Source organism: Quercus lobata, chromosome 7 (assembly GCF_001633185.2).
Source record: "Quercus lobata isolate SW786 chromosome 7, ValleyOak3.0 Primary Assembly, whole genome shotgun sequence".
In the NCBI taxonomy this organism is placed as follows: domain Eukaryota; kingdom Viridiplantae; phylum Streptophyta; class Magnoliopsida; order Fagales; family Fagaceae; genus Quercus; species Quercus lobata.
The window spans coordinates 22585572-22657660 of record NC_044910.1 but is presented as its reverse complement, the minus strand read 5'-3'; the positions used below and the strand labels follow the sequence as shown (position 1 = coordinate 22657660).

Below are 72089 nucleotides of genomic sequence, written 5' to 3'. Positions count from 1 at the left end.
ACAGCGTTAAAAATCGCATTCATAGCCTTGCTATTAAACGAAGCTGCTTCTTTCTGAGAAGTTTCCCACTCACTAACAGAAGTAGTGGGCTTCTCCCATCCGTATTCAACGGAGTTCCACACCCTCTCATCAATGGATTTCAGGAAAGCTTTCACCCTTACTTTCCAGTAAGCATAATTATTCCCATCAAAGTGAGGAGGAATAACTAGAGAGTGTCCATGTTCCATGACAACAGGGGTCAAGGATCAGCTCAGTGATCAAAGGATCAACAACAAAAGAGCTATCCGCTCTGATACCACTTGACAGTTTTTAGACCCCTGAAACAATAGATTAAACCTAGGTAATTAGCCAAGTTGTTACTCAGTCCAAATTCCAAGTCTAGGTTATCACAATAAAAAGATCAAATCATACAAAGTAGCGGAAAATAAATAACACAAGATATGATCACCCAGGAAACCAAACCGGTAAAAACCTGGGGAGGATTTAACCTAGCTATCCTCAAGGTAAACTTGAATCCACTATCTTGAAAGAATCGAAGTTCATACAATAAGACTTACAAGCCCCCACACTCGACTTCTTATTGCTATCAACCAGTAGAACTTACTGACACGACCACGTGCAAGCTCCGAATCCACGGACTCCTTCTTTCTTGGATTTCCACCAGCTACAAGCACACCCGCTTGTGTATTCTTTAAGCTTTAATGGTAGCAATTGAATTGATCATCAAGATGTAGAAAATATCTCCTCCTTGATAATCCTAAGTTTGTGTAAAGGAAAGTTCCTTTAGATCTCACAAGAGATTTATACAAACCGCAATATGAGCAACACTAAAACGTGGCTAGGGTTTGTCTTTTATACTTAGGACAAATAAGAAACCCTAAAAACGTTTTAAAACAAATAAGGCTGAGTTGGACGAATCTGCAGAAAAGCATTCTGCCCGAGCTTCGATCAGTCGAGCCTAAGCTTCGATCGATCGAGCCAGGCCGAAAGCCACAATGCTTCCTGCTTTAAACTCGATTCCAACTTTACATTAACATACAACTTTGAGCTAGCTTTAAACACTTCTAAACACATTGTTTTGATCATGGTTTGCCAACAATACACATTAGAGTTCTAAATACATAAAATCCTAAACTTTAGAACCTAACAAAGCGCTTTATAACTAAACCATTATCTCTCTTGTTAGTCCAAGTGAATCTTGGGCCACAGTAGGTGAGGTCCATAAGGATGCAGTTAGTTAGAAAATCATTGAACATGGACATATGTCTGCGGTTAGGGGGGGGGGAGTTGCTGAGTGTTTCATGGTGGTGTAGTGTTTCATTAAAATTGCCTGCAAGAAGCCAAGGGAGGGTATGAGAAGAGGCGAAGGAGGCGAGGTCCTCCCAAAGTTCGATGCGAGAAGCTAAATTTGGGCTAGCATATATGGCAGATAGGATCTAGTTAGATGAAGGGTTAGTGGGACATACCTACACGAAGGCAAGGATAACTTGGTTTGTCACAGATAGAATCTCCAGGTTGGTGTTGTGGTCATTCCAAAAGATCCAAATACCACCTTTGAAGCCATCAGCTTCGAACATTGTCAAAACCTAGAGAAGAACTGATATCTGTCACCCTTTGGCCTGAAATGTGAATCTCCATGATGATGGAAATCTCAGGACGATGAGTTCAGATGAGGTTGGCAAAGTTCCTACGAAAATAAGGGTTATCGCACCTCTATAATTCCATATAAGGATCTTCATTGGGAGAGGATTGAATGGGATGGTTGCATGTGCAATCCCAATCCTCCAAACCAGTGGAGGTGGGGTCAGAAGCGCTTAGGTTTGAGGGTTCAGGATGAGTCGATAAGAGTTCTGTGGACAACGGAGTTGTTCCATTGATAACCTGAAGCATGCAACCTGCCTTTGGACCATGTAAAGGATCCTTTGGTCTTGTTCCCTCATGCATGTCAATTGAAGCACATTGGTTGCTAGGGAAATGGATGTCACAATATCCGAAGCACATTGTGACATCTCTTCGCTCGGAACAATTCATTAGTCTCCCTTGGTGGTGGGCTCTGGGGGATGGTATCCAAAGAGTTGGATTCGTGTGAGGAAATGAGATTGCTGGGGAAACAAACGCTAAGTCTTCAGATATTGGGATGATCACTCTTCCCAATGGAATGTTCGGTGGGAGCATATGTGCTGGGTTGTGCAGGGTGCGTTCCATTTCCTCTTCTATGAAAAAGGGGTCAGGCAGCTCTGGATCCAATAGAGGAGGTGGTTCCCTATGGGTCTCAGTTTGTTGCGGTAAAGGAGCGCCCAGTTGTGCTGGGAAAGTGGGTTGAAGAGGATGGGTTCTTAGGAGGCAGGGAGAAGTGTTTGCATGGGAGACAGCAGTGGTGGTGGTGATGACTGTGGTGTCTTGGTTGCTACATGGCGGGCATCTATGGCTTAAGTTTGGATTAGCACAAGCTTGGGGAGAGCGAAGGGAAGTAGGATCGTTTACAGGGTTTATGCTTGTATAGGGATGTAAATGTGATATGAACATTGAAGCTCTAAGGTCAAACGTGCGAACATCCTCATGGATCTCATCGGTAGCCATCGAATTGAGGTTACCTTTCATGGAGAAGGTATGGTCAGGAGCAGAGCTCTGGATCCAACGGAGGAGGTGGTTCCCTATGGGTCTTAATCTGTTGCGGTAGAGGAGCGCCCAGTTGTGTTGGGTAAATGGGTTGAAGAGGATGGGTTCTTAGGAGGCAGGGGGAAGTGTTTGCAAGGGAGACGGCGGTGGTGGTGGTGGTAACTGTGGTGTCCTGGTTGCTACATGGTGGGCATCTATGGCTTGAGTTGGGATTAGCACAAGCTTGGGGAGAGCGAAGGGAAGTAGGATCATTTACAGGGTTTGTGCTTGTATGGGGATGTGATATGAACATTGAAGCTCAAGATCAAACGTGCGAACATCCTCATGGATCTCATTGGTGGCCATCGGATTGAGGTTACCATTCATGGAAAGGGTATGATCAGGAGCAGAGAGAGGTGTGTTAGCTCTCGATGTTTTCGAACTTACGTGGGAAGGGTAAGATTCTCTGAGGTCCGAGGATTCCATGGGGATGTCAAATTTTCCCACGTTGACATATTTGAACTTATTTTCTTTCGAAGGTTGGCTCGAGGTTGGAGATGGGACAGCTCCTGTAGACTATGATGGTCCTGTAGACTATGATGGTGATAGGTGTTGACCCAAGGGTGTTGTCCTTTTCAGCAAGCTTAGGATGCGTATGGCATGGTGCATGTTTGGTGGTGGGGCATGCTACTGTGTCACATAACGAATGGAGGTGGGAAGATGTTTCATGCGCCTTGGGACCACGTGATGAAGGGTGGGCACATGGGTGTTTGGAATAGTTAGAGGAGCAGGCGGTCAGAGAGGCAGTGCTCGGTTTTTCACGATGTTCGGGGTCGGAGTTCATGAGTTGAGGGTGGTGAGTTTTTACTAACATCCATTCCCCGAAAGGCTTGGGTGGTTCGTTCACGAGGTTTGCGTTATTTGTCGACAAGGGTGTGGGAAGGGGTCGGATGACAGTAGGGCGAGAAGAAGTTTTGTGCACGATGCATCCACACTCAAAGCAAATGGAAGATATCCCCTTATATTGAATGGGTTGCACCAAGGAGCCGATGCGGACCTTGGAGACTAGAGGAGAGTCCAAGTCTACTTGGATGCAAAGTTTGGCAAAGCGCCCTTGGACATTGTCAACGGTGCGAACATCTATCTTAAGGAGATCACCTAACTAGTTTCCAATCCGTTGAAGGATGGAGTTATTGTAGAATTCTACGGGCAGCTCTGGAAGTCTCGCCCAAATAGCCGTCGTGGTCAGTTTAGCCTCAGATGGTTTAAATCCTGGTGACCATTGCCGGACGAAAAGGAATTGCTAACCGATAAACCAAGGACCTTAATTCAAGACTTTCCAATAATCTTCCCTGAGCTTGAATTTGATGAGAAAGTAGTCTTGCATTGGAGGTCCCCTTGTGGTTTCCAAATGGCTCTGATTTTGTAGTCGAAGTATTTGAACCCTAAGGTTTTACCAAAGGCCTTGATAATTAATGCCGATCTCCAGGGGGCTCTAATACGTTGTTTGTCTTCTTTTGATAGCAGGATTAGGGGACTTGAGTCATCGGAATCATCATCTTGGTTGGAGTCAATATCCATGTCTGTTAGTTGAAGGTTTTGTAGGAAGTGGTCCTCCCAGTCACGATTTGGTTGGATTAAAGAATCTTTGTAGGAGCGTAGGGGGCGCTCGGGGCAAAGAGCTTGCAAGGAGGCTTTCTGCTTTTTAGTGCTGCGAATAAGAAGGTCTAATTCTTTCGATGAGAGCACGTCAAGTTGCTCGACTTCCATAGTTTTTTCTAGGCATCGAAATTTCATTACATTGGATGAAGTATTCTGAGGAGCCAAATTCAGGCCTGTAAGAGAAACTAATGTCATGGGTTTTGAAGTATAGGGTTGGTGGGCTCGAAGGGTTTTGGATTGTTGGCAAAGATTTTAAGCATGATTTAATGAAGGAGTGTGCAAAGATCGTAGTGATAAACCAAATGAGAAATAGGTAACAGTACATCATTTCACTAAGACTGGTGATCATGGTTTGTGGTATGTGTCAATAGGCTAGAGGATAATTTTCATATAAACTAGTTGCTAACCCGTGCGATGCACGGGATTGTTTTAAATCAAATGTTAACTTGTTCAGGTTTAAACATTTCTCAAATTTCAATTATTGAAAGCTAAATTGGCTCTAATCGAAGATGAAGAAACTATCAAAATATTACACATTAAATCATTAAAAATGAGATAAATACAAATATTATGAAGTAATATATTACAATAATCATAATGTGCTCTTACATTTGGTTTAATAAATATTACAAAAGAACCAGTAAATAGAATAAATATACAATTGTGCTCACATCTTCAAGCTTTATCCAATACTTTTCAAGAATGTATTTCCTCCCTTTCTTAGGCTCTTCTCTTTTCTCAACTTCTTCAAGCTACTTAATTTTTCGTCAAATTAGTATCAAGTATAACACCAAATTATACCAATTCATCAAAGATTTACATTGTAAAACCAAACACTCTTAAGATTTACAAAAGATTATTCACACACAAAAAAACTTCAATATATCCAAGTTATAAATAAAATACCAGTACGAATTGTGCTATGGTGGAAAATGGTACTATCTTTTGCCATATATAAATACAACATGACCTAAGACCTCAAAAGCTTATGTGAAACATGTTGAAATTGTACTATATGGTTTTATTCAAACATTAAGAATACAAAAGCCAAAAATCTAGATATTTATGGCATTTGTTTCAAGTTTATGCCAAACCAAAACTAAAGGCATGCCTGAGTGTAGTTCACAAAGGCTTTATGGCTTGGTAGTGTTGTCAAAATTTATGCAGTCTTCTAAACAAAAAAACAATCCAAAAGGAAGAAAAAAAAAGTCCAAAATTTGTGTGGTCTTCCAAATTAAAAAACAACCCTAAATAAATAAAGATGAAGATGATATGTAAAAAGATGGGTATTTAATAATGAAAATTAAAAGGGTGTGAGTTAAAAGGGATAAAATCTTGGGGGAGAATATAGTGACAAAGCAACCCTGCAAAACTATAGAGGAAATGTATTTATAATTAAAACTATATAGAAATAAACAATTAAAAAAAAAGTCACAGTCACATGTTCATATTGGGATCTTATAGAGGTGCCTAATGGCATTAAACCTGTTGGTTGCAAATGGGTCTACAAGAGGAAGAGAGGGGTAGATGGAAAGGTTAAAACCTTTAAGGCAAGACTAGTGGTGAAAGGGTATACACAAAAAAAAAAATGCATTGATTATGAAGAAACTTTTTTGCCAGTAGCCATGCTTAAATCTATCAGAATTCTCTTATCCATTACTGCTCATTTTAATTATGAAATTTGGCAAATGGATGTCAAGACTACTTTTCTAAATGACAATCTTGAAGAAGAAATTTATATGAAGCAACCAAAAGGATTCATAGCAAAGAAACAAAAGCATATGGTATGCAAATTGAAAAGGTCCATTTATGGACTTAAGCAAGCATTTAGGTCATGGAACATCAGGTTTGATCAAGCAATCAAATCATTTGGTTTTGAACAAAATCTTGATGAACCATGTGTATACAAGAGACATCAAGATAAAGTAGTAATTTTCCTAGTGCTTTATGTTGATGACATCCCACTCATTGGGAATGATGTAGGGGTAATGTCATTAGTCAAAATTTGGTTGTCAAGCCAATTTGATATGAAGGACTTGGGTGAAGCAAGTTATATCCTAGGGATCAAGTTTTGGCGAGATCAAAAGAATAGGATGATAGGCTTATCTCAAGCTAGATATATAGATAAAATTCTAGCAAGGTTTAGCATGCAAAACTACAAGAAAGGACTACTTCCTTTTAGGCATGGAGTTCCTCTATCTGATGACCAAAGGCTTAAGACTTCTGAAGAGGAAAAGATGATGAGACAAATTCCCTATGCTTTAGCAGTGGGAAGTCTTATGTATGCCATGCTATGTACTAGGCCAGATATCTGTTATTCAGTTGATATGTTCAGTCGATATCAATCAAATCTAGGACCAAAACATTGGGAGGTTGTAAAGCATATTCTCAATTATCTAAGGAGATCGAAGGACTATATGCTTGTTTACCATTGTGAGGATTTGATACCTATTGGTTACACAAATTTTGATTTTTAGTCAGATCTTGATTTCAGAAAGTCCACTTCAGGTTATGTGTTCACCTTGGGAGGTAGAGCCATTAGTTGGAGGAGTGTTAAACAATCTTGTATTGCTGACTCCACCATGTAAATTGAATATGTTGTTGTTTGTGAAGCAGCAAAGGAAGTTGTTTGGCTTAAGAAATTCCTTTCTAATCTTGGTGTTATAAGAATGGAACAAGTTCCAATCACATTGTTTTATGACAATAGTGGAGCAGTTGCACAATCCAAGGATCCAAGGAATCACAAGAAAGGAAAGCACACAGAAAGAAAGTATCATATTATTCAAGACATTGTGACTCCAGGAGATGTGGTAGTAGCAGGTGTTAGGACATATGTGTTTCACTTGTTAGGAACATATGTCATTCTTTTATATAATTGGCTTATCCTTTGACAAAACGCACTTTACTTATATTTGGGTAGATTTAGGATGTGTTTAAATACTTCAAGAAACCATGTTTCAAGATCAAGTGTTGAAGCCTTCAAGTCTATCCAAGAAAACAAGTTCATAGTGTAAAATCATTAAAGCTCGACAGCTGGCTTGACAACTGCATCTATCGAGCTTAAGGAAACTGTTCTACATTTGGTGTTCCCAACACCTGCTCGACAGCTGCTCGACACCTTCTATCTGTCGAGGTTTAAGATTCTCAGAATTCCAATATGATTTTCTTGGGATCCGTGAATTTGTCTTTGGGCTTTCTTTTCTCCTAACCCTAGACATATAAAAGGATCAGTTTAAGGGCCGTCAAACAGTTCACAAGTTGCACAAGCTTTGAGCAAACTCTGTTCAAGAAAATTGTGATCGGAGACGAAGTTCTTGCCCTAGTTCATCTCTTTCTCTTGAAGAAGTTGCTGTGTATGTGCACCGTAGGGTTTTGTGACCAAGCATCTTCTTGATCTTCATCGTGTGGATGAACTGAATAACTTTGCAACCAACAACCTTTTTAGTTGGTGACTGAAGTCACGTACTAGGATCCGCGCAATTGGTTAGTCACGTACTTGGGAGTCGTGTAAAGGGGAACTGTCACTACAGAACAAGTCCAATTGGGTATTGGGGTAAGGGTTCAACTGTAGGTTGGTAAGGTACTTGGATTCCTTTCCTTGTAACCACTTGTTGTGATAATAGTGGAGTTTCGGGAATGGTGACCTGAAAATCACCCGGTGGGGTTTTTTCCGTTAGGTTTTCCCTATTCGTAAACCAAATCACCTTGTTATTTATTTTCCGCTACATATTTAGTTTGTTGGTGATTTTTTTGTGCTACCACGCATTTGCATGATAAATTGATTAATTAATAATTTGGTTAATTAATTAATTAATTAATATTGGTTAATTAATTAATTAATTTATATCACTAGGGGTCATTCAATTTGTGGCCTATCTAGTGGTATCAGAACAGGCACACTCTGATTAGGGTTTAATCTTTGCTGTGTTGATCCATTGACCCCTATTTGTCATGGATAGAGGACAATCATTAATCATACCTCCTTTATTTGATGGCACTAACTATGCATACTGGAAAGTATGCATTAGCGCTTTCTTGCAGTCTTATGATGAGAAAGTGTGACAAGCTGTGGAGATAGGCTGGACTAAGCCTACAGAAGCGCCAACCGACTGGGATGATGCCAAGATTAAGGCAGCAAACTTCAACAGTAGAGCATTGAATGCATTGTTCAGTGTGGTCACCAATGAGGAGTTCAAGAAGATATCCTCAACTGAAACTGCCAAGGAGGCTTGGACCATTCTCTAGACAACCTATGAGGGTACTAAGGCTGTCAAGGACTCAAAGCTTCGGAGGCTCACTACAAGCTTTGAAGAGATAAAGATGGAGGAGGATGAGTCATTCGATGAGTTCTATGCCAAGCTAAAGGACATAGTAAACTCAGCCTTCAATCTTGGGGAAACCATTCCTGAACCCAAGATTGTGAGGAAAGTGCTCAGATCTCTACTCGAGAGATTCCATGCCAAGATTACGGCAATAGAGGAATCAAAGGATATTGACAAGATTCCTCTGACTGAGCTGGTTGGGAACTTGCAGACCTACGAGCTAGGGTTGACAAGAATAGGCAAGTCGGGTAAAAGCAAGAGTATGGCACTGAAGGCCAAGTGCAGTGAAACAGATGAATCTTTTGATGATGAAGATTCCAAGATGAAGTCCTACATCACCAGGCAGTTCAAAAAGTTTATGAAGAATGTCAATGGAAAGGGTTTCGACAAGGACCGCAGATAATCCAGTTCTTCTTAGTTTAAAGGTCAAGACAAAGGAAAGAAGGATGCTAAGGAAGGTGGTCAGTACACTGTTCCCTCAGGACCTAAGTGTTTTGGTTGTCAAGGTTTCGATCACATGAAGCATGAGTGTCCTACATACCTCAAGAGCATTGGGAAGTGCAAGGCACTTGCTGTTACCTTGAGCGACACTGAACCTGAGGATGATTCCGACAATGAGGATGACGAAATCTTAAATGCCTTCACGGCCACTATCAATCCTATTGATGAGATTGTTGAAGATGTGGTTAAAGAAGAGGAATTGGTGGAATCCAAATTTGAGAAGATGGATGATCAAGATGACATCCATACAGCTTATAAGAAACTTTACAAGCTTTCTGAGAAGCATGAGAAATTGTATAGGCTAATGACCAAGAAGCTCAATGATGTGGAACTTGACCGTGAGGAGTTTTCCACAAAGTTTGATGAGGCTAATCAGACTATTGGGGCGCTGAGGTTTGAGAACAATTTCTTGGCTGAGAAGACCAAGAAGCTTGAAGTAGAGCTATGTCAAGTCAGAGCTCAACTGGAAAGGACTTCAAGCGCAAAGCTAGATGAGATACTAAGCATTCAGAAATCTGCTTCAGATCGAACAGGCTTAGGGTATGGTCTCTCTTCTTCTAATGCTGCTTATTCTAGTACTACTATTTTTATTCCTTCTACTAATAATGTTAAAACTGAGAACAATGAGATTAAAATTGAATTAGCTAGTGAGAACATAGACAAGGGTAAATCTATCTTAGGAGCACCCTTTAAGTTTGAGAAGAAAGATGTTAAAAACCCTAGGGCTAAAAAGGCTAACTCTCAAAAGCCTAAACAAAAGAAGCAGCATCTCTGTCATCATTGTGGAGCTGCCGGTCATACTCGACCAAATTGCTACAAGTGGCTTGCCACTCAACAGAGCAACGGCATGATAGCATCTGGGAACCAGAATCAGCTTCAATCCTCTCTTGCTCCCCTTAGAGATCTTCTCAAAACCCTCATGTTCCTTTCGAACTTGAACGGTTTTAATTCTTCACCTTCACCACTAGTTCAAGTGTTTGCTAGACAGAAAGGTTCTTCCAAGGTGTGGAAGGAAAATGGCTCCAAGTGATTTTGTTACTTTTCTCTCTCTCTCTTCTTGTCTTTGTGTGTGTATTACTTATGTATTTTGCTTTCATGTTTTGAGTCAGTCTAGTTTTTATGCTTTGGTTGTTTAACATGTTTTTGTTTGATTATTTTTTCAGTTTTTGCTTTGTTTTGTTTTTCATATAAAAATTAAAAAAAAAAATTGAAAAATCAGAAAAATACAAAAACAGTGTGTGTTTTGTGTACTTTGGTACTTGTGTACCTTGGATGGCCATTGAAATAAAGTCTTCTAAACTTTGTATCATTTGTAACTTAGATGAGTATCTCTATGCACAACTAAGCAAGTGAGCTTTGTGGCTCGTGTTTGTGATGAGTACGATTAAGTTGTCTCTTAAACTTAACACTCATATCACTCTTTTTGACGAGAAGGACTAAAAAATCCTGAAAGAAATGCATAAATAACCATCTCACCACTGTTGCCCGCCAATCATAATAAGACACCTGTATGCTTTGGCATAGCAAAAGTGCAGTGTCAATGACATTTGTATGCTTAGGCATAGCAAAATTAAAATGTCAAATATCATTGGGTATTTCTTTTCTCTCTCTAATATGCTCGTGTATGATATGCATAAAAGAAAAATATGCAAAGAAAAATCAAAAGCAAAAAGATCAAAAATACTTTAAATATGATTGCAAGCGTGTGTTCTAGGAGATGTGAGAGTTATAGGATGTACCTCAAAGGTGATAGTCCCCGTCAAGCAGTTATGATTGTGTGTGAATTAAAGTGATTTTCTCATATCTCAAATCGTCATAACATGTATACACTTATACAATCTTGCGATGTTTTTCACACACAACACGCAATATTCTTTGTAATTCTTGATACATGTGCAGGTACAATGTGATTTGGCCATCACGAGGTTTTACATGTATTAATCTATGCTCACTAAACTGTCTTGACTTATTTTTGAAATATAAAATTGGTTAGACTTGTTTAGTGTATGTGTGTGTGTTTTTGAAGATCCATGTGCTTAAATTTTTATTTGAGAGATGTTTTTGAGAGCTTAATATGTTGATTGGATTGTTGGTTTAGTTGCATGTTGGATTGCATTCATATCTGTGTTTTTCACATATCGAAAAGCTGCTTTTAAAAGCTGGCTCGACACCTCCTCGATAGCTAGCTATCTATTGAGCTTCCTAAGCTTTTTCTTATTGTAATCTCGCCTGCACCTCGATACCTGGTGGATCGATCGATATTGGGTCTGCATCCTCGACAGCTTCTCGATACCTGGTGGATCAATCGAGCTTCTGTTCTTAATTCTGATGAGTTGTTCCTCGATACCTTCTCGACACCTCAGCTGTCGATGAGCATTTCCTCGACACCTCCTCGACAGATACCTCGATACCTGCATCTGTCGAGATTTACTGCTTGTCCTATATAAGCCTCCTGTGCAATCCGGTTCTCATTTCCTTCGATCTCTCTCTCAATACTTCTCTGTTTTCTCTCCCAAAACACTCAAATCTCACTCCAATCTTGGTTTCTCAAGGATTCTTCAAGCTTTTTCAAGTTTTCTTTACTTTGTAAGCTTCTAATCCTTTCACATTCATGCATTTCATGTTTTGAAACCTAGGTTTTGGTGTTTTTGAAAAATTTTGGGGTTTTTCAAAATTGATGAGTTATTATTGAAATTTTGGGACGGATTTTCACTTAAATGAGTTTAAAATCTCATACATTGCATCACATTAGCATTATAATGATATTGTCATGCATTTAGATGTGTGCTGATAGGTTTGTGTGCTGATAGGTTTGGATTGGGCTGAGCCTATGATGCAATTTCTTTTGCATGTCACATGTTCATGCATTTCCCATGCATACGTACTTCTTCTCAATATACTTGATATATTTTGAAACTGTTTGGGACTTTTCTGATTGTCATTCTTTCTCTCCCTCTCTATTTGTTTGCGATAGTCGTGTCTATGGCACCTAAGCGTAAATCCACTCTTGCACGGAACCCTCTTTGTTTCGGTGCTTCTTCATCATCTGATCCGACTCTAACTCATATCCGGTTCTGTGATGATGATGCCTTTAAGGCATTTTCGGAGAACATTTCTAGACGAGGCATTCATTCGGAACGCCAAGTCATTTTGACGGACTTTGCCGATACCGACCTTCCTTCTGTCATTCACAGTAGGGGGTGGGAGTCACTATGTGATGTCCCGGTCACTTGTCCTCTCGTGCTTATCTAGGAGTTCTACTCCAACATGCACGGGATTGATCATTCAGTACCTTTTTTCTTCACTCGCGTTCAAGGTACGCGCATTCCTATCACACCGCAGCTTGTTGCGGATGTGCTTCGGGTTCCTAGGATAGAGTTTCCTGACTATCCTAGTTGTGAGCATCTGAGGACTGTGTCCAAGAATGAGCTCATGTCTGCTTTTTGTGAGCGCCCTTCTACTTGGGGTGAGCGTCTATTTACACCATGTCGACCTTTTGCTAAAGGTCCTAGATTCATGAACATGGTGATGACTTTTATTTTGCATCCACTCTCTCACTATAACTCCATTACAGAGCCTCGTGCTCGATTTTTGTTATCTCTTCTTAAGCATCTTACTATAGATTTCCCTTCTCATTTCATTCTGTCTATTATAGATGTTCATCTAGATTCAGCGTCTCGTGATAAGTTCATCTTTCCTTCCGCTATCACGAGGATCTTACGCCATTTTTCCGTTCCTTTTCCCTCTTCCGACCATTTTACTGTCATATGTGCCATAGATTACGCTACCGTTAAATGTAGCGAGGCCCAGCTTCGGTCACGACAGTCAGATTCAGCAGCTCCTTCCTCTCGTTCAGCTCCATCCCGTTCTGCTCCATCCACATCCGCTCCTCCCTCTTCTTCAGGCGATGTGACTTTAGGAGACATCATGGCGCAGCTGCAGCACATGGATGCTCGCCTAGATACGCTCTCTATGGAGTTATATCAGGTGAACGTTCGTGTCGGTCGTATTGTTCGACGACAGGCGTCCATGGGTGGTTTTGCTCTTGAGGCTACTCCTTCATCACCTTCTCCTGTGGCTTCTGATTCTGATGAGGATGATGATGATGGTGATGACGATGATGCTTCGAATAATACTGACAGAGATGCTAGCTCTACCGATGAGATGTCTACTTAACACTCTTACCCTTTGTCATTCGTGACAAAAAGGGGAAGTAGTTTTGGTATGAGAGTAGTCTATCTTAGGGGGAGAGTTAGTATATGACCATTTTGTTAGGGGGAGTGTTGATACATTTTGAGGGATGTAGTAAGGATAGTATGTATCTTTTCTTTTCTTTCCTTTTAGATACATTACTCCTGTACATGAGGTCTTGTGACTATTTATAGACATACTTTATACTTATTTCTTTTTTTATATTGATGTATGTTTTTTTTCTTTCACCTACCCCTTCGTGTGTTGTTTCTTTTCTCCCTTTATACATATGTTTCTTATACTTGTATGCAATCTATTATTTTTGTTTCACACAAAGATGCCTTGATGAGTTTTGTTTAAAGTGTTTCAGAAATATAGGTTGTCAAAATCTACTTGCCATAAACTCTCTTCTTGCAAAGTTTTTCAAGAGTTTGTGTTAGGATAGATTTTATTGTATTCAACAAGTGAATATGAGTTGAGTGATTTATGACTTCTCTCATATGTTCATTTGTTTGTTGTGGTTTTGTCACGGATTGCCAAAGGGGGAGATTGTTAGGACATATGTGTTTCACTTGTTAGGAACATATGTCATTCTTTTATGTAATTAGTTTATCCTTTGACAAAACGCACTTTACTTGTATTTTGGTAGATTTATGATGTGTTTAAATACTTCAAGAAACCATGTTTCAAGATCAAGTGTTGAAGCCTTCAAGTCTGTCCAAGAAAACAAGTTCATAATGCAAAAAATCATTAAAACTCGACAGTTGCATCTATCGAGCTTAAGGAAGCTGTTCTACATTCGGTGTTCTCGACACTTGCTCGACAGCTGCTCGACACCTTCTAGCTGTCGAGGTTTAAGATTCTCAGAATTCCAATCTGATTTTCTTGGGATCCGTGAATTTTTCTTTGGGTTTTCTTTTCTCTTAACCCTAGACATATAAAAGGATCAGTTTAAGGGTTGTCAAACAGTTCACAAGTTGCACAAACTTTAAGCGAACTTTGTTCAAGCAAATTGTGACCGGAGACGAAGTTCTTACCCTAATTCATCTCTTTCTCTTGAAAAAGTTACTGTGTATGTGCACCGTAGGGTTTTGTGACCAAGCATCTTCATCGTGTGGATGAACTGAAGAACTTTGCAACCAACAACCTTCTTAGTTGGTGATTGAAGTCGCGTACTAGGATCCGCGCAATTGGTTAGTCAAGTACTTGGGAGTCATGCATCGAAAGGGGAACTGTCACTATAGAACAAGTCCAATTGGATATTGGGGTAAGGGTTCAACTGTAGGTTGGTAAGGTACTTGGATTCCTTTACTTGTAACCGCTTGTTGTGATAATAGTGGAGTTTCAGGAGTGGTGACCTGAAAATCACCCGGTGGGGTTTTTGCCGTTAGGTTTTCCCCATTCGTAAACAAATCACCTTATTATTTATTTTCCACTGCATATTTAGTTTGTTGGTGATTTGCTTGTGCTACCACGCATTTGCATGATAAATTGATTAATTAATAACTTGGCTAATTAATTAATTAATTTCTATCACTAAAGGTCATTCAGTTTGTGGCCTATCAGCAGAGATTGATGGTGCAAATATTCTGGCAGATCCATTTACCAAAGCCTTGCCCCAGACGACCTTTAAGTCACACCTAGAGGGAATAGGAGTTAGATTGGTACGCAATAGTCTTTAAGGGCAAGTGGGAGATTGTTAGGATTAGTGCCCTAAAATCCTATTGTACGATGTTGTGTGTGATATTATGTATGACATTATGTTATAAATAATGAAGTTGCTTTATTATCTAAAATAATGATAACACGAATATTTGGACAATATCATATAGTCCTTCAGATGCATAGTATGTGATTTAGTCACAGAAGATATAAATCACATGTACTTTGTAAACTCAAAACCTTAGTTCGTAGTCAGTGATGAAATTTGGCATTTCATCTGTGAAGACTATAATGTGTCAACTAAGATGGATTGTATTAATCATGGAAGTGGAGACTTCTAGTTGATATGTTGATGTGTCTTAAGTGTATAAGACATATTGAACTAGACCGCTGTGAAATTAATTATTCTATTAACGACTGTCAACTGAATAATAAATCTCACGACTTTCATTTTCATAAACTCTCAATCCTGAGAGGATAGTGAACTCGATCATGAAGTGTAGGTTGCTTTGATATATCAGGAGTGAGATCTAATTCAACTGTCAAAACCTTAGTATGTTGGGTAGCCACATGTAGTGCTAAAAGAACACATATTCTTAAGATGGAATTCATAGTCTTTTTGTAGAGATATAAAATATTCCCTTGAGATAAGTTTAATGAGTTTGGTTATTCAAAATGTTAGGCCTAACCACTTTAGTAAAGAGTTACTAAAGTTTATATTTTATGAAATTTGATTTCATAAATATATATGAATAACTTAAAGGATTAAATAGGGTACTCAAGGATCAAGAGGTAGTAATTTTCAAAGTGGCAGTAATATATTATAACTTTGTATTACTACGAATATTTTCATGAAGGGGTTAATTGTTTAGATAATAAAATCTTGGGATTTAATTTTATTAATAAAGCCTAGAGTACAATTATATTTATATAGTGGTAATAAATATATAAATATAATTAATGGTAACTTTGGGTTTGTCAAGAGTTGACAGATAAGTCCAAAGTTGGAGTTAGAGCTTTATTTGTTCCTTTGGTCTCATCCCAAGCCACACACTAAAGCCCAATTGGGCTGGCCCAAAAGGCTAGACCAATTAGATAATTAGTTGTTTATTTAATAAGCGTAATTAAATAAAGTAATTGCTTTTGACAATTATAAACGTACGTATGATTAAAAGAGAAATATATAGTTTTCTCTAAACACATTCTCTCTTGAACAAGTGCGTAAATAACTGATTGAGAGATCACACATCTTGGGCATATGTGGAATTGAGGTAAAGATTGAAAGTCTTCCCAAGTTCAATCTTCTTTTATTTTGAATTTCACTGCATCAAGGTACGCCTTTCTATTTTTTGTTTATAAAATTCTAGATATTCCATGTTATCTCACATGAATGAAGTAGATCCTTGTGTTGCTTCCGTTGTGGGTTTTGTATAAAATGCAAAACCAATTTTTTCCAATAGTTTCTTCGTGTGAGAGTAAAATGTTATGTCGTTGACTGTCAAATACTCCTATGTGCCATCAGTATTTAAGTTATAGAAAGCCAGATTGTGAGGCCTGCACATAACAATAAATCATAGTCTTGTGTGTGTGTGTGTAAAGCTAGTTAGAGAGAATGATCTACCTAGCAATGGTACCATTCAAAATGGATTTGTTCTGCATTTTGATTTCCAAATCTTATGATGAGCAATGTAAGTTTCATAATTTCATGGAAGGACAGTCCAATTATCCTCGTATCTTTTTCTAAAATATTGTTTCTAAAAATTCACACAAGTTTAATTTCCTTCTTGAAATTTTTTTCGTCACTCCAGTTCATGTGTTTCCAACCATTATTTGAAAACCATGGGCCACAAGGGCCTAATGGATGTAAGTCATGGGCCAACCATCATTTGAAAACATTCACTTTTGAAAAGGGTTATTTAATGATAAACATAATGAAAAAAATCTCTAGAAGGGTTTTAATAAAAATCTCATGAGTTTTTAGTGAAAAAAATTCCTAGACGGGGTTTTATGGAAATCCCATGATTTTGATGAAAGAGTTCCCATAAGGGTTTTTGTTAAAATCTCATGAGTTTTTGATGAAAATGCCCTTAGAAGGATTTGCGAAAATCCCTTGATTTTTGAGTGAGAAATCCCTAGGAGAGTTTTGATAAACATCACATGAGTTTTATGATTTGGTCCCTAGAAGGGGTTTAATAAAAATCTCATGCATTTGTTGTGTATTAGAGGTAGAAGACAAAATTTCATCTATATATAATATATTAAAATGGTTGTAACATTTAATATTAGAGGTAAGTATTTTGGTTGTTTTAGTGTTTCGAAAGTATTTTGGTCATTTTATAGGTTTCGAGAAATTTGGTTTTTGTCATTTTTCAAGTTTTAGGGTACTTTTCGTCATTTTAGAGGTATCAAGGTATTTTTGCTCATTTTAGATGTTTTGGGGAATTTTGGTAGGTTTCATAGTATTTTGGTTGTTTGTGAGGTTTCTGGGTTATTTTATTAATTTATTAGGTTTTTGGGGTATTTTCGTCATTTTAGAGGTTTTAGTCATTTTTAGGGTTTCAAGGGTGTTTTGTTCGTTTGAGAGATTTCAACTGTATTTTAACTAAGGTTTAGTGGTATTTTTGTCATTTTTAGAGGTTTTGAGGGTATTTGGCTTATTTTTTAGGTTTCAATGGTATTTTGGTCAATTTTAAAGTTTTGGGGGGCATTTTGGTTATTTTTTAGGTTTTTGGGATATTTTGGACATTCGTGGTGCATTTTAATCATTTTGGAAGTTCTAAGGGTATTTTGGTCATTTTAGTGTGGGAAATTTTGACAAAAATACCCTTAAAATCACTAGAATCGCCAAAATGAGCAGTCGAATCTCGATACCTTGTAAATGACCAAAATGCGCCAAACATCTAAAATGATTAAAAAATACACCTTGACATCACTAAAATGAGCAAAATGCCCCAAAATCCTCTACAATGAGCAAAAAAAACTTGAAACCGACCAAAATACCCCCAAAATCTAAAAAAATGAACAAAATGCCCCTGAAACCTAAAATGACCAAAATTACCTAGGAAACCACTAAACTAGCCAAAACACCCAAAAACCTATAAAATGACCCAAAAAAAATACCCAAACCTCTAAAACGACTAGCATTCCCTTGAAATCTATAAAATGACCAAAATATATTAAAATATTTAAAATGACCAAAATACTCTTTTAACCTCTAAAATGGTCAAAAAAATTCCTAAAACCTCAAAAATGACCACAATACGCTTGAAACCACTTAATGACACAATATAACCCGTAAATTTTGGTTATTTGGAAGGTTTCAAGTATTATAGGCCCGTTTAAAAGTTTCAAGGTATTTAGTCATGTAGATAGTTTTGGGATATTTTGGTAATTTTAGAGGTTTCAGGTTTTCGTGCTCATTCTAGAGGATTTGATGTCATTTTGGTCATTTTTACAATTTTGGGGGTATTTTAATCATTTTACAGGTTTTGGGGTATTTATGATCATTTTAGCGATTTCGCGGTATTTTGGTCATTTTAGAGGTTCAAGGTATTTTTGCTCATTCTAGAGGAATTAAGGGCATTATTTGTCATTTTGTGATTTTGGGGGTATCATTTTAATTCTTTTACAGGTTTTGGGGTATTTTTGAGTTCTAGAGTTTTCGGGGTATTTTTGGTCATTTTTACTATTTTTGAGGTATTTTTGATCATTTGAGAGGTTTAGGGATAATTTGGTCATTCAAGTGGTTTTGATGTATTTTTGGTTGTTCTGAAGTTTTGAGGCATTTTGTTCATTTTAATGGGTTCAGGTTGGGCGGGGGGGTAATTTTGGTCATTCTAATGATTTCTGGGTTATTTTTGTTAATATAGTGGTTTCAGGATTATATTTGTCATTTTAGAGGTTTAACAGATACTTGGTCATTTGTGAGGTTTCAAATGTATTTTGGTCATTCAAGTGGTTTCAAAGTACTTTTTGTCATTTTAGAGGTAAGTATTTTGGTCATTTTAGTGGTTTCGAAAGTATCTTGGTCATTTGAGGTTTTAGGGTTATTTTAGTAATTTACTAGGTTTTGGGGGTATTATCATCATTTTAGAAGTTTTGGGGGGTATTTTGGTCATTTTTAAGGTTTCAAGGGTATTTGTTCGTTTGAGAGATTTCGAGTGTATTTTGGCTAAGGTTTAGGTGTATTTTTCTCATTTTCAAAGGTTTCGAGGGTATTTTGCTTATTTTTGAGGTTTCAATGGTATTTTGGTCATTTTAAAAGTTTTGGGGGGGGGGGGGTTGTTGTGGTCATTTTGCAGGTTTTGGGGGCCTTTTAGTATTTTGGACATTCGTGGCGCATTTTAGTCATTTTGGCAGTATGTATTTTGGCCATTTTAGAGGTTTTGGGGTATTTTAAAAGATTTTTGATATTTTGGTAATTCTCACAAGTAAAATATTTTTTTTTTCTAGTGTGGGAAATTTTGACAATGAAATTACTAGAATTGCCAATATACCCCTAAAATAACCAAAATTACCAAAATATCCCCAAAACCACAAAACGTCAAAAAAAAAAAAAAAAAAAAAAAAAAAAAAAAAAAAACTCTGAAACCTCTTAATTGACCAAAATAACCCCAAAATCTCTAAAATGACTAAAATAACTTCAAAACCTCTAAATTGACCAAAACACCCCATAAACAGCTAGAATGAGTAGTCAAATCTCGATACCTAGTGAATGACCAAAATGCCCCAAACATCTAAAATGATTAAAAAATACACCTCAACATCGCTAAGATGTCCAAAATGTCCTAAAATCCTCTAAAATGAGCAAAAAAACTTGAAACCAACCAAAATACCGCCAAAATCTAAAAAATTAACAAAATACACCTGAAACCTCAAATGACCAAAAATGCCCACAAAACCTCTAAACTTGCAAAAACACCCAAAAACCTATAAAATGACCAAAAACATACACAAATCTCTAAAATGACCAATATTCCCTTGAAATCTTTAAAATGACCAAAATATATTAAAATATTTAAAATGACCAAATTACTCTTTAACCTCTAAAATAGTCAAAGAAAATTCTACAACCTCAAAAATGACCACAATACCTTTGAAATCACTTAATGACACAGTATAACCCGTAATTAGTTATTATGATAGTTTCGAGTATTTTAGGCCCATTTAAAAGTTTCAAGGCATTTAGTCATTTACATGGTTTGGGATATTTTGGTCATTTTTACAGGTTTTAGGCTTTCGTGCTCATTCTAGGGGATTTGATGTCGTTTTGGTCATTTTTTCGATTTTGGAGGTATTTTAATCATTTTACAGGTTTTGGGGTAATTCTGATAATTTTAGCGATTTCACAGAATTTTGGTCATTTTAGAGGTTCAAGGTCTTTTTGCTCATTCTAGAGGAAATGAGGGCATTTTGGTCATTTTGTGATTTTGGGGGTATCATTTTAATCCTTTTACAGATTTTGGGGTATTTTTGTCTTCTAGAGTTTTCGGGGTATTTTTGGTCATTTTTATTGTTTTCGAGGTATAGGGATAATTTGGTCATTCAAGTGGTTTCAATGTATTTTTTTGTTGTTCTGAAGTTTTGAGGCATTTTGTTCATTTTAATGGTTTTGGGTGGGGGTGGGGGGTTAATTTTGGTCATTCTAATGATTTTCGGTGTATTTTTGTTAATATAGTGGTTTTTGGATTATTTTAGTCATTTTAGAGGTTTTACAGGTATTTGGTCATTTTTGAGGCTTCAAATGTATTTTGGTCATTCTAGTGATTTCAAAGTATTTTTCGTCATTTTAGAGGTAAGTATTTTGGTCATTTTAGTGGTTTCAAAAGTATTTTGTTCATTTTGGAGGTTTCGAGATATTTTGGTTGTTTGAGGTTTCAGGGTTATTTTAGTAATTTATTAGGTTTTTGAGGATATTTTCATCATTTTAGAGTTTTTGGGGGTATTTTGGTCATTTTTAAGGTTTCAAGGGTATTTGTTCATTTGAGAGATTTCAAGTGTATTTTGGCTAAGGTTTAGGGGTATTTTCTCATTTTTCAGAGGTTTTTATGGTATTTTGTAGACATGGCAATATGGGTTAGAATTTTCTGACCCGACCCGACCCGAAAAATACCTAACCCGAACCCGATTTTTTTTTATCCGAAGCAAAAACGGGTTGACCCATGACTCGACCCATTAAAAAAAATTCGCTAAAAAAATATTTAAATTACGTCCTGATACTAAGTGCATAAAGCACAAAGTACCAAAACTTATAATCAATATATTATATATTATAAAAAATGATTGTTTGATTCATCAAAAGTCAAAAGCTAGCTAGCCTAGCTTCAGTGCACTGCTTTCCATTAAAAAAAAAAAAAAAAGCCTAGCTTTAGCCTTCACACGATACACCATTAGACCACACACGTTATACAAGGCAAGGGCCAAGGCTGTCAAGAGTCAGACAACCATTAAAAAAAAAAAAAAAAATCTCATTCAGCTGAGCTATAATTTGCAAGTATGAATATTTGCAGTGCTGAATCTGCTACCAACATTGAGTAGATTGAGATTGAGGTGTAATTCTTATAAAATATTTACTTATTCTTCTTTACTTAATATGTTATGTTTATTTTTAAATCTTTTTTTGTTTAGTTTATCTTTTTAAGTAATCTAACTTTACTATTATTTTAAATGCAACAAAAACATGTGCATTTAAGAAGACCGATAACTTGCTACTTTGCTGGCTTACTTGTTTTGTTTGTTTTAAGATCTATCTCTTTTTGAAGATGTAAACTTGTAATTATATGCATTTTGACAGTGAACTATTAACATTGAATATTTTTTCCATCATGAATTTATGACTATAAATAATTTTTGTCATGCTCAAAACTATCAGAATTGGAAGGATATTAATAAGTGGCATTAAGTGCAACTCATTTGCTTAATTGATTTTATTCATTCTCTCTAAACCAGTTGTCATTGGTTTGTTTTTGTAATTGAAAAAAAAAAAAAAAAAAAAACTTGTTTGAAAAATACGAGTAAACCTGACCCAACCCGCAACCCAATTAACTCGTTTTGACCCGTGACCCGTTTGACCCACAAACCCGATTGACCCGACCTGAACTCATTTTGCCACGTCTAGTATTTTGCTTATTTTTGAGATTTTAATGGTATTTTGGTCATTTTAAAAGTTTTGGAGGGAGGGGGGGTATTGTGGTCGTTTTGCTGGTTTTGGGGGCGTTTTGGTATTTTGGACATTTGTGGTGCATTTTAGTTATTTTGGTAGTATGTATTTTGGCCATTTTAGAGGTTTTGGGGTATTTTTAAGGTTTTTTGATAATTTGGTAATTCTCACAAGTAAAATAATTTTTTTTTTTGGTGGGAAATTTTGACAAAAATACCCTTGAAATCACTAGAATTGCCAATATACCCCTAAAATAACCAAAATTCCCCCAAAACCACAAAACGCCAAAAAAAAAAAAAAAAAACTTTGAAACCTCTTAATTGACCAAAATAGCCCCAAAATCTCTAAAATGACTAAAATAAGTTCAAAACCTCTAAATTGACCAAAACACACCAGAAACGGCTAGAATGAGCAGTCAAATCTCGATACCTCATGAATGACCAAAACACCCCAGAAACGGCTAGAATGAGCAGTCAAATCTCGTTACCTCGTAATTGACCAAAATGCTCCAAACATCTAAAATGATTAAAAAATACACCTCAACATCGCTAAGATTTCCAAAATGTCCTAAAATCCTCTAAAATGAGCAAAAAAATTTGAAACCGACCAAAATTCCCCCAAAATCTAAAAAATGAACAAAATACCCCTAAATCCTTAAATAACCAAAAATGCCCACAAAACCTTTAAACTTGCAAAAACACCCCAAAACCTATAAAATGACCAAAAACATACATAAATCTCTCAAATGACCAGTATTCCCTTCAAATCTTTAAAATGACCAAAATATATTAAAATATTTAAAATGACCAAATTACTCTTTAACCTCTAAAACCTCAAAAATGACCACAATACCCCTAAAACCACTTAATGACGCAGTATAACCCAAAAATTTTAGTTATTTTGACGGTTTCGAGTATTTTGGTCATTTTAGAGGTTTCAAGTTTTCGTGCTGATTTTAGAGGATTTGATGTCATTTTGGTCATTTTTGCGATTTTGGGGATTTTATAGGTTTTGGGGTTTTTTTTTTTATCATTTTAACGATTTCGTGGTATTTTGGTCTTTTTAGAGGTTTCAGGGTCTTTTTGCTCATTCCAGAGGAATTGAGGGCACTTTGGTCATTTTGTGCTTTTGGGTATCATTTTAATCCTTTTATAGGTTTTGGGTGGGTTTTTTTTTTTTTTTTTTTTTTCCTGGCTTTTATATTTTTCGAGGTATTTTTGGTCATTTTTACTGTTTTCAATGTATTTTTGGTCATTTAAGAGATTTCGGGATAATTTGCTCATTCAAGTGGTTTCGATGTATTTTTGGTTGTTCTGAAAATTTGAGGCATTGTAGTTCATTTTAATGGTTTTGGGTGTGCCCCGGGGGGGGGGGGTGGTAATTTTGGTCATTGTAGTGATTTTAGGGGTATTTTTGTTATTATAGTGGTTTTTGGGGTTATTTTCGTAATATTGGATGTTTTGGAGGTATTTGGGTCATTTCTGAGGTTTCGAATATATTTTGGTCATTCTAGTGGTTTCAGAATATTTTTGTCATTTTAGAGGTTTTTGGGTATTTTGGTTATTTTAGTGGTTACGAAAGTATTTTGGTCATTTTAGGGGTTTCGAGATATTTTTTTTTTTGTCAATTTTTCAGGATTTAGTGTATATTTTATCATTTTAGAGTTATCAATGTATTTTTGCTCATTTCAGATGTTTTCGGGAATTTTGGTCATTTTATAGGTTTCATGGTATTTTGGTTGTTTATGAGGTCTCAGGGTTATTTTAGTAATTTATTAGATTTTGGGGTATTTTCGTCATTTTAGAGGTTTTGGGGGTATTTTGGTAATTTTCAGAGGTTTTTATTGTATTTTTCTTATTTTTGAGGTTTCAGTGGTATTTTGGTCATTTTAAAAGTTTTAGGGGGGTAATTTGGTCGTTTTGCAGTTTTTGGGGGCGTTTTGGTCATTTTCTTTAAACTTTTGGGATATTTTGGACATTCGTGGTGCATTTTAGTCATTTTGGCAGTTCCAAAGGTATTTTAAAGGTATTTTTGATATTTTGGTAATTCTCGCAAGTAAAATAATATTTTTTTTTTTAGTGTGGGAAATTTTGAAAAAAATACCCTTGAAATCACTAGAATTGCCAATATACCTCTAAAATCACCAAAATACCTCCAAAACCACAAAGCGTTAAAAAACAAAACCCCCCGAAACCTCTTAATTGACCAATATGGCCTCAAAATCTCTAAAATGACTAAAATAACTCAAAACCTCTAAAATGACCAAAACAACCCTGAAACAGCTAGAATGAGCAGTCAAATCTCGATACCTCGTAAATAAGCAAAATGCACCAAACATCTAAAATGATTAAAAAATACACCTCGACACCGCTAAGATGTCCAAAATGTTCTAAAATCCTCTAAAATGAGCACACAAAAAAAAACTTGAAACCAACCAAAATGCCCCCAAAATCTAAAAAAAGATCAAAATACCCTTGAAACCTTAAATGACCAAAAATGCCCATTGATAATAGCTTAATTTTGCACATTTATATCATTATTAGAAAGCATTATCATACTTATTTTGAGTTAATTCATGCATTTTATAGTTGATTTTGGAATAATACTGAATAATAAATTTTGTGTTTAATTGAATTTTAATGCGTGAATTTGTCTTTTGTAAGATAATGAAATAAATAAGTGGATTTGTGCAAAGAAGAAAGCTAATAGACTTTAATTTTACAGGGGCCATGATGAAGTCAAAGAAGGTCAATCCAATTAAATTCAAGTCCAATTGGAGTAAGGAATCAAAGGAAATTTGCACCAAATCCAAGTCCAATTCGGATTAGGATTCCAGCCTGTGCACCAGTTAGTATTTGGAGCATAACTTTCTGCTCCAATGTCCAACCGAGATGATTCAAGTTGGGTTGGAAAGATAATCTAAAGGGATGCAACTTTTTAGTTTACGAGAAGTCCGAATTCTGAAGTTAAATGGGCCAAAAACGTCGATTAAGTGAAGCCTAAAAACCTGGGATTTCCTCCAAACGGGAATTCAACTTGTAATAGGATTCCTTGACCTATTTAAAGGCTCTTTAGGGCAAAATTCAGAGAAGAGATACTGTAGAACATAATTTAGGTTTTCTTAAAATTTCTTTACAGTTTTAGAGTTTTATTTGTGTTATGGCTTGTTAGAAGCCTTGCTAAGGCAAGGAGTGAAACCCAACCATTTATTGGTATGTTCTTAACAATTATTTATTAGTTTTAATGATTATTTTTTAATGTTTTTGATTGTTTTAATCATCTAGAAAAGTGTTTTGTTCTGTATAATCCTTTGATTTATCGTAGACTCCAGGCACGTTAAATGCTTAGTATTCCCTGTGAACTAATTCACTAGTTTTGTTTTGCCTAAAATCAATCAATTGCATGAAACTATCTTAGACAATTAATTCTTGAGTTTTTATTGTTAAATCATCCGACTAAGATCATCCTTCATATGAATTTTAGTTGAGTTATAAAATAAATATTGTTAAGACTACCAATAGATGTGTTCTGTGTGGGTCCTAAACCTTAGCACCTTAATATATTATTATTTTCACTTAATTTAAATTACTTTCACTAAACTGTTAAAAATCTCTTAAATTAAACTTTATTATTTTAGTTTTATTCTCTTGTGGTTTGCTAATCAATTCCCTTTTCCCTATGGATTCGATCTCGGACTTACCGAGTTATTACTTCGCGACAATCCTGCACTTTGGAGCATTATTTAAGTCGCAGCACCCACGAAACCTCTAAACTTGCAAAAACACCCAAAAACCTATAAAATGACCAAAAACATACGCCAATCTCTAAAATGACCAGTATTCCCTTGAAATCTTTAAAATGACCAAAATATTTAAAATGACCAAATTAATCTTTAACCTCTAAAATAGTAAAAAAATATCCTAAAAGCTAAAAAATGACCACAGTACACTTGAAACCACTTAATGACACAGTATAACCCGAAAATTTTGGTTATTTTGACAGTTTCGAGTATTTTAGGCTCGTTTAAAAGTTTCAAGGCATTTAGTTATTTACATGGTTTGTGATATTTTGGTCATTTTAGAGATTTCAGCTTTTCATGCTAATTTTAGAGGATTTGATGTCAATTTGGTCATTTTTGTGATTTTAGGGATTTTACAGGTTTTGGGGTATTTTTTATTATTTTAGCAATTTCATGGTAGTTCGGTCTTTTTCGAGGTTTCACGGTCTTTTTGCTCATTCTAGAGGAATTGTGGGCATTTTGTGATTTCGGGGGTATCATTTTTATTCTTTTACAGTTTTTTTTTTTGTCTTTTAGATTTTTCGGGGTATTTTTGGTCATTTTTACTGTTTTCAATGTATTTTTAGTCATTTGAGAGATTTCATGATAATTTGCTCATTCAAGTGGTTTCGATGTATTTTTGTTTGTTCTGAAAATTGAGGCATTATAGTTCATTTTAATTGTTTCGGGTGCGCGGGGGGGTTATTTTGGCCATTGTAGTGATATTAGGGGTATTTTTGTTATTATACTAGTCTTAGGATTATTTTCATAATATTAGATGTTTTAGTGGTATTTTGGTCATTCTAGTGGTTTTAGAATACTTTTCGTCATTTTGGAGGATTCAGAGTATATTGGTCATTTTAGTGGTTACGAAAGTATTTTGGTCATTTTAGGGGTTTCGAGATATTTGTATTTTTTGTCAATTTTCAAGTTTTAGTGTATTTTTCATCATTTTAGAGGTATCAATGTATTTTTGCTCATTTCAGATGTTTTCGGGAATTTTGGTCATTTTATAGGTTTCAAGGTATTTTGGCTGTTTGTGAGGTTTTAGGGTTATTTTAGTAATTTATTAGGTTTTTGGGGTATTTTCATCATTTTAGAGGTTTTGGAGGTAGTTTGGTCATTTTTAGAGGTTTTTAGTGTATTTTGCTTATTTTTTGAGATTTCAGTGGTATTTTGGTCATTTTAAAAGTTTGGCCAGGGGGGGTAATTTGGTTGTTTTGCAGCTTTTGGGGGTGTTTTGGTTATTTTTTTAGGTTTTTGGGGTATTTTGGACATTTGTGGTGCATTTTAGTCATTTTGGCAATTCTAAGGGTATTTTAAAGATTTTTTTGATATTTTGGTAATTCTCAAAAGTAAAATAAAATTTTTTTTTTTTAGTGTGGGAAATTTTGACAAAAATACCCTTGAAATCACTAGAATTGCCAATATACCCCTAAAATAACCAAAATTTCCAAAATACTTCGAAAACCACAAAACGTAAAAAAAAAATAATAAATAAATAAATAAAACCTCTTAATTGATCAAAATTGCCCCAAAATCTCTAAAATGACTAAAATAACCTCAAAACCTCTAAAATGACCAAAACCCCCCAGAAATGAGTAGAATGAGCAATCAAATCTCAATACCTCGAGAATGACCAAAACACCCCCAAAAACGGCTAGAATGAGCAGTCAAATCTCGATACATTGTGAATAACCAAAATGCCCAAAACATCTATAATGATTAAAAAAACCACCTCGAAATGAGCAAAAAAACTTGAAACCGACCAAAATGCCCCCAAAATCTAAAAAATGTACAAAATACCCTTGAAACCTCAAATGACCAAAAATGCCCACCAACCTCTAAACTTGCAAAAACACCCAAAAACCTATAAAATGACCAAAAACATATACAAACCTCTAAAATGACCAGTATTCCCTTGAAATCTGTAAATTGACCAAAATATATTAAAATATTTAAAATGATCAAATTACTCTTTAACCTCTAAAATGGTCCCAAAAAAAAAAATCTTAAAACCTCAAAAATGACCATAATACCCTTGAAACCACTTAATGACATAGTTAACCCCAAAAATTTTGGTCATTTTAGAGGTTTCAGGTTTTTGTGCTCATTCTAAAGGATTTGATGTCATTTTGGCCATTTTTGCAATTTTGGGGATTTTACATGTTTTGGGGTATTTTTGATCATTTTAGCAATTTTGCGGTATTTCGATCATTCTAGAGGTTTTAGGGTCTTTTTGCCCATTCTAAAGGAATTGAAGGCATTTTGGTCATTTTGTGATTTTGGGGGTATCATTTTAATCCTGTTACAAGTTTTGGTTTTTTTTGTCTAATGGACTTTTTGGGGTATTTTTGGTCATTTGAGAGGTTTCAGGATAATTTGGTCATTCAAGTGGTTTCAATGTATTTTTGGCTGCTTTGAAGTTTTGAGGCATTTTGTTCATTTTCATGGTTTCGGGTTGGGGGGAGGGGGGGTTAATTTTGGTCATTCTAATGATTTCAGAGTATTTTTCGTCATTTTGGAGGTTTTAGAGGTATTTGGTCATTTTTGAGGTTTCGAAGGCATTTTGTTCATTCTAGTGGTTTCAAAGTATTTTTTGTCATTTTAGAGGTAAGTATTTTGGTCATTTTCGAGGTTTCGAGATACTTGTTTTTTGTCATTTTTCAGGTTTTAGGGAATTTTCGTCATTTTAGATGTTTTGGGGAATTTTGGTCATTTAATAGGTTTCATGGTATTTTGGTTGTTTGAGGTTTCAGGGTTATTTTAGTAATTTATTAGGTTTTTGGGGGGGGGGGGATTTTTGTTATTTTAGAGGTTTTGGGAATATTTTGGTCATTTTTAAGGTTTCAAGTGTATTTGTTCATTTGAGAGATTTCGAGTGTATTTTGGCTAAGGTTTAGGGGTATTTTTGTCATTTTTAGAGGTTTCGAGGGTATTTTGCTTATTTTTGAGGTTTCAATGGTATTTTGATTATTTTAAAAGTTTTGGGGGTATTGTGGTCGTTGGGGACGTTTTGGTCATTTTTTAGTTTTTGGGATATTTTGGACATTCGCTGTGCACTTTAGTCATTTTGGTAGTTCTAAAGGCACATTTTAGAGGTTTTGGGGTATTTTAATGGTTTTTTAATATTTTGGTAATTGTCATTGGTAAAATAATTTTTATTTTTATTTTTATTTTTAGTGTGGGAAATTTTGACAAAATACCCTTGAAATCACTAGAATGGCCAATATACCCCTAAAATACCCAAAATTACCAAAATACCCCCTCAACCACAATACGTAAAGAAAGAAGAAGAAAAAAGAACCCTGAAACCTTTAATTGACCAAAATACCCTTGGTCATTCTAATGATTACAGGGGTATTTTTGTTATTAGAGTGGTTTTAGGATATTTTTGTCATTTTAGACGTTTTAGAGGTGTTTGCTCATTTCGGAGGTTTTGAAGGTATTTTGGTCATTCTAGTGGTTTCAGAGTATTTTGGTCATTTTAGTGGTTTCAAAAGTTTTTTTTTTTTTTTTTTGTCATTTTAGAGGTATCAAGGTATTTTTGCTCATTTTAGATGTTTTAGGGAATTTTGGTCATTTTATAGGTTTTACGGTATTTTGGTCATTTGTGAGGTTTTAGGGCTATTTTAGTTATTTATTAGGTTTTTAGGGGTATTTTCATCATTTTAGAGGTTTTGAGGGGTTTTGGTCTTTTTTAAGGTTTCAAGTATATTTTGTTCGTTTGAGGGATTTTAAGTGTATTTTGGCTGTTTTAGAGGTTTAGGGGTATTTTGGTCATTTTCAGAGGGTTTAAGGGTATTTTACTTATTTTTGAGGTTTCAATGGTATTTTGGTCATTCTAAAAGTTTTTTTTGGGGGGGGGGGGGGGAGGCGTATTGTGGTCATTTTGCAGGTTTTGGGGGCATTTTGGTCATTTTTTAGGCTTTTGGGATATTTTGGACATTCGTGGTGCATTTTAGTGATTTTGGAAGTTCTAAGGATATTTTGATCATTTTAGAGGTTTTGGGGTATTTGATGGTTGATATTTTGGTAATTCTCATAAGTAAATTTTTTTTTTTTTGTCTGGAAAATTTTGACAAAAATACCCTTGAAATCACTAGAATGGCCAATACACCCCCAAAATCACCAAAATACCCCTAAAAACAAACCCTAAAAAAAAAAAAAAAAAAAAAAAAACCAAAACCTCTTAATTGACCAAAATAGCCCGAAATCTCTAAAATGACTAAAATAACCCCAAAACCTCTAAAATGACCAAAACACCCCTGAAACGGCTAGAATGAGCAATCAAATTTGGGTACCTCGTAAATGACCAAAATGTGCCAAACATCTAAAATGATTAAAAAATACACCTCTACATCGCTAAAATGAGCAAAATTCCCTAAAAGCCTCTACAATGAGGAAAAAAAAACTTGAAACTGACCAAAATGCTCCCAAAATTTAAAAAATGGTCAAAATACCCCTAAAACCTCAAATGACCAAAATTACCCATGAAACCTCTAAGCTAGCCAAAACACCCAAAAACCTATAAAATGATCCCAAAAAAAATACCCAAAGCTCTAAAATGACTAGTATTCCCTTGAAATCTGTAAAATGACCAAAATATCATAAAACCTCATAAATGACCATAATACCCCTAAAACCACTTAATGACACAATATAACCCAAAAATTTTGGTTATGTTGTAGGTTTCACGTATTTTAGGCCCATTTAAAAGTTTCAAGGTATTTAGTCATTTAGTTGGTCTTGGGATATTTTGGTCATTTTATAGGTTTCAGGTTTGGGGGAATTTTATGTCATTTTGGTCATTTCTGTGATTTCGGGGGAATTTTAATCATTTTACAGGTTTTGGGATATTTTTTATCATTTTAGTGATTTTGCGATATTTCGGTCATTTTAGAGGTTTAAGGGTCTTTTTTATTCATTCTAGAGAAATTGAGGGCATTTTGGTCATTTTGTGATTTTGGGGGTACCATTTTAATCATTTTACAGGTTTTGGGGTATTTTTGTCATTTTAGAGGTTTTGGGGGTATTTTGGTCATTTTCAAGGCTTCAAGGGTATTTGTTCGTTTGAGAGATTTCGATAAAAAAATGACCAAATTACCCCGTAAACCTAAAAATTGACCAAAATACCCCATAAAACTAAAAAGTGATCAAAATACCCTAAAAAACTAAAAATTAACTGAAATACCCCCGAAACCTAAAAAATGACTGAAATACCCCACGAAACCTAGAAGTGACCAAAATATCCTTGAAACTTAAAAAATGACCAAAATACCCTGAAACCTATAAAATGACAAAAATGCCCCTTAAACCTATAAGACGATAAAAATGCACCCTAAACCTAAAAAAGATCAAAATCCCTCCAAAACCTAGAAAATGACCAAAATAGCCCCAAAATCTAAAAATTAACGAAACTCCCCTAAAACCTAAAACATTAGTGACATTCCCTCGAAACTTACAAATTGATTGAAATACTCTTAGATCCTTTAATTTGACAAAAATACCCTTAAAACATCCAAAATACTCCAAACCTCCATTTTGGTAATTTTGGAGGCTTCGGGTGTAATTTGTTCATCTTATAGGATTAGTGGTATTTTGGTCATTTTAGATATTTCGAGGGGTATTTTGGTCGTTTTAGAGGTTTAGAGCTATTTTGGTCGTTTTAGAGATTTCAGGATATTTTTGGTAATTTTAGCGGTTTCAGGTTATTTGTGTTCATTTTAGAGGTTTTAGGTGTATTTAGGTCATTTTAAAGGTTTAGGGGCATTTTTGTCATTTATAGGTTTGAGGGTATTTTGGTCACTTTTAGGTTTAGGGGATATTTTGGTCATTTTATAGTTTTAGGGGTATTTGGTCATTTTTAGGTTCCAGGGGTAGTTTGGTCATTTTCTAGGTTTAGGTGGTATTTCGATTAAATTTTAGGTTTTGGGGGTATTTTGGTCATTTTTAGGTTTCAAAGGTATTTTGATCATTTTTTAGTTTTAGGGGGTATTTTGGTAATTTTTAGGTTTCGGGAGTATTTTGGTCATTTTTTAGATTTAGGGGTATTTTGGTCATTTTTTAGGTTTCAAGAGTATTTTGGTCATTTTTTAGGTTTTGGGGGTATTTCGATCATTTTTAAGGTTTAGAAGGGGTATTTTGGTCATTTTTAGGTTTAAAGGATATTTTGGTCAAATTTTAGGTTTAGAGGGTATTTTGGTAATTTTTAGGTTTTGGGGATATTTTGGTCATTTTTAGTTTCAAGGGTATTTCGATATTATTTAGGTTTATGGGGTATTTTGGTCAATTTTAAGGTTTCAACGGTATTTTGGTCATTTTTAGGTTTCATGGGTATTTTAGTAATTTTTAGTGGTTTTTGATCATATTTGGTCTTTTTTTAAGTTTAGGGGATATTTTGATAATCTATACATATATAAAACCGAAACCTCTACAGCTCTCACAATTTTCCACGTCACCACTATTTTAATAGAGTTTTACTTAAACTAAACTATTGTAATAACCTAAAATAGAAAGAATCTAAAATATATGTTTCAACCCAAACCCGACTAGAAATTTCATTTATGAATTCATAAACTAAAAACCCTACAGATGCATAGCCATTCAAAACTACAAACTCTCTGTCACCGGAGTAGTCTCCTTACTTGCCTAAGATTCTTCTAATCAGAGCAACCGTTAATGTTGTAGAGTCTTTCTTGTGGTATTCTACCATTTTCCTTAAACTCAGATGAGAGGTGTGGCAACATATGCGTACTGTATTGAATCAGAACAAACGTGGGAAATACTTTGTAAGACATTTTATTATCAATAAATTTTTTTTAACCTTTTTCCTTAAGTCGTTGCTTTTGCTAAGCACTGTTGTTACGTTGAACTTTTTTGTTATATTGATCTTTTTTTGTTTTATATAGATTACATCAATTACGATTGCACTATTATTCTTATTTTGTGCTCACATTAAAAGAAAAGACCTGTGAAAGTGTTTGTGAAAGGGACAAAGGTTTTTAGTGGTCACAGGTAAGGGAAGATTTAAGTGATTGAATATATTGGTCTTAAAGAGTGATTTGGGAGGGCAAAGAATATTTGGCAAAACTTTTGAATAGCAATAGTTGTTTGATGAAAATTGATTTTGCTTAGAGGCATAAAATTCATCTCTGCAGAGGATTCACTTTGATCTTGTGATATAGCTGATATGGTTTAGATTTTAGCTTATCCATGGATCACATTCAAAATGTAAGAGAAAATGTCTAAGCCAAATTGGAAAGGGGCTAGGACTAAATATTATTTTCCAATCTATTTCTTTGCCTTTGGAACTAAATCAGAACTAGACAGTATCTATGCCCTATACATATACTAAGATGATATGATTTACTAAGATGGATTCTTTTGTTTTATATTTGCTAGATAATCTTTAATCTATGGACTATGTGAATATAAGTTTGATTTGTATTAAAATTGGTAGAATTTTTTGTGTTGTGGTAGAATTTTACTAATGGAATTTGTAGAATTATTGATTTTTTTTCTTTGGTTGCTCATAATTTATAAAATTAATACGATCTTTATTAACACAGCTTTAATTTTTTTAGAAATAACATTAGTTAGATAAGAATCGAAGAAAAGTAATATCTGAGTTGGAGTTTATTAATTACATTTTCTTTTTTGGTTTTGCTTTTAGAATTACAAGAGCTTCATTTTAAACACAATAGGTGTGAATGTTTCATGGTTAAGGAAACTCTTTAATTGTTATTTAATGCATGTTCTTGAAAAGAATTTGTAAGTTTTTCAATTAGTGAGTCTTGAAAAAAATGTCTCAATTATACTAGACTCGCGTATAGAGAGGCCATGGCATTAGTTATAGGCTCTAGATATTGCCCTTTTTTTATGTCAAATTTGGAGAATAAGTATAGCAGGTGAGTACAAATGAGGAGTTTGAGTGACTGAAACTTCTTTAGCTATATTTTGTGTTTCAATTGATCACAATTGTTTGTTTGTTTTTTTTTTTTTTTTTTTTTTTTTTTTTTTTTAAAATATTCATGTTTGAACGGTATCTTGTACAATTGCTATATATATATATATATATATATATATTATATCATTAATGTTAATGTCATCTCCTATTTATAAACATTTAAGCTAACTATAATGAAATGAATATTTGAAATAATTTTTTAAACTACCACAATTAAAAAAAAAAATTGTCAATGGCAAAAAAAATTAACAAAAATATTTTAAAACTCATATTTAATAGTTTTCCCGTCCATTGCACGGGTTAGCGACTAGTCTTAAAAGATTTTAAGAGTATTTTGGTCATTTTTAGTTTTAGAGGCATTTTGGTAATTTTGATTATTGGGTAATTGGGTGGGTTGAAGTTTACACATAATAATTGGATTGAGTTGAGTTTGGATTAGAAGTAATTAATTAAATGGGCAATAAAATATTTATGTACCCAACTTAATTATGTCAACCCAAAACCTACTCATTTGATACCCTAATCACGACTCACATCCCTAAGTCAAAAAACTAGTTGTATTCTTTAAAAAAAAAATAAAAAACCAAAACTAGCCAGTACCCAGTAAAAAAGCAACCAATCAATGGTCACACGTCAGCACCATCTCAATGGAATTCTTCCGCTTCCAGAGTATACTCCAACGGTAAGTAAATGTAGAGTAGACCGTAGAGTGTAGACACCACGAATCCACGATGCTCCTGCGATCTGTAAGCCTAAGCCATGGATATGAAACTTTAACTCTAAGACTTAGACCTAATCGTCCTGCAAAGAACAGACTATCAAAGATCATCAAATCTTGCGCTCCCAGAAAGGACCTTCAAGGCCAATCCGTTGCTGTAAGAGTTTCTCTATAGCCTTTAATTCATGCGCCGCATTTTTAAAATTTTGCTTTAGCTTATTATTTCACCTACAAATTGATTATTATGCTATCTATCTCTTGCTTCACAATCGAGTTTTCTTCACAATCGAGTTTTCTCCATGTAGTAAAAATTAGAGGAACTTACATTTTATATACGGGTGCTCTTAGGGTATTTGATAATGAACCATTTTAAGAAAATTTAATACCACTTTCACAGATGAATATAAAAAACTGTGATAAAATGTTAGTTTTTTTTTTCCTCATAAAAAGTTTATGAAAATAGTTACTAAACCAGTGCCATCAGGTCATCCATTAACTTTCCCCTTTGTATATATACAATGTGAGAAGGGACTTTGTTCATTGCTGAGCTGCGCAGTCACATTCTATTATTTTTATTGCCTTCATAATTTGGATGAAGGGAGTGAGAAGAATTTGTGATGTCTTATGGTTTTATAGAGAAACTGGTCAAAAACCCATCTTGTTGAGTTGATGAATTTATTATATTTGTTTTGCTGATTCTGACATTGAATTATGAATTATTGATAAAAATAAAAGAAACCATTTTATATGGTAAGATTATTGCAAAAGCAACCTTATGGAATTGGAAATTGTCTTCTTCTTATTTATTTATTTTATCTGAAGCTAAAATAGAAACTGGACAATGCACACCTTTTCACAAGCTAAAATAAGATAAGTTGCGGAAATGCTTTTGAGTCACTATTGAATTTATGTCTAGTTACCTGGAATGTGCTAACTGGTGTTGTTGGATATGTGCACGTTGGAGGTGATTGAATTGTTTCATTAAATTGTAGATCATTGGTCTGGGAAAATCTGGAAGAGCTGCAGCTAGGCTTGCTCTTGCAAGAGGTGCTTCAGTTCTCGCAATTGATGAAAATAAGAATTTGGGTCTGTTAGAGGTAAATTTGCATATCCTTTTTCATAACTTTTTTCATGATTCTCTTAAATTTAAATGTCGCTTAAAATAGGTCTCCTCTGTCTCTTTTCCTATCTACCTATTTATATGATTGTAACGGTCCCATTGCTTATTGGTTGCAGCAAGATCCTCTTTTTGAAGAGTATAGTGGTTTGAGAACAATTCTTGGAAACCTTGATGTACAGCTACTTAAGGATGTCGATTTGGTGGTTGTTTCCCCTGGAGTTCCACCAGAAAATTATGGTCTATCCACATTGTTGGAGTCAGTAAGTCAATTAATTTATATGATTGACGTTAAAAATAAAGGAAAAAAACCATATTCCTATATTTGAACAAGAAAATGGAAAATGCACTGTCTCCCTTCCACACCAGGGCAAATAAAAAATTGCTTTAAATATTATATAATGACATGCTTTTATATATTTGTTTCCACCTGCTTTCAACGTATGAAATTTGAACCCTCTTAAATATTTCATGTCCTTCATTGAAGTTGTTCTACATGATGCTGTTATCCACCAATTCAAAAAGTTGTGCATAAAAAAAAATAAATGCAGGGACAGCGGATAATGTCTGAGTTGGATTTTGCTGCAGAAATTCTTCCAAAAGATATCAAGATTTTAGCAGTGACTGGAACCAATGGAAAATCAACTGTAGTTACTTTTGCTGGGCAGGTTTTACAAGTCCCTTTCTCTTTGTTTGTATGTATATATGTATGTATGTATGTATGTATGTATGCATGCATGTATGTATGCGTGTATATGTATCTAGACATTATAACGTCTTTGTTAAATGTTTTTTTATTGTGAGCTATAGCAGAAGAAATTAGAATCCTATTTTGCTGCTTATAAAGGTATAATTTCCTTTGTGGGAGCACAAGATGAAAAATTGAAATAAAATGACAAATGAGTAAGATGCTAAATTTTTGTCCCCAGAGCATTGTAGCTCAAATGAAACTTCCTATCCTCATAAGTAAGCATAGGTTAATGAAGAAGCCATAGTTTTATGATTTCTTTGCACTAAAATATCAGTTGGCATTCATGTGACAGCTAGTGCCTAGATGAGTCTTAACTCTTAAGCATAGTTTACTTGATTTTTCTTTACTTTTAGTTAATAGTGAATTGCTGTGACGTAAATTTTAATTAAAGAGATCCTTTTTTTTTTTTGGTAATTCCTTTGGCTATATTACTTATGAGTCCTGAATGTGCAAGGTATTTTTTCCCCAATAAAATTATATTACATTTAAAAAAAAAAATGAATTGAAGCAATTTAGAAAGTTCAGGGTTTTGATTGAAACCTTAAAATCTAGTGTTGGATTTGAAACCATTCCCAAACTATGTAAATTGGTAACCACTTAAAAAAAACAGAAAACATATTTTAAAGAACGAGAAGTGTTGTCTGTTGCTCTCGAAATAGAAAATGTGTTAACCACCACCAAATTTCTTGTATCTGTTAAACCCTAACCCCATTTCTTGTCTCTTGAAAATGCAATTCACTCTAATGCTCCTATTCTTTATTTGAGAAGCACCAAAGAATTCTCTAAAATCAAATGCTATGTTGATTTCCCACTATTGCTTGTGCTCTTCCTTGGCACACTATTCTCCTCTGCAAATTTTCAACACTATTCTGGATCATTATTGATATACACTTATCTTTGACTTCTATAATATAGGAAATCCCTATTACTGAAGTACATAAATATCCTTGACTCTAGGAAATTAAATTTATTTTTAAATAAATCAAAAGTTGGGGGGTGGGGGGGACTTCAACTGTAGACATCTTTGTTGGAAATACCAAAAGGTGCCAGTTAAGTTATAAGGCCATTGGCCTAGGAAATCAAATAAAATAAAAATAATTTAATTAACTATAAGAGCTAAAATGAAATCCAATCAAACATTAATGAAATACAATTGACTTCTAAAATTATGCAAAACCAAATTAAAATAAAATGTCTTTACACTTCCCACATCATTCTCCCCTAATTGGGGAAAACTCATCATTGAGTTCTGAGATGGTGAAGGATAGCTGATAAGAATGTCACAAGTGATACTTGCACCAATTCTTTAAGCACCTTTGGTGGCATTGTGAAGAAAAATGCTTTATGTTCCACCACATCATTAAATTAATCTAGAATGATAAAATTAATTGTTAGAATCAATGTTGCAAATGAGCCTTATCTCGATCCATAGAAAGCATGATTGTATTAAGCTCCACCTTTATTTCTTTGATGCCTAAAAAAAAAAAAATGCTTCCAATATCAAAGACTTTCGACCCATCAATTTAGTGGCAAACCGGCTAAAAGGGGTTTTACATCGACTTATTTCTGAGTCTCAAAATAGTTTTGACAGGTGGGAAATTTACCCACGGGGAAATTTATCCATGTCCTACCTTGGTATGCCATTGGGTGCTTATCATAAGTTTGTTTCTATTTGGAATCCTATATTGGAAAATTTTGACCAAAGATTGGCAGGTTGGAAGAAGTTGTATCTTTCTAAAGGTGGTAGGTTGACTTTGCTTAAAGGTACGCTTTCGAGTTTGCCTACCTACTACCTCTCACTCTTTACTATTCCTGCTAGTGTGGCAAATAGGATTGAGAAGATGCCAATCTCTGGCGGAGGGTTATCTCCACAAAATATGGTGAGGGTCAAGGGGGGTGGTGCACTAAAGTCTGCAGGAGGGATCATGGGTGTGGTATTTGGAGAAGCATTAATGAAGGGTGGGAGAGCTTTTCTAAGCATCTGTCCTTTGCAGTGGGTGATGGAACTTGTATCTGCTTTTGGCATGATAGGTGGATTGGTGAGAATTCTTTAAAAGATTGCTATCCTGAGCTTTATGCATGTTCAGCGGTCAAGGATGCTTGCATCTCTGAGGTATTGTGGGCTCCAGAAGGGGGTACTATTAGAGTGTGGAATTTAAGGTTTTATAGAGCGTTTGAAGATTGGGAGTTGGCTGCATCTTATTCTCTATTTCAGCTTATCCATCCTCATATTCCTCGGGGTGATAGGAGAGATACTCTTTGCTGGCGGCTAAAAGGGGATGGAAAGTTCGACACCCGGTCTTACTACCATGAGATTTGGGGTGCCTCGAATTCTTTATTTCCTTGGAAGGGTGTTTGGAAACCAAAGATTCCTAAGCGTGTGGCGTTCTTTCTGTGGACAGCTACACATGGTCGGATCCTCACTTTGGATAATCTAATGCTTAAGGGTCGCCCTTTGGCTAATTGGTGTTGTATGTGTTGCTGCCCTTTGGCTAATTGGTGTTGTATGTGTTGCTGTGATGGAGAGTCGGTAGACCACCTTCTTCTTCATTGTCCTGTTACTCATTCCCTATGGGCTTTCATGCTTCAAGCTTTTGGTATTCATTGGGTTATGCCAGGTTCGTTGGTGGGTTTGTTATCTAGTTGGCATCAATGGCTTGGGAAGTATAATTCGAAAATTTGGAATTTGGTTCCAGCCTTCTAGGGTGCTTAATGTGAATTGTGTGGTTGGAGCGAAATCGTCGATCTTTTGAAGATAAAGAGAAAACATTGGAGGAGTTAAAGATTTTATGCCAACGCAGTCTAATGGAGTGGTCTCGTTGTTGGGGTTTTACTAAGTGTTCTTCTCTCTCTAAGTTTATGCCTTCCCTTAGCTTAGTTTCCTGACTCCTCTCTTGCTGTTGTGTTGTGTTGTGGTGTGTTGCTGTTGTGTTGTGTTGTTGTTCATCATCATGAACATTTTGTACTTCTCATTTATTTTTTTCCCTCTTTAATATAAGATTTCTGATTACCTATCAAAAAAAAGGATTGAGAAGATGCAATGGAACTTCTTATGGGGTGGTATGGAGGATGAGTCTTAAAAATTCACTTAGTGAGATGGGCAAGGTTTGTAACCCTATGCCTAATGGTGGGCTAGTAATAAGGAAGATTACCACCTTCAACAAAGCTTTATTGGGGAAATGGTCGTGGTGGTTTGGGAATGAGGAGACATGGCTTTGGAGGTAGTTGGTAGAAGCAAAATATGGGTGGATTGCAGTCAAAATTGGGTAGGGGTTCTTATGGTTGTGGTTTATGGAGGAATATTTTGGGAAGTTTTTAGTCATTTTACCTGGTTTAAGGTTTGGATGGGGAATCGGTTGAAGTTTTGGTATGATTGTTGTTGTGGTGATCAATCTTTGAATGAGGCTTACCCGATTCTATATGACATTGCTATTGATAAGGAGGCTTCGGTTGATTCTTCTTTGATTAGGCAAGGGGTGGGGGAGAGGAGGATATGGGATGTTAGATTTTTTCGTGACTTTAACAATTGGGAATTGGAGCTAGTAGTGGACTTTCTTCATATTCTGGTGTCTAATTCTCTTGCTAGTGATGGTGGGGATCTTATGTGGTGGGTGCCAAAGAAGAAAGGGGTATTTGATATTTGCTTGTTTCATAATACACTAAGAGGTTCCTCTTCGGTCATATTTCCTTGGAAAGGTATCTAGGGCGTCTAGGTACCTAGATGGGTTTCTTTCTTTGTTTGGACTGTGGCTTGGGGGAGGATTCTCAATGGTGATAATTTGAGGAGGAGAGGTTTCCCTCTTGTTGATTGGTGTTATATGTGTAGGGGTAGTGGAGAGACTGTAGAAAGGAATGGAATAGTTATAAGGGAATGCCTATTCCATTCCCTCCTAAGCATTCCTTTCAAAAAATAAGAGGAATTATGATTTATTTAATGAAATGGAGATCAAATACTGAATTATCTACATTTTGAAAAAAAAAAAAAAAAAAAAAAGACAAATAAAAGGTGGATTATATACTAGTGAAATTATATATTTCTTACTCTTCCATTCCTTGTTTTATAAACTCTAAAAACATACTATAAAAATACTCCATATTCATTCCTTTATGATCAACTCATTCCATTCTTTTATAAACTCTCAAACATGGTGTAAGAGAATTACTAATAATTATTGCTTGAGTAACTTTGATTCCTTGCCATTTCTAAATTCATCTTGTTGCAATGTGAATTTGCTATATTCTTTATTAATTATATTTTTGTGATCATTTGAAGTCAGATGCTTAATCATTTTGGCATTGAGGCGTTTGTTGGGGGAAACCTTGGAAATCCACTCTCGGAGGCTGCTTTTCTGTGCTTATCACCTTCTATGAAGCCTGGGTTTCAGGTGAGTCTGATTGTAAGAATCATTTCTCCTTCCACTCGGATATATTTAAAATGTCATTTTACAAGTATTTATCTGCGAATTTCATTGTCCTTTGAAGTCAAGGTCAACTGTAATGGTTCATTTCTCTTTCAGGTTGCTGTTGTGGAGGTTAGCAGTTATCAAATGGAAATTCCCAACAAGTACTTCTGCCCTTCAGTGAGTCGGTTTGAAATTTTAACAGTCCAAGTTTCATTTATATCCCCCCTCCCCCTTTTTGTTCGTCTGCTAATATATGGGCATCTTTGCAGGTTGCTGCTGTGTTAAACCTTACCCCTGATCATTTAGAAAGGCACAAGACAATGAAGAATTATGCAATGACCAAGTGCAGTTTACTTTCTCACATGACTGGCACCAAACTGGGACTTCTTTGTTTCGGTAAGTACTTTTATCATATCTCAGGTAGACATATTTTGTCCCAAGAAAGTTATATGAACTTTTTTCCGGAGATATTCATACTTTTTTTTTTTTTTAATTTTAATTTTAATTTTTATAAATTTTTTATAAGATTGAATTTTTTAATAAAGATTATAAGAAATAATTGAGAAATTATAATAAATACGACTTCAGGTTTGAGTTGGACTCCACTTGTAAGTGTGATGGTTTAGTAGAGTTCCCCAATTTTATAGAATTGGAAACAGTCCATAGGGTCCTTGTAGTGACAATAGGTAAATAAGTGATAATAGTCTTCTTGTATAATTCTTGTATACCTGGGTTGGAAATAAGGAACCTGATCAATGTAACATGAATGAGGACCTGGAAAATAGAAGTGAGATCTTTTCTTGAAAGTCTATGACAAACCTTTTTTTGAACTAAGAAGAAACAAAACTATTGAACTTTCTGAAAAACATACTCAAAAGTGGACTTGTTTCATAAAATAAGCTGTGATCTCAGTGACACTTCAGGAATCTTCCCAATAGACTCTCAGTTTAGAGTTTAGAGGAAGACAGAGTAGGTTAATTGCAATTTCAATTGCCATGGAAGTTGGAATGTTTAAGTTTTAAGTTGTTGTTTTAACAAATATGTATGTTTCTGCAAGCTGAAATACATACATTTTACTGTGGTTTTGATTCTTTTGAAACACATTTGAGGCAGGAAACTTTTCTGCTCCTGCTGCATAGCTCTTATTCTAAAAGAAGATTGGCAATTCTGAAACCCATAAGCATAAAAGCCTTATGTTTGATGATCAGAAGACCGTTCTGATTAAGTCTGGACTTTTGTCTTTATATCATCAGTTTGTATTTTATATTAAGATCTAGGTATCTTATCTTGTTGTGCAGATTGTAGTTGGTTTATCTTTTAACAGCTGTGTTCCGATCACTTTTAGGAAATCAGCATTTGAATGAAGCTGTTAGGGAACATGCTGAAAATTTTAATCTTGCTTGGATAGGAGCCTTTCCTGGAGTGAAAGTAAGATGTCTTTCCTTCATATATTTTTTGCTCAGGACTCATTGAGGACCATATATTGAGCACAATGTTTTGAAAGTATATACATAATTCCAAAAGCAAATGGCCCCACCCTCAGTGAAAGTAGGGCTATGGGCTAGGAACTTGAGCATTAGTTGATTTTGGACTGTATATTGCAGGACCTGATTTTCTGTTACTCCACTTTTTTCCTAAGTGACACCAAACATAAATTCGGATCTAGAGGCTCTTTAGAGAATCAAAAACTGCCCCAAATGTAAATTTGGATTCAAAGACTCTGATCAAACACCACCAAGGGAAGTCCTCAAGCCCCAAATACCATCTTTGGCTAAAATATTTAGCAATCTACCACTGTTTGCGAAATATATAGCAGTTTCTTTGTTTTGAAATTCGAGTTCATGAAACTCTAGTTCTACATAGAACTCGAGTTTATGAAAATCGAGATCCAAAAAAATGTGACATAGTGGCAGAAGCTGATCTGGCATTATATAATTTAAAAGTCCACGTGGAATTCAAGTTTTAAAAATTCGAGGTCCCTGTAATACGAAACTCTAGCTCTTGAAGCTCAAGTTCCTTTAAAATTTTGAACAAGTGAGAAATAAGCTCAGATTCCTATGCCTCTGTACCTTTCCTTTTCTTTTCCCATTTCATTGTCTTACCCAAGCCTCACTTGAAACCAGTCAAACTTGTGAACCACACCATCCCTCAGGAGCAAGTGTGGTCATTAGAGTAGACAAGTCAAAGACTCATTTAAGGAGCTTGTCTCACAAGCTTTACTTCATGTCAAAGATGTGGCCTTATGCGTGTGGGTCACGCTGAAGTGAAGAAGAAAAGTAAAGGAAAAGAAGAAAAGAAATAGACTGAAGAAAAGGAATCTATTCAGCCACTTTGGTGAGGAGAAGTTTTATGTTAGATTTACAATGTTGCCATTAAAAATGAGGACCACAGTTTTAGAGATATGGACCTCAGTTTTATGGTACTCGAGTTACACATTACAAGGAACTTGAGTTTGTGGTCGAGTTTCACAAACTCGAGTTCTACATGGCCTTTTTTAATTAAAATAATACAGGTTAGTGGGTGCCACCATGGCAGTTTTTTATAGAACTTGAGTTTTTGAAACTCGAGTTACATGTCAAACTCGAATTTTAAAAAGGTGGTAGATTGCTAAATATTTCACAAACAGTGGTAGATTGCTAAATGTTTCAGCCAAAGATGGTATTTGGCCATTTTGGCCCTCAAGCATCAAGCCCTGCACGTTCATTTCAATACAAAAAGAGCTTCCTTTTGCTATTGCAAAGCCTCTGGTTTTTAATTCCAGGATTCTAAACCAGATCAAGATTTCTGCCTTTTTATTATGGAGTGGTGTAGGAGGTCAATCTTGATGGGCAAGGGGGGGTTTGTTTGTGTGGCTTGATAGGATGGAAAATTTTACAAATTGAGGAGAAAACTTTCAAGGCAACCTTCTTTCTTTTTTTTGATAAGTAACGTAAGTAATTTTATTAGAAAAAAAATCAACCAAGTACACTGGAAGTGTACTATAGTGGCACAAATCAAGAGCCCAAATTACAACAATCAATAAAGGCAACCTTTGAAGAGGGCAATGATGGGGATAGACTTTGGGTGATTGAAAGAAGTAAAGGATTGATATGCTCAGTAGGCTTGGTGAGTGGTAGTGCTCAATGGAAGATGCGGAAAGGGACAACAACCAAGTATTTGTTAGAAAACTTTGAGAAGAGAACAAGATCTGCTAGTCTATCATTGACCAAATGGACTAGGAATATGGTTGTTGGTTCTGGAATTGGGTAACAACTGGAGATGAGGCTTTGTGATTACCATGCAGGTATGATGGAAGCTTGATGCCAATAGCAAGCACCACAACTCAGAATTCAACGTGTTTTGGAAAACTCTATGCTTATATCCACAAGTAACGCCAGCCAAAATACACTATCAATGATAAGAATTACAACCATAGACAATCAAATGCACTCATAGGTTCTCTCACACTAACACACTAGACAAAACTTTGTCTTCTAAGTCTCACACACACCTCAAGCTACACTACCAAACCCTTCATAGTGTTGTCTATATGTAAGGCTTTAATACTTTTCTTGGTGGACAAAGGAACATGAAATTACTTCTTTGACAAGCAATACCAAGAAAACTCACATAAGTAACCAATTCATACTAGGAAACCTCTAAAGTATTTATTAGCACCCCTTTGGATACTCCTTTGTGCCCCTACATTCTCAACAAGATATACGATCAATTGTATTCAAGCAATTCTTGGAATTAAAAAATAAACAAACTGTTAAGCACACACAGGTTTTTTTTTTTTTCAACCCCAAAAAAAGGACTATACTCTTGGAAGAAACCCACTCCATATTCTTCTAAGAGTCTTCTCCTCATCCCCTAAGGGAGGATCTATGGGCTGAAGCCACCAAATTTTTAGTAATTTTCATAAATCCACCTTAATCCAAACAAGGTTCCTTGAATAAGATGATCATTGTTTGCACAACCAAATCCAAACTCAAATCTATCTTGAATGAATTCGCATACGTCATACGTGTCTATCTTGAACTAACTTCATATGTGCACTAGACATTACCTTCATAGCAGATTCAACCTTGGGCTTTGATACTGACTTATTGTGATAGTGGAAGACTGGAAGTTTGATACCATTTTTCCTTTTTGTGAAATTTTATTTGGTAAAAAGAAGTTCCAGTACTTAGTGTCAAATCCTCTACCACTTTGATTGGAAAGCTGAGGATGCTCAAATTTGTGTCTTTCTGTGGAATGATATGGGAACAAACACAAAAGATATATTTTGGTGTGAGCAATTTTTGTCTAAAATATCAACCTCATCAAAATTATTTCTCCATTCAATTGACAAATAAAACATTAGAGGACTATTAAAGCTTAGTTCAAAACATTTGTGGGGAGCTTAACATCTGTCAGCCTATTTTTATAGATGTTAAAGCCATGCAGCGACAGCAAGAGTGTATGTGTGCTCTTGGTTTCTTTTCGGTCTCCTTAATGGTTAGATCTTTTCAAATCTCAAAATTTGGCCAGTCCCTTCTCTCAGTCAGGTTTTTAATTGTCTTCACGAAGCCTCCTAAACTGACTCCAACATCAATACCATTGCTCACTATTCTGATCAATCTGCTTTCGCTACTACATTTATAGGCCATGGAGATTGTGATCAAGGGGGAGGCCGATACAGAGGTAGGGCACCCCTTCTTAAATGTACTCATTGTGGGGGTTAAGAATCTTATGTAGGTTTTTGGTGGGATCTTTATGGAAAACTAATAATTCATCGGGTTAGTTTTTAGGAGTAAAATACTTCACAGTTTCATAAATTATTAAAAAAAAAAAAAAAAAACAAACAAACAAACAAACAAACCACGCACACACACACTTATTCGCTGCATGATGGTACTAATTACTCCAAAATCTGAAGAGAAGGATGATCAAGATGACATTGGTGTTGAAAGGAAGAATTCAATGATTGAAGTGCCACTAAAATAGAGTAGTTCAAATTGACCAGGTAATAAAGTCCATTGACTTCATGTCCATCACCCCTGAAATATACATAAGTGGGCCAGAAGATTGCAGCAAAGTTAAGAGTTTTGTTAAGCTTAGTAATAGACAAAAGGATAAAAAGGAAATTTAGGGATATGCAAGGAAGAAAATAGTAAAAGAGTAGGATTAAGGTTGGCAGCGTCCAAACCAAAAATGGAAGTAGTTGAGCCATCTACCAACATGGCTTGAGGAAGATTATTAGAATGCTTAAGGTCAGAAAGCAAACCTGGGTTACCAGTTATGTGATCTAGGGTTCTTGAGTAACAAGACAAGCAGAAAATATGGTAGTACCTTGCCCTACACGTTGACCAAATATATCCTTTCTTTGTAAATTGAACTACCTCTCCTTTACTTGGTTAGATATATCATTTGTTGTTAGTGCAGTGAGTCAGCATATGGGAGCGCCTTGCCTTACACATTATGAGGTTGTTCTTCAGCTTGTGAAGTATCTTGAGGCTCACCCAAGGCTTGGAATTTTATATAGAATCAATGGCGATTTGGATGTAGAGGTTTTTTCAAATTCAGGCTGGGTAGGAATGGGATCACCCTCAGGTGATCTAGTATAGGTGTAACTTGATCACTTGGAAAAGTGAGAGCTAGATAGAGTGTTATGTCTTGTTCCAGTGCAGAGGTTGATTATAGAGGAATGGTTCATTCATCGTGTGAACTCATGTGGATTAAACATCTTCTATAGGAATTGAATTTTGTTGTGTAATTTCCAATGATTTTGTATTGTGACAACCAAGCAGCAATTCATCTTACTTCCAACCCAATGTTCCATGAACGGACCAAACATATAGAGGTGGATTGTCACTCTTTTTCAAGAAAGAGTGGCGAGTGGTGTGATTGCTACCTTGTACGTCTCCACAGGGCTTAAGTTGCTAGTATGTTCACGAAACAATTGTGCAGGAGTTGTTTATACTTGTTATGTTACAAGTTATGCTTATATATGCCCCAGCTTGAAGGGATATTGTAAGGGTAATTGGGTAATGTTGTATCGTGGGGTTAACCTATTAATAGTATTAGGTAACCCTAAGCATTATTATTCAATTGTGGTCTAGAACAAATATATATGCCACTAAAAATAGTAGCTGGGCATATTTTTTAAAGGCATTATGCCACCTGTCTAGTGCTTTCTGAAACAATTATGATTTTAAGGTATAATTTGTATTGATTAGGTATTTCATTTTTTTTGCTTTCTTATTTTTTTGGAGGTCATTGCTTGTTTGCAACAGATCAACATTGAGACAAAAATTGCCAGCTTGGAAGTTCCTACCATGGGAGTTGTCTCACAACTACAATTGGATGCAATGAAAGTAATGGGAACGCACAACTATTATAATGCTGCAGTGGCTGCATTATGTGTTCTCGGACTTGATCTTGGACTTGATGCTAATGGTATGAGTTCAACAATTGAAAATTTAAGGGCACCACCGCATCGGATGGAAATTGGTAAGCCATAATGGATATTCATCTATTGTTATGTACAAACTGTTGTCTCAGTAAGTGTGTTTAGGGCATTCTAATTTAACTTTCTAGAACACAATATATTTTTTCACCGATGTGAAGTGGTGTGTAAATAATGCATTGAATTTGTAATAAAATCGTTGTCATGTCTTAGCATCTATACCAATTCTTGAAAATTTTATATCACTCTCCTTTAATCCATGGTTGCTAAGTCAATAATTTAGGCACACCCATTATTTCCTTAGTGTTTATTATGATTTTATTTCCCATAGATCAAAGAGTCTGGATTTTATACTAGATTAGCATCGTTATGCAGTACACAGGGATGCCAATGGGGTAACATGGGTTGATGACAGTAAGGCAACAAATGTTGAAGCAACGTACACTGGACTATTGGGTCTGAAGCAACAAAAGTCTGTAATTCTACTTGGTGGCCTTGCAAAGGTATATTAAATTAGTGCTAAGCTCTACTTTCATGTATATGATTGATTGCTTATGTTTAGTATTTCATTTACATAAAAATCTTAGTTATATAAGACAACTGTGAACAACTTTTAGGATTTAAAAGTATTGCTTATCTGAGACACCCTTAATCAGGGTTTGAAACATAAAGTATGTTGATGTGCATTCAACCCTCATCCCACATATGATAGAGATCAGTAATTTGCCTTAAACAAATTTTATTTTTATTCAATTTAATTTTATGTTGTAAATTCCACTAATGGCAATGTGGTAAATCTTTGTTTTTGAGGATTCTATAAAGGCAAACTTGGTTATTGTCAATGTGTTTTTACCGCAACGAGGCTTGCACATGTTGTTGTCCTTGTCTGTTATTTTTTTTATACTCCCTTTAATTTTTCTTAATAATGAATTGTGTTAACAGCTGTTTATCATACTTCTAGACGTTGAGATGAAAAAACTTGGAACCCATGGAATTTTATAATGAAAGATATCTATATATTACTGAGCACTTGTGATTGAGTTTTACTTTCTGTTTGTTTCTTACTATCATTGTGTTCCTTTTTTTCCATTTTTTTCCCTTCTTGGGACATTGGGGCATTATAATAAGGTCCTTTCCACATAAAACTCTTTTACCCTGCAGTGATAATGCATTTTGTCCATTATTGTGAATCTACAAACCGAAGCGTAGCAGCCAGTTGACAAATTTTTTAGATGTGATGATTACACATTTATTTTTTGCCTTGAACAGTGCATACACATGAAACCTGATGTCCTTGCTGCTTGTTTACATGTCTTAAGTATTCATCATGTGGCAAAGAGCTTTGTAGTTCAACTGGCACCTCTTAGTGTTTCCAATAGAGATGTTCAAAGTTCAAATCCCCACTACCCTATTGTTGTAACTATCTAATTATTAAAAAAAAAAAAAAAAAAAGTACTGATCATGTGTAAAAATCGAGTATGAAATGAATTTTCTCTAGTGGATTTAATTTATGCACATGCCATTGAAGTAGATTTGAATCCATCAACATGTCAAACATTGAAAGTGACTTGAGGCTAAAAAGCCTCTGAAACAAATTCTTATGAAGTCCAGTTGACAGCTATTTTATGGTTCCCAGCATCTTTTTGCTTCTTGTAATGTGGTTGGTAACTGTTAACCTAGCAAGCATGGACAAAGAAAAATGGGCTGCATGTTGTGTCAGACATGGACACACCTTGGACACGGCTGCGTGTGTGTTTATGGAATTAGGGATGGCAATTGGGCAGGGTAGGGTCAAATCAGGGGTGCCTTGTCCTCGCCCTGTCCCTTTTTTAGCGAGGGAAACTATGAATTCATTGCAAAACTATGCATTTTTGCCATCACCACTATTGATCGAAGAGAATGTAGCTCTTTTCATTTCTCAGTTCTTACCCTCTCTCTTTCTCTCTCTCTCTCTCTCTCTCCCTTTGCATTGCAACTTACCTTATATTGGCGACCGACAACCCATTAGTAGCCCCATCGCATCTCTTTAGGGACCGGCGATGAGTTCTCTAGGAAAGACCAGAAAGCTTCACAGAGGATGCTCACAGCTTGATGACCTCAATGATGACATCGATGAATGGTTGGATCATCTGCTTAGAGGAGAAGGTGACAGAGATGAATGGAAAGCTTGGACTTCACTCTTGACAACAAGATTATTTTATTTTGCATAAATTTTCTCTGCATTTTATGTTTTTTACCCTTTTTTTGGTGGGTATAGCATAAAGGATATTAATGAAAAAGAAATTAAAAAATACGCAAAGTGACTAAGTAACAACAATATGTTCGTAACACAAGGCGTGTTCTTTGGGGATGATGTTGTGTTGGAATTTAAGGAATTACCATAGGTTGCTAGTGTAGAGTATAAGACAGATTTAGCTATAAAGCTTTTGTTAAATTGGAAATCTTAGGATTCAAACTAACAAAGATGTTGATGGTTTTTTAATCCACTTGGTTTCAGACTTGGTGCAATCCAAGGCCATCATTCTCTTTGTTTTAGTTCAAGAAATTATTTTTCACTGTGTTTCATGTAGTGCTGTGTCTGTGCTTCCTATCTGTTAACACATGTATAGGAGGATCAAATTAATTTACGGTATGTATCTGGAGAGCTTCCAGGATCATCCCATTGTGACTTTCAAATGAAATTATTATTATTTACATGTTATGTTGTTTTTCTTCTTATACTTTTGCAGGTAGTATATGGGGAAGAAACTAATGGATTTGAACAATTGATTGATCCACTGAAGTATCATAGATGTGTGATCACTGTATGTGATCTGTTCCTTCTTGTTTTGTACTGAATTACTCAATAAAGATGCTTTTATTTAAAAATTCTTTACACTAAATGATTCCTGTTCATAAATGTACCCAAGTTCGGATCTTCGGGAAAGGTGATTCAGAAGACCTTGTCCGATAATGGTCTAAGCATTCCCTGTATTGGAGCTAAAAATATGGAGGATGCAGTCAACTGTGCTAAGAGGATGGCAAAATTTGGTTTGTCTTTTTCAATGCTTGAAATTGCTGCAAGAAACTTTATTATTCTGTCATTGCTTTCAGCGCATCATTTTACAATTAGTGACCTTGGATCAGATTCTTACTATGTAGTTTAGATGGCTTGGTCCTTCATAGGCGGGTTAGATTTAATATAAGGTCGTTGCCAAAGTAAAAAATGAGTATAGCTCCTGAAGAGAAGAGATGGATACAGCCTTTTAGATCAAATATAAGCCTCAATTCATAAAGTGCATTGTAATGTTTATTAGTTTTTTGAAAATATAAGTTGGATAAATGGATGAAGAAAAACTTTAGGAAAAGATATTTAAATGCTTTAGATGCAACTAAATGTACATCAAGATTCTCAAAGAGAGAACTTATTTTGGTGTAACTTTGGATAAGTCCTGATTATAACACATTTAACAGGAAAGAAAAACAAGAACGGAGATTCTATTTCCTTGATAGAAATTTCATTAAAGAAGAAGAGAGGTGGAGATGGGAGGATATGGAAGCTTCTATTGTACCAAATAATACAATTAACTACTGAAAGGTAACAATAACTCCAAGAAGATAAGGAAGAATCATGTCTTGGATGTACAGAGAACTATGGAAAAGCAATCAAAGGAAAGCATCTCTGAATTGTGACTGGATATCTCAACACCCTTGGAAGCTTTGTTGTTGTGCTCATTTCTAAATGCTCCACAAGGAGCACAATGGCACTGCTTAGAATGCAATACCTCTAATAAATGTCACTCCCACTTCCCTCTAGCTACACTAACAACTGAAGCACAAGTTGGCATAAACCAATTCAAGGACTTTCCAACTCAAGAACAGTATTATACAAAACTAAATTCAAAGACCAAAATTGTGCAAGCAACTAACTAGTGCTGAAGCAAATAATTAAAGGACTTTCCATCTGTTTTCACATACAAGAACAATTATAAATGTATAATTAAACTAGCAATTTCCATTTTTTTAAAGTAAAATTGCAGGTACTATTTCTTTGTCAAGGGCCAGTCTGTCTGATTAAAGCATGAGGTACAAATAATTGGACATATGGGAGTTTGAAGACATGAGCATATGGTGAACAACCTCTGTTGAAACATTGGAAGTCATAAAAGCTATAACAGAAGATGTATATTTATAGGCTTTATTGATCAGAAAGTGTATTTAAAATATTTTCCTGTATGGTTATTGTTAGGAGATTTGATAGCATGGTGTTAATTTACAATAAAATGACAGTGGTTATGGCAGCATTTCTTTTCATGTTGGACTGGAACATTGGCTAGTTTCAAGGGAAGCATATAATTTTATTAGCATTTATTAGGTTAAATTTCTTATTAAGTATTCTGCTACCTTAGTTGTCTACAATGACCTCAATAGCGTTTTCCTTTATTTGTTTGAAACTTGTCTTTCTTGCCTCCTTTGAACTTCTATACTAAAATTTGTACATAACCAGATAACCAAAGCTCAAATCCAGTGTAGTCATATACACTAATAATGTAAAATAATTGTGTAGGACTCTAGTCTTGGTGGCCTGTTTAGCTGGAGGCTCAGACTGTTCCTTACAAATCCAATAAACATTATATATGAAAACTTAAAGCTATTCAAGGTAGAGTTAGTAACTTCAGTGATTGAAGTTACTGTACAGATCTATTGTCCAAAGTTCTTATGGTTGAGCTTTGAGACTGTTTAAAAGCATTGAACTTGTTTCAAAGTCTCATTTGAAATTTATCCTAGGACTTCTTAAGAAGCAATGCTGCTGTAATGTTGCTTCCATCCACACCCATAACTTCGAAAACTCACCTTCCATTGTTTTACCAATAGTGCACCATTAGGTTTTTCAAGGATGTTGATTAAGTTAACCAAGTTGATGAAGTTAACTGTGAGCTTTTGTGTTTAGAAAAATCTTTCTGTGGTCTTTAGTATTAAATTTTAGGATTTCTAACTTGTAGACAATGACCTTTTAATTTGTAATGAACGCAGGGGATGCTATTGTACTCAGTCCAGGTTGTGCGAGCTTTGATGAATTCAGAAATTTTGAGCACAGAGGTTTGGTTTTTCAGGAGATGGCCTTCTCCTCGTAGTAAGTTTTCATTCCCTGTATCACTGCTTCAATCATAATTGGCTCCTGTGGCCGATGGTGTAATTTACTCTTAACACTTTGAACTTTTTGCACAGCGTACTGTTTAACATATGATTTATCCAAACTGTAGGAATTGCAAATTAATCATCCTCTACCTCTCCCCCGGATTATGCCTGTCCCTTATCAAGTTACTGGAGTGCACATTTTAAGGCACCGTTTATAGGGATTTTGGAGTCAAAATTACTATATATATATATAGAGAGAGAGAGAGAGAGGTGGTAGTTACACTATGCATATGAGACAGTTGAAATCATTTTCAGTTGGAGTGTACGGCAATGTATAACTCAACATGTACAGAAATAATTATTGATATATGTTTGTGAGAGAGAGAGAGAGAGAGATCAGTATAATCAAGTTTTAACAGTCTTCTGATCTCTTCATCTAGTAGTTCTGACAATATGTGAACACTAGTAATTCCTTTGCATGCAATAAAATTTTTCCTTGATTAAAGTTTAGAGCAATGATAGTTACATATTTTGTGTACACACAGCTGAAATCGAGTTTTAACATGATTTCAATTATAATTGTAAAATTGTATTTTCAAAACATGATTTCACAATTTACAATTACAATTGAAATCGTGTTTTAGCTGAAGTTTGTACGGCAATGTATAACTTAACATGTGCAACAATAATTAGCGTAAAATTCAAAAGTTGGGAGGTTGGGCCAAACAAGTCCTGCCATCCTGTCTATTAAGATATGGGTGTAAATTTTTTGGAAGTAATGTTATTGGGGGTAGTGGCAAAGTCATCCCAAGGATTGGTGGGTTTTGGTTTGTGGATTTATTCCGAATACTTGTAAAGAATAGAGACGCAAAATTCTTCACCAACCTTTCAAAATTTTGAGGTGGCATATTGTGATTGGTTCTAATAAAAGCAAAAGTGGGTTCAAATGAAAGAAATTTAATCACGACATTCCACTTTAGTTGTGAAAAAGAGGGCATTTTTTTGCAAAATATTCAATTTTTGCAAGAATTATTACTGAAAAGCTTCTGTTTGAAGTTATTTTGTTATGTAATCTCTTTTAGAACTCGAATTTGCTAAAATCGAGTTCCAAGCAAATAGTTGATGTCTGACAGAAAATACAACATCAGACAATCCGTGTGGGAAGCTATCTATTCGAAACTCATGTTTAGCAAACTCGAGTTCCAAAAGGGTATATAATAAAATAATTTTGGGTGGACTTTTTAATAATTTTTTTTTTTTTTTGCAAATATTAAATGTTTGACGAAAATCTATATATTACTAAAAGCTGAAGCGTGGCATTTATTACTTCTGAGCTCCTGTTGCGCCACCTCATTGTCACGTCATTCGTCACATAATTATTATTTATTATTTATTCTTTTTTTTTTACAATATATATATATATATATATATAAATAGATTATTGACTTTACATCTTTGTCGGTTTTAAAATCTATATATATTTCTTTTTTATTTCCAATTTTCCTATAATTTCTTTTTACGTTCACTTATTTTTTTTTAAATATTTACACTTTCTTCAACATTTCTTCTTTCCTTATCTTTTTCATCTCCCCACTACCCTTTACTTTAATATTGTTATTCATCTTTCCTTTTATCTTCCTTTATTTGTCTCTTCTTATCCTTTCCCTCTTACTATAAATTTGTCACTCTTTTCCATTTTTTGCATAGTTTTCTCTCACAAAAAGGTTCTCTCTCTCTCTCTCTCTCTCTCTCTCTCTCTCTCTCAATGTTTTGGTGGATTTTTATTTTTTATTGCATCTTCGCTTTAGGTTGATAAATTTTTGTGTTTTTAAGAACTCTAATTTAGGTTGATATGATTTAGTTTTGTGTTTTAAGTTATTGTTATTATTATTATTTTTCTTTTTAATTGTTAAATTTTATCCGATTACATTATAAAAAAATTAAAGATAGTAGATAAAAATAAAATAGTATTCCATTACATAGCATAATTTGGATAATTTAGTGTTTATTGTTATATCTTTTCATATTTTTTTTTCCTTCTCTTCTATTTTACTCAATATTGAAATTCAACCACATCCTCTTTATCATTAAATTATTTATATTTTCTCTCTCTTTTTGTTTTAAAAAATAAAAAATGTAATATTTTACTTAAATTCAAATAAAAGAAAATTGTGCTCATCAAATTGTACTCATTTTTTTTTTTAACATTTACACTTTCTCCCACCCTTCTCCTTCCCTTTACCTTTTCATCTCCACAAACATTCTACCTTGATATCACTCTTCCCCTTTCCTTTTATCTTCCTTTATTTTGTTTCTTTTTATTACCATCCTCTTAGTATAAATTTGTTATTCACTCTTCCATTCTTTATATAATTTTCTCTCACAAAAAAGTGGTTATTTCCCACTCTTTCTCCCTCAATTTTTTGGTGGATTTTTTTTTTTTCTTGCATCTCTATTTTAGCTTGATAAAGTTTTGTATTCTTTAGAACTCTATTTTGGTTGATGGGATTTAGTTTTGTGTTTTAAGTTTTTTATTTTTTATTTTTATGACTTTGATTGTTAAATATTATCATATTGCATTACAAATAATTAAAAATATTATATTACATAGAACTATTTGGATAAGTTAGTGTTTATTGTTATGTATTTTATTTTTATTTTTTTCTCATATAATTTTATTTAACATTTAAATTCAGCCACATCCCTCATATATATCATTATTTATATTTCCACTCCTTTTTTATTTTAAAAAATTTAAAATATAATATTTTAATGCTAGGGAAACACTCATTCTCACATCCAATGCATCAAAGGAAGAATGAAATACAAAACAAATCAAGTTAGAAACACTAAAATAAAAAATAAAAAAAAACTAATAATGCATATTTAATGTCATAGAATTATCATCAAATTTTGGAAAACGATAGGTTGCCAATGAGAGAGAGAGAGAGAGAGAGAGAGAGAGAGAGAGAGAGAGAGAGAGAGAGAGAGAGAGAGAGAGAGAGAGGTGGTATAGAAAAAAAATCAATACAAAGTAATTAAGAGTAGATAAAGAAAAAAAAACAAACGTCAATCAGTAATCATTGATTGGAAAACAAAGAGGTTGTAAGGAGAAGTAAAAAATAAAATAGAGATTACCATGTGGAGAACATTAAAAACTTTACAGTGTAGTAACATAAACCGTTAAATTTACTTTAATTAATCAACAATCAACAATTTAATACAATTATAGTACTAAATTTAAATTTAAAACTAATCAAACTCTAACTATGGAAACCATATTAATCATAACTAAAAAAGGGATGTTCTCTGATAGTAATAGAAATTACATAAGAAATAAAGTTAAAAAATTTAAAAATCTATTTTTTGACATTTCATTTAACCTTATTTATAATATATATATATATATATATATATAATTTTCATACACTATTACTTTCGAAAATCTAATGAACAATGCTACCTCTCATTTATCGTCTTTGTTATGCAAATCATCAGTTAGTAAATATATGATAATAATAAGAAGCGTTACAAATGAGATCACTAAAAAAAATATCTAAAATTAATTAGCCACTATCATCATGGGGTAATAGTCTATAATTTTACGCATCCAAAAAAGTGGAATATATAGAGTTTTCTTAAAAGTATGTGTAAAAATTCACGATATGTGTGTGTGTGTGTGTGTGTGTAGAAAGGTAAAAAAAAAAGGTATATTTAAGGTTTTTATTTACTTAAAAACTAATGAAAAACCAATAGTTAATAACTAAAATTATAGTATTAATAAAATATTTAATGAGACCACCCTAAAAAAATTATCACGCGCAACGCGCGGGTGTGCAACTAGTTGTAATAATAGCTGAAAATGTATTTAAGTTGGTACAAGCTATTGTTATGTTAATTGAGTTGTAAGGCATTTAGTTAGGGCATTCTGTTAGGTAGTTAATCACGTGGGGCTTTTAGAATGAGTATGTGCTGCATTATATAAACTAGTGTTTAACTTCATGCATATTCATGGATACAATTAAAAACAATTACAATTACATGGTTCAAATTATACTTAAAAAAAAGTTTAAATTACATATGGTATTAGCTTACACTTTTTTTAAACTATACATTTCTAAAACATGTAATGATTTCTCATTTATTTATATTAAAAACTGCCAATCTAAGGACCAAATGTAGAGGCAATAGTTTGATAGAGCCATCTATAAATGGGTTAGGGGAAATGATGGGGAGACTAAGAAAATAACGAAAAAGAACTGTGTGAAGAAGGAGAAGAAGAAGGTCATGGGAGTGCGTTATAAAGAGAAAGAGAGTTTGATTGGGTGGTTCTGTTATCCAAAAGAAAAACCAAATGTAACACAGATATCTGATATTAAAAACCATTCTATCCCAATTCCTTACTCAAAATTGAATCTAAGCCAAAACCTAAATGCAATCCAATACAATCCAATCCAATTCAATTAGAATACCCAGACCTAAATCATATTTAAACCCAAATTTAAAGAAAAAAAAAACAAAACAGAGACTAACCGGTGGAGGATACGAATCTGATGGTCTGTCTCTCTATTTCTTTGTATTTGCCTCTCTCTATCTCCGTATCTCAATACCTCTTGGACCTTTCATTGTGACCGGTGGTAATTCTCTCTATCTCCTCCATATTGCACGCATTTTTTCTTCTCCTCCCCCTTTTTTGTATCGCTAGGTTTTTTTTAGTTGCAAGGCTTTTTTTATTTATTTTACTTTAACCTCTTTATATATATATACACACACACACACACAAACACTATCGAATGTTGTTAAGCTTGGGAAACAATATAATGTATCGCTTTTTTATTTAAACGTGGTTGAATTTTAGATAGACACTTTTCCTACATGGCAGCACCTCCTTAATTATAGGAATCAACTTTCTCTCAGCTTTTGCTATTATATATAGTATATGATATGATATGATATGATATATATATATATATATATATATAATTTAGACTTTAATTAGATTTAGACTTTGGTTTTTGCACCTAATAATTTACTTGCCACAAAAATTAAAAAATTAGATGGACATATGGTGCAAAATTAAACTTCAATTGAAATCTAATTTATAATCTAATTGGATTTGGACTTTTTGATTTTTATGCTCAATAATTCACTTTGTTCAAAATTAAAAATTAGACGAGACATATGACGCAAAATTAAGAATCTAAATTCAGATACAATTTATTTATAGACAACGAAACTCAAACCAAATTCAGATACAATTTACAATTAGTTTTGCATAAAGATGGTAGGGGCCTGGCTTGTGATTGACAGGTGTTGAAGGAAGTAGGGGCCTTATTGGTGACAAAGCTACTGTTGGGTAAAGCTTTTGCAGGAGCAATAAGTGTTCCTGACATGCATGGATAAGGCCGAGCTGCCTCAGGATGTTTCTAGGACCTTTTATTTTTATTTTTATTTTAAGTGTTGGACTTTTTTAGTCCCATCTATCTCTTCCTTGGAACCATTCTTTGTTGATGTCAGCGTCAACATCTAGGTCATGGTTATCATAATAGGGGTCATCATAACCAATAAAATGATTAAGCATTTCCCAATGGTCTTCATGTGGCCACTGTTGTCTATAAGTTTTTAGGGTGCTTAGTCCTGTTTCAGATAAAGTTCCCTTATTAAGGGATTCTGCCTTTGTAAGAGCATGGTGACAAGATGCCTAAGTGGTGTCCATGTGTAAATGGAGGGTGTCATCTGGGTTAGTGACCCAATGCATTTCTGACGGGTGAAAGATACCTTCTGCTTGGATGTCCTTTTTAGAATTGAGCTTAGCAATTATACATCCTATGGTAATTTTGTAACCAAATCTTGGATGTTCTGTGATGGGATACTTTTTCCAATCTCCATTATGAGCATCATTTTTCAAGATTTCAAACTAGAATTTTTTAAAATATCTATTTTCACATGGAAAAACAAGTCTGTAAGACCCTGGTTCAAAATGAAGACACAAGTAATACTCATTGAGTAAATACTACATGTAAAGATAATGTATGACAGTCTAGTTGGTTATCCAAAAGGCAAAAGGGGTTCTCCATGGTTGGTCTAAGTCAGGATAAATAGCAAGAAAGTGATTATGGTGTTCCTTAAGGTAATTATAGAGGACTCTGATGATTTTTTTTTGGATCTGGCTTCAAGGGTCAAGGTCTTTATTTGGTCTTTTATGTTTGGAGGAATGTTTTCTATCATATTAAGGATATCATCAGGGGCTGCAGAGGAAGAGCCTAAGGATGAGGATGGATCTGTAATAGGATATACACACAGGGGTAAAGGAACAATTGTGGTGTTAATGGCTGGCGGCTTTCTAGAAAGATAATCAGTGATTAGGTTATCTTTTCCTTTAATGTGCTTTACTTGGAAAGAGCATTGTGAAAACCAATTTGACCATCTGAGTAACTGAGGATGGGAGAACATTTTTCGTTTGAACTGAAGCATTTTTGGAAAAGAGGACATGTCCATTTCGACTAGAAAATTATGCCTAAGGAGATGAAACTGGAATGTTTCAATTCCATGTGTTTATTGCAAGTCCTTGAAAGTGGGATGATAATGAAGCTCTGAAGGCTTGAATGCACCACTTTTATATCCACAAATATTTCTTTTTCCATCAATTTCTTCAGAAAGAGTTGCTGCCTGGTACTCGTCACTTGCATCTGTCAGCAAAATTCATTTGCTTGGTCCTCGAATTTGTAGCGGGGGAAGCTTTTCTACTAATCTTTTTAGTTGTTGGACTGCTTCTGTGTGAACAGAATTCCACTCTGGAGGGGTTTTCTTCAAGAGTTGAGCTAAACAGTTCCTATATTTGGAAATCTTCGGGATGAAGTCGAACATGTAATTAACAATTCCAAGAAATTGTTGTATCTGTTTGGCACTTATGAGCTTATCTGGAAATTCACTAAGAGAGACAACAATGTGAGGCTGCAAAGTATATTTTCTATCTGAAATGCTTACTCCTAAGAAATCTATAGAGGACTGTCCAATAACCATTTTCTTTTTTGAAAGCATTATTCCTTGAGATTTCACTCAATTATAAAATTCAGTGAGCAACCTTTCATGGGATTCTTCATCTTTTGAGAACGGGAGGATGTCATCCACATAGATTAATGCATTGGCTAAGAGTGGCTAGAACAATGTTACCATTGCTTTTTGGAATTGGGATGGGGCATTTTTGAGGCCAAAAGGCATGATTGTCCTATCTGTCCATTGGTAATGGTGACCTGGAATGCAAAATGTTGTCTTATACCTTTCTTCTAGGTGGATTCTTAATTGCCAAAATCTTGCTTTAAGATCAAATTTTGAAAACACTTTTGCATTTGAAAGATGCTAGAAGAGAGCACTCTTGTTTGGCAAAGGGAATTTGTCATTTGCAAGAAAATGATTAAGATCTTGGTAATTAATTACCAATCTGAGTTTTTCTCAGATTTGCTCAGCATGCTTGTTGACATAAAAAGCTTTACATGCCCATGGGGAGGCTTTGGGTTCAATGAGTCCTTCTGAGAGGAGGGTAGATAACTTTTGTTTAGCGAAGACTAAATGTTCTGGATTCATTCCTCTATGGCTGGCTGTTGTGAGATTTACATCTTCATTCTTTTTGAAGGGAAGGTGTATGAAAAAGTTTGGGTTCTTCCATAAGGGATTTGGGTTTTTGAGAAGGAATTCAGAATGACTATTTGCACAACAATCTTTGATGATCTGGATTCTCAAAGAGTCAAAGGGGTCAACTGAAAATAGATGAGGAACCTGGGTCCAAGTGAGAAGGTGTTGTTTGTGCAAAAGTCCTTTTGAAGACCATTTAAGGCAAGGTATATGGTGAAAGAGATCAAATCCTATAAAAGGGTCTTTGCCAATAAGAGGGGGATCCAAGGACTTGGTGTTTTATGGTGAGGGTTGGGAAAATTCTAATAAGGATAGGCTTACTTTTCTGGGTAATTAAGAATGTCTCTCCATTTGCTGCACAAAACATCTGGTTATGGGGCAACCAGAATTCTGTGGGTAGAATCTTAAGATGGAGAATTGTTGCTGCAACTCCAGTATAAAAAAGGGCTATAACTGGAATAGGTCTAGAGTAGGTTTGTAGAAGGATATGTACTTGGGCTATAAGAGTGGGGCTGGTTAGGGGAGCTATAATGGGCTGGGACGTATAAATGGTTTGGATTTCTGGGTCTGAGGCATCATAACTGTCTGAGTCTGAATCTTCTCTGATGTGGAATAAGCCATGACTACTAGAGCTTGAGGAGAGTAGTTATCATCAAGTGAAAAAAGTGATTCTACATTTAAGAAAGGAGTTTCATCTACATGAATCTGGGCTTGTTCAAGAACCTTTGTTGCTTTCTCTTTTTTTGGACAATTCTTTGCAAAATGGCTTGGTCTTATACACACAAAACAGACTTTTGAAGTTTTTCCTTGGAATTGTTTTCTTTTGAGAAACTTCTATTTTTTCTTCTTGAAAAATTTCTTTCTTGGTCCTGCATGGTGTCTTCTTTTCAAGAGATGTTTCTTGAAATGATCTCTTCTTTTTATTGAGCAATCACAGTTTTTCTCATAGCACTTTATCTACAAATCTCTCATCTTGCAACTGTCTTTGAGTTTACTATGAACTTTTTCAATTTTTGAAAGAAATTTTCTCTGGTTGCAGAGCTTTTCTAGAGTAATGGGCATATGCTGGTAAATTTCTCCCAAGGAGGCTTATTGCAAGGTTATTCTTTGGAGGTTCATCATGCGAAGATTTTCATCTCCCAATGGATCCGGGAGGGAATTGAGGAAGGTATGTTTGATGTTGACATCATCCATGTCATTGATAGAATAAAATTGTTTTGACATCCTATCAAAGTGCTTCTCCAGGTCTTTTGTTTCAAATGAGCAACATTTCATGGCCAAGAATTCTTCTCGTGCTAATTCTGTAAAGTGTACTAGCAAGCCAAGAAATTCATTATGAAGAATTGTGAAGAAATCTTCTAATGTTTAGCATTGGGCTGCTTGTCTTTGCCGAAATTCTCCTAAATTGATCCACCATTCTCTTATTCTTCCTGTGAGTCTTGCAACAAACTTAGCAATAACTTGGGCAACCTGAAAACATGTTAAAAATTCATCATGCCATTTGGAGGGAGGAATATTATCAATGGTAAACAGATGTTTTGAATCTGTGTTTGATGAGTGGGTTAAACGGGTTTGGTTGTTGGGGACAAAAGGTGGTGGAGGAAAAATTGAAGGTGGCGGTGGAGGCGGTTTAGGGCGGAGGACATTATCTTCTTCTACAGTTGGTTGGTCATTTGTTATAAACACTCCTTCTAGACCAAGATCAAACAGGTCTAAGTTAGTAGCATCAATTACTAGGAGCACAATAGGATCTCTTAGATTTTCAAGGGTAAGGCTTTTTAGGAATGATGAAATTGGATTTGGAGGGTCAGGATCTATAGCCAACATATTCATATCCAGAGGTTTTGAAGAAGCACCAATGGTTGGATCTGAAGGATGGTATAATGGTTCTTTGTCCCTTTGCTTGGGGAGGGGGAGAGGGAGGGGGTGGTTCATTCTGTGAGCTGGTTTGGGATTTTGGTTTAGGTGGAGATGGATATGTTATGGTTGGGAAAATTCCACTTGTCTTGAAAGGGTTATAATCAGGATGTGTCATGGCTAGTGGTTGGAGATTTTGTCCAAGAAAGGTTGATGAAAATGGAGAGGTTAAAGGTATGGACAGGTCTTTATATAATGATTGTCAAGGTTGGAAAGGAGTATAGACAAGCATCGGGAAATGTTGGGTAATTGTCTTTTGTGATCTTTCTATGGATTGAAGTTATGTCAGCAATTGCTTTCTTTCTTTTTCTTTCTGCCCTATGAGAGGGAAAGAAACATACATATCTTTGACTGTGGATATAATTGTTGCAAGCTCTTGTTCAAGCCATCAACCAAGCTCAAATTCATACTCAATTTTGTATATAATCTTAGCTCTTGTAAAAAATAAATTAAAACGAATATTCAAATTAAAGGAAAAGAGTAATAATTTAAAGAGCATAAAATAAAATTAAAAAAAAAAAGAAAAAAGAGTTAAGACTCTACATAAATTATAAGCATTTCATTTTCAATTAAAACTCTATTAAATTTTGAACATTTTTTTTTTAAAAAAAAATTCCATTATTCATCTGCCATAGTATCTAGTTTTGATAAGAAATTCAAAATTACATTATAGGAAAAAATTTTATAAAAATTTTAATAGTTAAATTTCACTGATATTTACGAACCCTTCTTTGCTTTACGTGTATTATAATTAATTGGTGCATCACACGGTGTATATACAGATGTTGAAGATTCTTTTTTGACCCACGTAACACTATTTCATTGGCAACTCATGTCACATTAACATTATCATAGATTTTTGGGTAAATTTCCTTTAAAACCCAAAAGAACTCATATTTTATTCAAGTACATGAATTGGATTCATAGCCCCCAAGACCTTCACATTATGGAGTGAACTTATTGTCCACATCTCCATATTACATAATGGGCTTATGGCCCACATTATTCTCTACTTTATGGAATGAGCTTAAGGCCAAAATCTTCTACTTCATCACTTGGACTCAACTGGGCTCACAACCCACAAGGTCATCTAAGCTCATGGTTCAAGCTCAAGGCAATTTATTTCATCAAAGCCCATGATTCAAGCTCAAAGAAAATTATCTCATTTTTAGCTCATGATCCAAGCACATGAGCTTTATAGGGGAAACCTTAGGAGTCATGGTTTAGAGGACTAATAAGTATGTTTAGTAAAGCTCCAATGGTTTAAAGTTGATAAAAGAAACATGAAGTTTGACACGTGTTCTCTAATTCCCTGAACTCAAATGGGTTAGCGTGTAGCAAGTAATCTTTGGTAAGCATCCCATGTTATATAGCACTTTAAATAATAAGATTCCTTATTGCCCTTTGCCTAAAACATAATTCTCATCATATGAAAAATCACACAAAAGGTCCAACCATCTAAATGTTGACCAAATGACTAGTCATTTAGGTTCCAGCCGTTCTTATACCAAAATGGAAAACTATCCAGATTGCTTAATATATTCTAGGGATAATTACACTTTACCCACCTGTGGTTTGCCTCTAATTCTTTGTGCCCACCCGTGGTTTAAATTTTGACACTTTGCCTACCTGTGATTCTCACCGTTACCCAGCCGTAACCCACCTCTCCAATTTCCGTTACTCTAACACAGAAAAGGTAAAAAACAAAACCCCACACGGATCAAAACTCACTCTCTCCCAAAACTCACTCACTCCCATCCAACCCAACGAAGATCCACAATAAACAAGGACGAGTACTATACTAGTACCTGCACTTTTTGGCTATTACGGCGAGGCCATGTGTACCAAAGCCGTCGCAACAAACAAGGACGAGTTCTTTGAAGGAAGGGAAATACTTAGCGAGATGTTTTAGATCTTCATCGATGACCGACATGCGTTTCAAGTAGACTTTTTTCGAGCCAAGGATAGGCGGAGCCCAAGGCGTCGACCCACGGCACGAAGTGGGCCCTCCATTCTGGCAGCATGAGGTTGAAGTCGGCGAACCTCGGCCTGCCCTTTATGGCCATGGCCCGGACTCGAGAGAACCGGGCAGTGGCCCGTCTGGGCAAGACGGAGTAACAGTTCCTGATGAAGAGCTCGGATTGGGTCAGGGCCTCGACTCGACACCACGACTTGCAGACCAATGAGGCAGCATTTCGGTCCCACCGGGAGGTAAGGAACTGGAGCACGTTCTCGAGGACGTTCTAATTTCAAATTGACTTCTAATTTAAGCCAAAAAAATACCCACAAGAAATAAAGAAAAAATAAATTCAAATTATTAACCTTCAAACACAATTTAGACGCATTTGAAGTGATTTTTCTCATCAAAATTAGAGGGTTTGAAATTTAAATTTCAAAACAAAAACTTGGAGGTGCAAGTCAAGAGATTGGGCCTGATGTTGTGTATATTTGGATTCAAGGTTTAACATCACTTGGAATTTTCCAGTGGGTTCAGGTGGTGCTCAATACTTGGTTCGATTGCATTTCTGTGATATTGTTAGTCGTGCACTTAACTTGCTGTAATTCAATGTATATCTCAATGGGTACCTTGCTTATGAGGATCTTGATTTGTCAGTACTTACGTCCCATGTGCTTGCATCTCTGATCTATGTGGATTTTGTTGTGGATCTTCGTTGGGTTGGATGGGAGTGAGTGAGTTTTGATCCGTGTGGGGTTCTGTTTTTTACCTTTTCTGTGTTAGAGTAACGAAAATTAGAGAGGTAGGTTACGGTTGGGTAACGGTGAGAATCACAGGTGGGTAAAGTGTCAAAATTTAAACCACGGGTGGGCACATAGAATTAGAGGCAAACCACAGGTGGGTAAAGTGTAATTATTCCTATATTCTATTTTACCATTTTCAACTATCTCTAATCTCCAAATATAAGGAGAATCCATTGTTTGGATCACACCAAATAACCTAAGGACTTGAAATGTTGGTTTCAAGGAAGGGAGTTTACAGCTATCAACTTCTTAAGACATGAGGAATTTAGAAAGACTTTCTTACTTGTTTCAAGGTCATTGATAATCTTGCTTCTATCTCTTTCTTTCTCAGCCTTCTAACATGTCCCCCAAGGTTCTTTCAGGGCTAAGGTTAAAAGGACTTTTTTTTAAAAAAAATAAAAAAATAAAAAATTTATAGAGTTTTCAATCTATAACATCCATTTTTGATGATACCCTCATAATCTTCAAGATGATGAAATTATAGTTCAAAAATCTTTGAAATAATCAAAATGCTTCGAAAACCTCTGAAATAAAAAGAAATAATCATTTAATCTCCAAAATATTCTAAAAGCAGCCCAAAAGACCAAGATACATTCAAAACCTTCAATATGATTGACAAACAAAACTCATAAACATCAAATAACCGAAAATCTAGGCCAAAATGGCCAACTGACCGTAAAATTGTAAGTATATAGTTAGTAGGTTCCGTTTACAAACATTATAAATTTCTAGCATCTCGAGTTTTAAAGGCTCGATTTTGGGACTATAAATCGAGTCTTTGAGGTTCGATTTGCATGCTTCAACCAGTTCTGATGTGGCATTTTTTTGAGGTGGATGTCCACTTGGAAATCGAGTCTCTAAGACTCGATTTCAAACCCAAATTTTTTTTAAAAAAATTCCAAGTATCTACATGCCGAAATACACAGCTCTCCAAAACAAATTTAAGAAATTTCACTACGCAGATCAGATCAGATCAGAGGGAGAGAAACAGAGAACCTCACCAGCGCGGCCTGGGGCTCGCGCCGGCCAGCGTCGCGCGCGGCCAGGGGCTCGCTCCGGCCAACGTCGGGCGCAGCTAGGGGCTCGCGCGAGCCCCAGGCCGCGCACGACCCAGGCTCGCGCGAGCCCAAGCCGGCACCAGGCTGGCCAGCGCGAGCCCCAGGCCGCCTGGGTCTCGCGCGAGCCTGGGTCGCTGGTCAGTTTCTGGTCATGCCGCGCGCACCTGGGTCTCCGATCTCGATCTTCTCTCCCTCTCTGTTTCTGGTTTTCTTTTCTTTTTTCATTTTTTCTGGGTTTTTCGTTTGGTCTGAGTGGTCTTTATAGGGGTCAGAAATCCAGTCTTAGAGACTCGATTTCCAGGTGGACATCCACGTCAAAAAAATGCCACATCAGAACTAGTCCAAGCATGCAAATCGAGCCTCAAAGACTCGATTTATAGTCCCAAAATCGAGTCTTTCAAACTCGAGATGCTAGAAATTTATAATGTTTATAAACGGAGCCTACTAACTATATACTTACAATTTTAGGGTCAGTTGGCCATTTTGGCCGAAAATCTACCCAAAACTATTGTGAAGGCAAAATACCAAAATGACTATGGTATCCCTCAAAACTTTGAGAAGCGTCCCAAACTTTTAAAAGTCGCATAAAAATAATTTTCAAGTAGTTTCTTTTTTCTTTTAATAAAAAAATTATAGTAGTTTTTTTAATTATTATGAGTAAGTTTAGTTGATAATTTTTATATATTTTTTTTTCTGTACACTTACTTTGATTGTGCTTTATTTTTGAGGTTGATTTTAGTTGTTATATAATAATATTTTAAATTGTGAATCAAAGTTATTATTTAATATTAATATAAAAAATATAGCAAATTCATAATTTTTTCAAGCCAATTGTTAGAAAGAATACAACTGTTTAGTTTTAGTTGAAAATATTTTCGATTAAAACTGTTTAGTTTTTATCTCAAGACAAACAGAGTTTACAATTCCAACTTGTGACATTATTTTGTTTAATAACAAAAACAACTGTTTACGAAAGCACATGACATGTTTTAAAAAAATGTTTTTAAGGAATTAAAACTTAAAATATATATAATAAAATGTTTTTTTATTTTTATGTTGATTTAACAAAAAAAAATTTCATTTCTAGTTAACTTAAACCAAATGATGATGCCCGAAAATTATGTTGAGTGCAATAACACATTGCCTCCTAACAAGATGATTAGTTTAGTAACTCAAAAAATTTCTTTAATGTTTTTTATTTATTTATTTATTTATTATAATTGTTGTGATGACATGTTGTAATTGGTGTATAATAAAAATATTGTAAGTGGTGAATCTATTATACTTATACTGAACACATTTTGCTAAGTCAATAAATTATTAAAAATAAAAATAAAAGGGATCAAAGTCAAATTAGACTTAACTCCCTTGAGGTTTTATGAGAGGGCATATTATACTAATCACCTTTGCTAAATTGACAATTTTTTTTTTTAAAGATAAATCTAAATTACACCAAAATCTCTTGAGGTTTCATGAGAAGACAGTTTGGCGGAAATTTTCAAAAAATGACACAATTTATATAAATGCAACAAATTAGTTTATATTCTCTAATTATTTAACTTCCCTAATATAATATAATATTCTCTTTTTTTTTTCAAAATTTACATTAAGGTTTAAATAGAGTTTTGTGAACATATGACATACTCCTTTCAGGTTTGTATACATGAGTAAGATTATTATTATTATTTTTAATCGGAATTTCATTGGAGAAGTAATGATGTGAGAGGTTATAAACTTACCTATTACATCACATTTATAAAAAACCTTAAGAAGGTAGGTATTATTATTATTATTATTATTATTATTTCCCCTTTTTTTAAGAATCAGTAAGTATTATTTCTTGAAACATTACAAAAAGAGGTTTTTTTTTTTTTTTTTTTTTTTTTAAAACAAATATACACAAAGAAGAAGGAAAAGAGTTCTAAATTCTAATAGAAAGGTATACTACAACTTTACTAAAAGACCATAATAACTTTCAAAAAGAGTTAAGACCAATGTTTAAACATTGGTCTTTAACTCTTAACGGGATACTACATTGGTCTTAACTCCTAACGAGATTAGAGCAGTAGGTTTCAATAAGAGTTCTACTACCACAGTCAAATTTACAACTTTTGTCACAGTTGTATTTGACACTTTTACATTAACCACGTGGCAAAAATGGTCCATATTTTTTTGGTAATTGGTAGTACTAGAATTTATGTTTAAAAAATTCACGTGCCAACCATCTTGTAAACGAAGAAGAAGCTACCGCTTGCCATAGCATAGCAACAAGTCAAGCAAGTCAAGCAAGAGAGTTTCAGCTGAGGTGAGAGAGAAACTTCACAGATACAAACCAAAAAAAAAAAAAAAAAAAAGACGCGGCTTATCTCACAATCCAAAACCTTCAAATCGAGTTGAGAATTTTGCAGGTATTCTAATTCTTTGCTTCTTTCCTCTTCTAGAATCTCGCCCAACAATACATTACCTTTTCTCCTCCACAGTTATCACGTGTTTTCCTTTCTGGGTTTTTTTTTTTATTTTTATATATATTTTACAAAGATTACAAATCGCCCTTTTGTCCTTATTCATTTCTGCGTGAACACAACCTAACAGGTTCGGTTTCTTAATGTCTGCAAAAAATTTCAAACATTTTGTGTTGTACGATGTTACTTGCAAGTTGCTTCTTTTTTGTTTTTATGTTGCTCATTGACGCATTCCTAAACATTGTTATTCATAATTAGCAATGTCCAATGATACCCTTGAATTTACTATTTCTAATTATTTTGCAGTTTTGGCTATATATTGTAGAATTTAAGAGCTTTCTGTTTCTTCAAAACCAGAACAAGCAAGCGAGGTTTTCTTTCTGATTTTTCTGTTGTTTGGATTGGATTAACTCATTCTTGTTTTTCATGATCATGATGTCATGGGATATTCCATGTTTGCCTTGTCTTGTCTTGTTTCTGTTATTGCTACTTAAAATTGACCAATTGGGTTTTGTTTGTTTAAGATTATATGATGCATTTACAAGTAAGCAATTGCGATTTATTCTTTTCGTCACAAGAGGAACAGAATTTTGTATTGCCTGCACTTGTTCCTCGCTTCTTGCTACTTAATTGAGTCTGGGTATAATGAAGGTTTTGAGTTTGAATAGTATTAGGGAGAATTACTCAACATTGATGATAATATGGTTCAAAAGAAGATCCCATTTAGGGTTAATTTTTAAAATTCCAAATGTCTTCTTCTATTTTGTTAGTCCAAACCAATGTCCAATGAGCTCTAGCTAAAATGGCATCTCCTCTCCTTGTAAGAACAAGATGGAGGTTTCGGTCATGAGTTTAGGAGTGTTGTGTGTGTTATTACCAATTAAAAACAAAAATTGTGAATTCCATAAATTACAATATTTATCATCAAAGCATGAAGGCTTTCCTTTCTTTAAGGAGTGGAGCTGTCAGGTTTTATAAGTTATTGACTCGTGTTTGATGGTACTGTTGAATATATAAGCATTGGATTTTTTAGTTTACATAATGCAAGCAGATTTTAAATAGCCTGGTTTTCCAATTAGAAAAATAGTTGTCCATTGGTGTTCCTATGGATGACTGTTTGGAGAGCTGGAGTTCCTTCTAAGGTGGCTTCTTTATATGGCTTGCCTTTTTAGGCCATATCTTAGCCTCTATATAATTAAAAGGAGTAGTGTCTTATATGTTTGGTGCTTTATGTTCAAGAAAAATGCAGACATTCATTACATCATAGTCTTATTGTTTGTGTCATTAAGCTTAGAATACTCTTTGGTTGAAGTGGCATGGATGATCACTAAATTCTTATTTGATTTGTTGAAGAATTGAAGGGGTTATGGGAAGATAGAAAAGGAATGGTGGTGTAGGTTAGATGGCAGTAATGCTGTGCTTGATGTGGTGTATCTGGAATAAGCATAATAGTAGAGCTTTGGCGGGAGTGGATACTCCAATGTTCTAGCTAGTTGATCCATAAGTATGAGGCAATTATAGATTCTCTTGATCTTGGGATAAATAGGTGAAAGAAATATCATGTTTGGCTTGGGAGTCTTTGTCCAAAGAAATGTCTTGTGAAAGGGCAGATGTATAGAACCTTTCAACAATGTAGTGCTTTTTTGGTAGATTCAGAGCTAGCTGGTAATGACATTAAAATATTTGGTCAGAAAGGAGCTTGTGAAATTTTTTAGAACCTATTATGTGTGTTCTATAAAAAGAAGAAAAAAAAACTATTATTTTTGTAAGGGGTAAGAAGGCATTAATCCATTCCTTGTATGTGATTCACCTTGATGTTTCACTTAATCCTAGTGTCTAAAATTGATCTTTATGTCTCATGTTTGTAAGTTCTTTCAGGTTGATCTTTGTAATACATATATGAGTGGTGAGAGAACTATATTAACACGAAAAGGCTCAAAGGTTGGTGTTGGAAAAACATGGTGTTATTGTCTAATTCTAGGCTTGTTGCCCTGATTATTTTACTCTATGGCTTAGGTCCTCAGGTCTCCATAAAGGCTAAAACTAATTTGGAGTTGAGGGAATTAATTTGAGTATCTACATGAGCAAAGTCCCAATCCTGACCTAATACCATAAATGAGGATCTCATGGAAAGATACATGAGATGCTCTGCCATTGACAAGGAATGCTCCTTTGAAAAATATATACAAACAGTTCCCTAGTACTTAAAAGCATATTGCTAGATTTTTTTTATAGAAGTGACCAAGTAAACTTCCCTGTATTGCGCAATGGAGTATGAGCTGTAAAACTTTTGCCTATAGAGCAAGATAGGTTGATAAACATCTATATTTTAGGATATTATTTAATGAGAAAGGAGTGATTCTTTAAACATGGATCATTCTGTCTGTTGGTGCTGTTTATTAATAATAATTAATTCTGTGATCTCTCTATATGTAGATCACTAATGGAAAAAGGAGTAGCTCTTTACATAGGTAGTTGTTCCTTTTATGAGAAAATCAGTGATATTGAGATACTTGAAGAAGTGTGATTGTAATTAGTTGGCCAATAATGCACTGTGCCTATGCCTCAGGTTATGACAATAAGAGTGCTTGCTCTCCCATCAGCACATGTGCTAAGAATGTTGTCTACCTGAGTGCCCATTTTCAATCCCAGATGGGCAGCAAAATCTGTGCTGCAGTGTCACGAGGACCATCCAATTTGCGTTGTTTCTATTTGTACCCTGGGCATTCAAAAACAAACTATGGTAGCATGTCTGTTTCCAAGATATTATCTACTCCATCATGTGCTAACCAAACGTTCCATGGAAGCTGTTTCAGGTCTTACTTCTCAAATCAAAGGGGAAACTTGCTAGTTAAATGTTTAAGCAGTAAAGGACCTCAGAAAAGGCATCTTGAAATTTCATTAGCGTGCCAAAATTTGAATATGAAGCTTTTGGTGCCAAAAAAAGGAATGCTTCCCAAAATCAAGTGTAATGTGGGGCCAGTATCTTGGCCCCAGGGATGTGCCTCTGCTGGCTTAATTTTTGGCTTACTGGTTTGTTGTTCAAATTCTGAACCCACACATGCAGAGGCATCTCACAAGGAGGGGCATAAGGAAGAAGAATCATGTGTTAAATTCTCACATGGGAAAAAAGTCTATACGGATTATTCAATCACTGGTGAACATCATTTCATACTTAGCATCTATACAGTTTTCATTCATATTTTAAATAACTTGTTTCTGGTGCATCAAATTCTCTATACTTTGAAACTGCTTATTTAGATTACTATTTCTATTACTATTACTACTATTATTATTATTATTACTATTATTGTTCATTATTATTATTATTTTTGATTGGATGTGTCAGTGTGGATAACTGCTCCATTCTGTGCAGGGATACCTGGTGATGGGAGATGTCTGTTCCGCTCTGTTGCTCATGGGGCTTGTTTACGATCAGGGAAACCAGCTCCAAATGAAAGCTTACAAAGAGAACTAGCAGATGATTTACGGGCTAAAGTATGGTTCCTATGCTCCTCCACTATGACAGTTATGAGTTTAAAATTTTAATTTAATAAGCATGGTTTGCATACCTGCTGCAACGGTCACTGCATTATTTCTATTACCCATACCAAGGTTTCCATCTACCATTTGAAACTCATAACTGGAATATTTATTTATTTATTTGTATAAGAAGATATGAATGATGGGGAAAAAATGTCATGACCAGAGGAAGCAGTAATCCCATCTGTGCTATATCCCAAAAAGACTAGCCGAGTTGCAGCAAACACCTAATGTGCGACACAACTCACATCCGTGTAGACACATCCATTTCAATCCACATAATTTGGGATATGACAATCTTTGTATTAGTCCTCACCAAATTACGCTGACAGGATTTT

At 34.9% G+C, this 72089-nt stretch overlaps 3 protein-coding genes across 14 annotated transcripts in view; all 3 read left to right on the top strand.

Moving 5' to 3' along the window:
• The first annotated feature begins 34455 nt into the window (after positions 1–34455).
• Positions 34456–52874, top strand: LOC115953202 (UDP-N-acetylmuramoylalanine--D-glutamate ligase-like). Of its 8 annotated transcripts, none has more exons than XR_004083661.1 (14): positions 34456–34717; positions 35553–35657; positions 35797–35940; positions 36229–36345; positions 40706–40825; positions 40946–41008; positions 41101–41227; positions 42177–42259; positions 47068–47305; positions 47637–47764; positions 49991–50065; positions 50171–50291; positions 50715–51423; positions 52275–52357. XR_004083661.1 is itself a non-coding variant. In XM_031070737.1 (14 exons), coding segments are annotated over exons 1-14 (1533 nt in total). In that variant the 5' UTR covers positions 34458–34573; the 3' UTR covers positions 52506–52874. The 8 variants fall into 8 exon arrangements, 5 of the variants coding, with proteins under 5 accessions (XP_030926599.1, XP_030926597.1, XP_030926596.1 ...); XR_004083662.1 differs by having other exon boundaries at positions 34457–34717; positions 40706–40813; XR_004083663.1 differs by having other exon boundaries at positions 34457–34717; positions 47089–47305.
• Positions 39390–40367, top strand: LOC115953203. The gene has a single exon (XM_031070740.1). It carries the CDS (start codon positions 39638–39640, stop codon positions 40130–40132), a length of 495 nt encoding a protein of 164 aa, XP_030926600.1. The 5' UTR covers positions 39390–39637; the 3' UTR covers positions 40133–40367.
• A 15075-nt stretch (positions 52875–67949) lies between the features above and the next one.
• Positions 67950–72089, top strand: part of LOC115953252 (OVARIAN TUMOR DOMAIN-containing deubiquitinating enzyme 4) — a 5563-nt gene continuing 1423 nt past the window's right edge. The window contains exons 1-5 of one of the 5 annotated variants that reach the window (XM_031070847.1): positions 68064–68154; positions 68515–68579; positions 70645–70679; positions 70778–71365; positions 71585–71706. In XM_031070847.1, coding sequence (XP_030926707.1) covers positions 70652–70679; positions 70778–71365; positions 71585–71706 — 738 coding nt within the window. In that variant the 5' untranslated portion in view covers positions 68064–68154; positions 68515–68579; positions 70645–70651. Of the gene's footprint in view, positions 68155–68514; positions 68580–70644; positions 70680–70777; positions 71366–71584; positions 71707–72089 lie in introns of all 5 variants that reach the window. The other 4 variants (XM_031070845.1, XM_031070843.1, XM_031070846.1 and 1 more) reach the window with 4 other exon arrangements.

Excerpts from the sequence above, each read along its gene's own strand:
- LOC115953202 (XM_031070735.1), top strand. The coding sequence starts at position 34,574 with ATGCTCCTGCGATCTGTAAGCCTAAGCCATGGATATGAAACTTTAACT. Across the intron at positions 47,306-47,636 it reads ACCGCATCGGATGGAAATTG|TACACAGGGATGCCAATGGG; the intron begins GTAAGCCATAAT and ends ATCGTTATGCAG. Across the intron at positions 50,066-50,170 it reads ATCATAGATGTGTGATCACT|TTCGGATCTTCGGGAAAGGT; the intron begins GTATGTGATCTG and ends AATGTACCCAAG.
- LOC115953203 (XM_031070740.1), top strand. The coding sequence starts at position 39,638 with ATGGCTTTGGAGGTAGTTGGTAGAAGCAAAATATGGGTGGATTGCAGT.